This window comes from Arachis ipaensis, chromosome B3, assembly GCF_059453495.1.
Source record: "Arachis ipaensis isolate K30076 ecotype BB chromosome B3, ASM5945349v1, whole genome shotgun sequence".
NCBI lineage: Eukaryota > Viridiplantae > Streptophyta > Magnoliopsida > Fabales > Fabaceae > Arachis > Arachis ipaensis.
The window spans coordinates 114,443,409-114,514,623 of record NC_142438.1 but is presented as its reverse complement, the minus strand read 5'-3'; the positions used below and the strand labels follow the sequence as shown (position 1 = coordinate 114,514,623).

The following is a 71,215-nucleotide window of genomic DNA, read 5'->3' as shown; positions in this document are numbered from 1 at the left end:
ACCGCATTGCTTGCATCGCATCGAGCGACGTAATATACGAGTGTCCATCTCATTCAAGAAGCGGGTCATCTTCGGCCGACCTTTGGCTACCCGTCTGAGGAACGGGTTTCCAACGAATCTAGGTCCATGATAAGCAGGCCACATTACCGGATTTCCCAGTGGTCTAAACCTAGCCCTGTATACTCTTCGAACTTGGTCCATCTTGTAAACGTCATTAATGTACACTTGCCAATCCAACCTCTGATTTGCACAACACGCGAACACGTGTCGACACGGAATTCGGTTAACCTGGAATTCACCACAGTCGCACCGATGGTGGCGTAGGTCAACTGCATACTCAACCCCACTAGGCATCTCACATACTTTGAAGACTTCATTTTCTCTATCAAAACAGCTAACCTGTATGTTACCTGATGCTCGTTGATTTGCATGCAGCTTGGTTGTCACCATCTCAGAGAACACAAGTCCAGCATTGATTCGGGCTTCAGCCTCGGCTTTTTTCCTAGTGAACAACTCATTCAGTCTGTAAAATGTAGCCTTAACAAGTGCAGTGACTGGGAGATTGCGTGCACCCTTTAAGACGGAGTTGATACATTCCACAAGATTGGTGGTCATATGACCCCATCGGTAACCACCATCAAATGCCAAAGCATACTGCTCACGAGGGATCCGATCAAGCCAGTTGGTGTAAGCCTCACCCCGTTCTTTTAATCGTTCATAGCGCATTTGGTACTCCCTGATCGTCCTCGAGTATCCTATGAAAAACATTCAGTCAACTATGAACACCATTCTATTTGATCGTACTTACAATAAATTCAAAGTTCATTCTATTCAAACTTACAAATGTTGACGATAAGCTTCTGCAAGTAAGGTACCTTAAACTTCCTCAAGAAGTTGGACTCAATATGCCGGATACAAAACATATGGAAAGCTCTAGGAGGAGACCACGCCCCATTACTTCGTTCAATAGCTAACCTAATCGAATCGTGTCGATCAGAGATAAGTCCCACACCATCATGTGTCACCACATGTTGACGCAAGTTGCTCAGAAAAAAGTACCATGCATCAGAAGTCTCTCCCTCCACTATGGCAAATGCAATAGGCACGATGTTGTTATTACCATCTTGTGAGACTGCAACCAATAAACAACCCTTGTATTTTCCATACAAATGAGTCCCGTCCACCTGCACCACTGGCTTGCAGTGTCTGAAGGCCCTTATACAGGGGTAATAACTCCAGAAGACTCTATGTAGAACACGTATATCAGGAACCAAATCATCCCCCTGGTAAGCAGGCATTGTTTCAAAGTGAACCACTGCTGATGGCTCTTTGTGGCACATGGCCTCAAACCATATGGGCAAAGCTTCATACGATGCTTCCCAACTTCCGAAAATTGATTCGACCGTCTACTGCTTTGCTAACCAAGCCTTGTGATAACTGATGGTGTAGTTAAACTTTGACTGGACATCAGCAATTACTGATTTCACCTTTATAGACGGGTCAACCTCTACCAACGGCTTTATTACTTCTGCAACTGTCTTGGAATCCAGCTTTGAATGGTCTTGAGAAATAGTAGACCTGGTACAAGTGTGACTTCCATTGTACCTCCTTATCTCCCAACAGTACTTCTTCTGCATTTTGGTTACCCTGATCAACCAGTCACAACCATTCCCATATTCTGTACATTTGGCATAGAATGTCGTCGGTTCCGACTCATATACCCGATAGTCCACACCTCTCCGGATGGTATAATCTTTCATTGCCTTGATTACTGCCTCCCTTGAACTGAATTCCATCCCCACTGTGAACTCACCATCCGCCACAATAGGAGGCGCTGCATACATCAAAAGTAATAAATGCTTCATTATGTACTCAGTAAGAAGTCTTTTATTACAACTCAATTAATAAACACACTTTACTATGTAAGATCGTTATAGTCTTATTTTTCACTATTCCAGCTACGTAAAGAACAACTGAATATCATTCACAACAAAGAATTATTAATTAATAAAAAAATCGAACGCTATGGTCACAAATGCCTAGTCACATATCACATACATTACTCATCCGACTTATTGATCTGCTACTTCAGAGTTTCACATAGCTACCTAGGTTTACGCACCTGCATTCATATATTGCGGAAACTCCGGTGCGTGCATAGCCTCCAAATCCAACGACCGCATGAAAAAAGGCTCCTGAAACGGATGCGAGTTTGCTAGTGCATTTGCAACTTCCGCCACATCTGCATTCATGGTGCCGCCAGCTTCATCTTCGTCTTCACCTGGACTGACGATCTCATAGTTACTTTCAAATTCATTTTCACTTTCACTATTATAATCTTCCAATTCAATGTTACGGTCCGCTTCAGATTGCTCAAACTCAATATATAACTCGATGCACGACATTCGGTGGCAATTTTCCATGTACATTGAAAATATTTCATGCATACTCGCTTCGTCCGTCACGTACTTAGTCTGAAATTAAACAAACCCACCAAACACAGGTAAAGGATACCTATACAAAATACACGATACTCTCTTACATATTTGAGAATCTATCTTCTCACAAATCACACCTTTCAATTCCTCAAATGACAATGTGAACGGAATAACATCTAATGGATTTTCACACACAAATTGAACTCCCTCATATGTTTGCAATAAGATTTGTCCATAATAATAAATCTTCAATACAACTCTATCATCCATAACACTACACGTACTTGACTATTCTCAACCTCACAGAAATTTCTTTTACAAAAATGAAGGAGAAGAATCAGAGAAGAGAAGAGAAGAGGATGAACATTAGCTGAGACCGGCGAGGAAGAAATGGGGGCTTCTGTGAACTCACCATCCGATTGGTGCACCCCGGATTAAAATAAAATTTTTTGCCTCCAGTAATCGGTCCCACCGATTACTGCACTCTTCAGCTAACGTCTTTTTCCACCCAGAAATCGGTGGCACCGATTTCATGCTCCTCAAACTCTCCCTCACACAAATCGGTGGGACCGATTTGTGTTACTTTCTCTCTGCTTGAAATCGGTGGGTCCGATTTCTTCCTCCCAAAATTCTAAAAAAGCAACACCGTCATAACAGTGTAAATCACCCGTAATGATCATATCCCAGCATAACTCACACCCCAAATCATATCCAAAAAAATCAGCCACTATATGAAGTTCTATCTATCAATAAAGTTATTTACACGGCCTCAAGTTAAATATATTATTCTACTACCCATATATAATCCCAACATGAATGTGAGCACTCAGATAAAAAAAAATATTTAAAAATGTTTGAATTTAACTTTATCTTATGGCCTAAATTTTAAGCATCCATTTTTATTCAGCCCAAATATATGGACGTTCACTTAACTGATCCATTAATAATAGCCAAAATTTATTATATATGAATAAATTATAATTATTTATAATAAATGCTAACAATGTTAGTTTTATCATGAAATAAATAAAAATATTGTAATACCCGGTCTAATCAAAATTTAGTAAATAATAAGTTAAATAGGAGCGAATATGGTTGGAAGATTTGGCAATCGGAATTTGATAATTTAAATATGATATTTGGATTCAGTGAATTTTTCCGAGTCGGAAAATATAGTTTTCTGCGTAAAAGTGCGCAGTGGAATTTTGACCGGCAGTACCGGCTGAGATCTGTCTGGTACTACAACTGAGGAAATTGATTATGGGTAAATAAGATTAAGAAATGAGGAATTATAATTAGGGAAGGTAGAAATATTTAAAGTGCGATTTAGAGCGCTAATCTTAAAGGTTTTGGCCCAAAATTGGGCCAATGGGCAAAAATAAGTGAACCGGGCCTAAGTGGGCCCAAGACCCAACATATATAAACATTAGTTGTGAGCATTTCAGCTCATTTTACCCTAAAAAGAAGGGTTGGGGCGCTGATTTGAGAAGAGAGAAGAGAAGAGAGAAAACCTAACTCTCTTTGATCTTCAAACCACCATAACTTGAGCTACGGAGCTCCGATTGACGAGCCGTTTGCGGCCACGCGTTGCTCTTCTCATCCTCTACAATTCTATCTAAGTTTGGTGGTGAGTATTTTATTCATCTCTGCCCAGTTTTCGAAATTCTCCACTGTTACACGTTTTTGGGTAGTTAGTGTTGAAATCTTGTGATTTTGGGTGTTTAGGGATACTCCAACATGGATTCTAAGTGGGTTCTATCCCTACTTCATATGGGCTGAGGTAAGAAGTGCTCAAACCCTTGTGATTTGTCATTTTTATGAGCCCTAGGTTGATGTATGTATGTGACATTGGTTATGTTAGTGTATTTGGTGATGTTGGTGCACAATTGGGAGATTAGTATTGCTTGAGGAGCTTTGGTAAGGCTTGGAGCTAAGGTTGGTGAAGAATTCCAAAGAAGAGGCTCAATTGGTTTGGCTACAAGAGGTACGGTTTAAGTTTCATTTAAATACCGTGTGTTGTGATGAGAATTCCTAGGCTAGATGCCCCTTGGATTAAGTTTGGATTGTGTAAATGGTTGGTGCTAATATGCATAGTTGATATGTAATGTGAATTAATGATTGGGTTGAGAATTGTGTGACCTTGTATGCTTGGTGTATTGAGAATTTGATGTACTGGGTAATAAGTATTGATTTGTGGTTTATGCATTTAAATTGTGAAAATTGGGCCGGAGGCCGTGAATTTTGGGCCGGAGGCCGGAAAGAGGTAAGAAAGGTAAGTCGATGTGTGCATTGTATGATGGCACAAGTGATTGGATGAATTTCAGATAATGAATATATGAATGATTAGGTTGGTTATTGAATAATAAGGTTTGAGAAGTTGAAGTGTGGAATTTGGTAATTTTGGGTGAAATTATGTAGACGAGATATGTTTGGTTCGGTTAAGATATATTATGTGATCATATATGTGATTATGATTATTGATGCCTTGATGGTATGATGATGCATTAGAGATATGTATGTTGTGATATATGCTTGGGGAATGATTAAGGTTGATTTGTGGGTGAAATCACGTAATAGTGAGTATGATATTGATTACGTATAATGATGATTGATTGGAAATGGTATTATTGGAAATTGGGATGAGGAAGGATGTATGACATGATATTGTGTTTGTCCTTTAGCCATTTGATTGAGAAGTGTTAAAATGATTAGATGTGGTTTTGGGAATTTTTGGTAAAGTGTCAATGTGTGAGTTGAGGATGGCTTGATGTGGATTTTGGTACATTTTGATTGATTTCAAAAAGGGTTGAAATTGGCATGTTTTGGTTGATTTTGAAAAGATTTGAAAATGGCTTGTTTTGAAAATGGCACCTAGTGGTTTTGTATGAAAACATGGTTTTTGGGCATACTTTGACGGGACATAACTTGGACTACAGATCTCTGTTTTGTGCCAAATCTATTTAGAAATGAAATTGGATCCGGGATGTCCATGCCGTTTGAAGAACGGGTGAAAAATGATTTAAAATGAGAAAGTTATGTCCGTCGGAAGATTGGGGGTTGAATCTGTAATTTCTGCAGCTTTTAACTTAGAAAATTTTTAGCTGAATGACCCTCCACGCGTAGGCGCACTTGGCGCGTACGCGTCGTTCTTCAAGAAGGCACTATCCACGCGTGCGCGTGGTGTGCGCGGGCGCGTCGATGCGCTGCACCAAATGCCCAGCTATTTTCCCGAGAGTTGTGCCAGAGTTGTGCCAGTTTTGTGCCTGGGGCACAAGAGCACCCACGCGTACGCGTGGCTGACGCTTGCGCGTCGTTTGGCTATTTTTCAACCCGCGCGTATGACGCTTGCGCGTAAAGTGCGCGTACGCGTGGCCCTGTTTTCATGCCAAAGTTGATTTTTGAGTTTTAAAAGCCAAATCTCATACTTCTAAGCCTCCGATCTCACCTCTTATGTATTAAATCATTCTGATATGCCTAGCAATGAGCTAGGGGATGTGGTAACTTGCGAGTGAAGCAAGGGAAAAAGTTATGATCAATGATGATCAAAGATGATTATATGAGATATGGAGGATGACGGTGGAAGTACCGTGTATGCCATGAGCCGGAGGGCTATATTTATTGATAAATGGCCCGTTCTTGATTGGACCATGATCCGGATGGCTGAGTTATTGCCGGGTTACGGCAAAGCCATTATTGTTTATGGCTGAGTATAAATGCATATATGATTAATGAATGAATATGTTAAATGGATAATAATGAAAAAATATTGAAATGTGATGTGCGACCCCGGGTAGTAGGCAGTGGCGTTGTCCACTTGCTCCGGGTATGAGACGGGAAAGGAGGATTATGATAAACAAGTTTAATCGTGGGGTTTTGAATAAATGTGTATTTGTGATACCTGGGTAGTAGCAAGGGTCGTGGTTCGTCCCGCTTGCTCCGGGTCATTGTCTGAGGATTGATAATAATGAAGGGTGATTATGAATAAATGTTTATTTGTGATACTTGGGTAGTAGCAAGGGTTGTGGTTCGTCCCACTTGCTCCAAGTTAATGTTTGAGATTTGGTAACAATGAATGTTGATAATATGAATTGAGATTGAATGAATATATGTTTGAGATGCCTGGGCAGTAGCAAGGGTTGTGGTTCGTCCCACTTGCTCCGGGCCAATGCTTGAGATACCTGGGTAGTAGCAAGGGTTGTGGTTCGTCCCACTTGCTCCAGGTCAGAGATTGCGACGCCTGGGTAGTAGCGGCAGTAGTGGTGAATCCACTCGCTCCAGGTTGAGCTTTTAGACACCCGCCTGGGTAGTAGCCGCAGTAGTGATTATTTCACTGGCTCTGGGTTGAGCGGGCAGTAGCAAGGGGGTTGTAGCTCAAACCTACTTGCTCCGCAAGGGGTGTTTCTGTCCAATGGTTAGCTACCAGGACATGTCGGGTTGGCTATATAACCGACAGATGATATCATCAGCCATAGGGCAGGCATTCATCATTTGCATATGTTTGAATTGTTTGGGTTTGCCATTTGTCTTGGATTTCTACATCATATATGCCATGTTACCTGACTATATGCTACTTGTTCTACTTGTATCATGTTTGTGTATTACCTGCTTGTATTGCTTGTGTTTGTACAACTGAGAGGCCCCTCATGCTGGTGTCGGTGGGTGTGAGGGCTGTTCTTGATGGGATGAATTGATGATGCGATTGCATGATGATGTATTAATATAGAACTGCTGAGGCAGAACAACTGGTGATGGTTTTGCTTATGATTCTGAGTCTGATTCGTGGAAGAGTCAGCGAGTTGGGAAACATGTGAAACATGAATTGAATTTAGCACTCCCTTATGACAGTTGCCTATTCATGGATTAGCGAGAACCTAGGATGAATAATTGGTGAAGAAGTTTAGGATGCTTAGTGAGTTTTTGTTGCAGTACATTGAATTTATTTGGCACTTTTACCGTACTGGGAACCCATGGGCCCGGGGTTCTCATTCCGTATATATCTCTTATTTTTCAGATACAGGTCCAGATGCTCAGAAGTGAGTTGTGGGTCGTCTGAGAGACGGCGAAGATCTTTATTTCCTCTACTTTGTGTTTTGATTAGAATCTCTCCACCTTTGTTTTGGAAAGTTTATATTATGTATTGAACTCTTTGAATTTGCCTATAGAGGCTCTCATGTTTCCTTCGGGAGAGATTAGGATATACTGTTGTCAACTAATTTCATAATGTACTCTAGCCGACCTAAACTTCGCGGGTCGCGACTAGTAGCTATTTACTTATGTTATATATATCTATCTGTTATCTATCTCTTAATCTCCTCTACGCCTTGTCCGTATATTGTTTTCGGCTTCACGGTTTATCTTTTGTTGTCGAAACGTGAGAGATATGTCTTCGCGATTTTATTTCTACTCTTTTCAGGCTTCTCGATTAATACTCCTTTCGAAATTACCTATATTTATTTATTAAAAATCCACCTGAGAGTCGTACCACCGTAATATCATTGACTTATGACTCGAGCATAAGGATTTGAATATTAGGGTGTTACAAATATCACTTTATATATAATCTAATTGAAAGATACAGAAATTTTCTACTCGAAGTTTTCTTGCATTCTAATATCTACCATGATTTGTAGGTTGCCATGCAATCTCAAATACTTATGGTTTCCAATAAGAAAAAAAATCATACTTTTGTAAAATTGTTTCCTACCATTTTACTATTTAGATCATTAATTGTGTTCAACGATAATGTCAACTACGGTTGGTCTACCATATCGTATAGTATATAATAAATAATAATAAATATAATAATAATTCCCTTTTTTCGGCAAATATGAAACATTATAGTGTCGTTTATATTTAGTCCACACTCATGCAATACAATTACAATTGTTTGAAGCCTGTATAAGGTACGCTTCTTCATTAATTGGAATTTATATATTAAGTGCATGTCAGTTATTAAAAGCTCAGTGTCTTATTATACTGTAAATTTTGGAAGGCATGGATACATCTTCATGTATCATCCTCCCTCTTCATTATTTATTTGTAAGGAAACTTTCTCTTAGCTATGAAATATTGGTTGGTTTTTGTTTATTTTATTATTGATATCATCTGACATTTGTATTTTTGAAAAAAATTATAATATAATGATTATCAATTATGAATTAGGATTGTGTTGTTCTACCTCAAGTACAAGCTTGATTTGTCTTCCCAGTTGTTGTTTGTGGATTGTTTTGGCAAGCAATTTGTGCTCTTTATTAGAGAAGAAATGAATTCTGGAGTGATCTATCATGGAATTAACGATATCATTGCTCAGTATCAACTCATGAATGAAGGCTATGTACTTGCAATCTACTGTGGCCATAATTTGTTTGGATTTTTGATTGATAGAAATTCACATAACCTTCCACATCGTTGCATGATTTCTCCTTATTTGAATAAAATCTTATGTGAGGCACAGCATCGTCACAACCTTAAATGTTGCTCACATCCTGGAGTATATGCATTTGGGGTCATGTGTGAAATATCAATTTTTTTTCATATCAAGTTAGTCAATTTTTCTATGATGGTCTTCAGTTTTCGTGTTTATTCAATGTACCATACAAAAACATCAGTAGTATTTCATGCTCAAGGGAAGTAGGTTTTGAGTCCCAACAAACTCAAATATTTGAACTATGTAAACCAAACATTGAAAAATATCATTCATTCAATGGAACCTACTCTAACATTGCTTCAGATAGCACTCCCTTGGTATTGGAACGGATCATAACTCCATATCAGGCAAGACAATATGTGCTGGTATGTTGCGTCCAAAATTGCTTTGTCTATCATGCTATGCAAATAAGTTTTCTTCTCTCAGAGGACATATCAGCATGTATTATGAAGAAAATTTTTACATTGTTTAAATGGTTTTATATTATTTGATTATTTTATTCTTGGTACATGGAATAGTGTATAGTTTATTACTTTTCTTTTTTTGCCAGATCTTACCAATTGAGTTTATTGAAGCAGCCTTTTCATGGAGGCCTGCTACTTAAAAGATCATCGATGACATACATTCCTCCTTCAAAGTTAAACTGAAGCATAAATCCTCCCACCCAAGGGAGTTTTATTTTGGATGAGGAAGGCGCTTTTTTGCTATGGAACACAAGTTATGTGTTGGTAATATTCTCAAGATCAAAGTAAACCCAGATGATCCATTAAATGTGTTTTTCCGTGTCCATCCATCTTAGGCATATCATATTTTGTGAAATCATGTTGTGATTGTTCAGTTTTCCTCAAAATTTCTGTTCTTTTGACTCTTTTGTTGTCATTTATACATGACATATTCTACATTCATGTAAATAAATCCATTTTTGGAGTGTTGTGTATATTTAATTTATTATTGGACTAATCTATTTTGTTTATATCAATGTTTATCTAATATCTTCATATATCTTATATAATATAATTGGTGTATTTATTTCAAAGCTTTCATTGTAAATTTGGTGGATTTATTTCAAAGCTTTCATTTATATCATCTGTTTGTTATATATATATATATATATATATGCATTTGTCGTTTTGTAACTCTTAATGTAATTATACAGCTTTTTGTTGGTTATAATCCAATTTTATACGATTTTAAGTTGCACCCCCTCATAACTTAGCTGGTTTATTTGATTGTATTGATTCATTTAGTTGCTCAGTTCACCAAAATTGACTATTTGACCAAGTCAAATATTAATCTGTATAGTCTAATCCAAGCCACCTGTATGGATCATATCTTTCTACCTATGCATCCTAATACTTATAACTTCAAGGGTGTGATGTACTAACATGGCTCATGTAATTAATTATATAAATAAACAATGTTTTATTCAATGGAGGAATGATCATATATTTGAGATGGAACAAAATTTTATGTATGTTTCGTGTGTGTATATATATAAGTTTAAATAATCCAATTTTCAAGACTTATATATTGTTGCTACCCACCTCAAATTAACTTATTAGTTCATGAACTAAATATATTAATGCATATGTTAACCATATATAAAATTTATTATCATATAATGTAATATAGAGTATCATAATTTATGTTAAACTCCTATTTCCATAACTTTTAATTGACATTTCATCGATGGATTTAGGAATTTCAATATGGCGTGCTATAATTTATGTAATAGATATTTTTAAAAGTTTTTAATTCCATTTTTCATTTCATAAAAATAATTAACATATAGTTATTTGAATTAGTTTTTCAAATGATTTATTAATCAATATATGTATAAAAAATATTATAATTTTTTTAAATAAATATAAAGAATATTATATAAAAACTAATTTGAAAGGTTAAAAGACTTGAGCGTGTTTAATCATAAAATTATCACATATCTTATTAACTAAAATTAATTCTTTTAAAAATTTAGAAAAATGTAGATATAAATTATAATTTATTAATTATTTGAGAGACACAATACTCTTGTAGAATACAACATATAGTATACGACAATAAATTTTTTTTAACAACGTAAATTTAGAAAAAAATGAATATTTCTTACAAGAAACCAATGTTTAGAGTACACAATGTGATTACCAAAATATAATTCCATAAGTCATTAATAATATTCTATGTAATAATATAAATACTACATATGTTAATATAAAAAAACACACTACAAGAAAAAGTATTTTTTTCGATGTAAAAAATCGACGGCTATCTCTCCTGTCGATATTTTTCGATAGCTTGCTGTTGATATTTTAAAGAAAGATAATTAAAAATAAAACAATAAAATTGACAGCTTGGTCGTTGATTTTTTTATAATGCATTAACCCTTTTCCTAATATCGTCACATTGTCGACGAACTAGGAGTTGAAAATGCTTTTATTTTAAAATCGACGAACATGACATCTATTTTATTATTTAAATTATCGACAACGTTTACTGTCAATAATTTTGAACGGTCTAGATTGCATTCTAAAATCAAGTAAACAGTGTAGATTTAATGTATAAAATAGACGTTTAGAGTGTTGGTTTTTTAAAATTAAAATCGACGAATTTGCTATCGATTTTTATTACTAAAAATAAAGCCCCGCGTCCACTTCCTGCTCCAAAGTTCAGAAACACGATTTCCTCACTAACTCCCAAATTCACACCATTTTCATCACTAACCCCCAAATTCACACCATTTTCAACTGTCATTTGTTGCTACCGTCATCGTTCCATCACGGTTGCGCCGCCATCGCTCCTCTTGCTTACACCGCTGTCGCGCTCTGTTCCTATCGTGCCGGCCGTCGCTCCGCTGCTACCGTGCCGCCGTCTCTCCTTCTCTTTGTTGCCGCCCTCGCTCCTCCTACTTTGGTCCTTCTCCACTCTCTCTCAATCGAGCAAAGCCACTTCAATTATCATTACTATTTCAAGAATTTAGGACTAATGCTACTTAGAAATTTATTAACATACATGCATTTGGGAATACCTAATTGTTATATGAACATGCTGTGTGTACAAAATCAATATACATAGTTTCAGTTTGTGATTTTCTCACTAGAAAATAAGAATTTATTTGTACCAAATATTTATACAAATAGTGTTAAATTTCATTAGATGTATAATTATGTAAGGTGGAAAAAAGTGGGAAAAATTTTGATTGATATATACCATTTATATGAATATATGGCTTTGTTTTGTACTAATTAACTAGTACCTGACTCAAATATAGTTATAATTTCACATTTTTATTTTTGACACACCATATCAAATTACCAAACTCTATCCTGTTATTGTTATCTTTCTTGCCTATCTTTTGTTTAGTTATAAAAAATTTCTGTAATTGCTACCATAGGTTCACCAAGCATCTATCAAGAGAGAGATTATATCATTACTAGATCATCCTTTTCTTCCAACATTGTACACTTCATTTGAGGTAACTTTTCTTCTTCTTTTTTTGTGTGTATAAATGTCATGGCTCCTTTTTAAAATCTAGAAACCTTCAGTGCTATAAACATGTCACTTGAACTTTGGATGAATCTATTGAAAAACATGACAAAACGTATGATAAAGTCCATTAAGTATTACATACAAAATTACATAAAGAATATTTTAATGAGTATAATTGACATAGGATCCTTCCAAAGTGGTAGGGAGTAGTTAGTTTATAAGCTTTTATTTAACACTTTCCCATCTTCATCGTTCTATCCATCTCGCATGGTCTACGATCAGAACCATCTACTTCATTCACTTGATAGTAGAGTAGAAAGGTGGTCTATAGTGGAGGATCGAACGACTAGCATGATACACACATTAGGCTGTTAATTAATGGTCCTAATGTTTCCTTTGTCTTTACAAACTTCCACCTATATATGTTTGATTACTGACTTTTATGCCGGGAGAGAGTTGTTTGCATTGCTCGATAAGCAACCTATGCAAATTTTCAAAGAGGATTCAGCAAGGTACTTTTTGTTTCCATTTTTCACTATTTGGTTACTAGTATTGGTTATTATGATGATTATTATGATCTAATTACGAGTAATTCCTAATTACTCCTATATTAACCGTGTTCCTCAATCGGTTACATGGAGATGAAGATATACTAATCATATAACAAATCAAGCTATAGCTTGGGAGGCCTAATTACAGCTACTAAATCATTATACTCACTTCACCTAATTATATAATCTTTCTAAACATTATTAAAGATATATGTCTATGTTTATTATAAATTTATATTGTAGACCCTTCTATATGATGGTAACTTCTATCATATCTTTAGAAGAGAGAATAACACTACAGCCTGTAGGTTTTTTCAAATAATATTTTTAAAAATATTTTCATTTTTGTTTACTCAATTTAAAATTGTTTATGCCTCTTTTTAAAAATAATAGATATTATTCTTCTTTAATTTAATTTCTTTCCATTGTTTATTATTTAAAAATGTGCCAGTTCCTCCTTGGCCAACTTCTAATTCTATGTGAAAAATAAATATTATTGTTGCTGCCTTCATGTGATTTCCAGTTTATTTATTTTTGTTATTGTTTTTACTCTTTTGTAAAGCAGTAGTGAAGATTGAGGTAAAATAAGGTAGGAGGATAGTAAGTAGTAACCAATGTATTTTGCTTTCCTTTGTTATTCAATAGTTTTTTGTTTAGAGGTTACTAATCAAAATTTAACTTGGTGAATTATCTTCCACATACATGTGTAAAACTTGAATAATTAATAAATAATTAACTCATAAATTAATATTTATTCTAGAAAATTAAATTTTATAGTTTAATGAGATAGAGCTAATTAAAAGAAGAATTTTGACACTAATTTTAAAGAATTTGGTCCAAGATTGGGCTGAACAGACCAAACCGAATGAATCGGGCTCGTATTGGGCCCAAGGCCCAACACAATCACCAAATAAATGAAGTGCTCAGCTCTTCCTTCCCCAAATAAGAGGGGAAACACGCTGAATATACAAGGAAGGAGGAAAGAACAAAAGCAAACAAACACCAAACCCTTGGCTTAATTTCAAATCCACATAACTTTTTATTCGGAGCTTCGATTGCCACACCGTTTAAGGCCACGTAACCGCAGCATCGAGGTCTATAAAGCCCAATTATTGATTAGGTATGAAAACCACATTTCTAGTTTCTGCTATCTCTTCTCAAATTCAAAAATTTAGTGTTTGGGATTTTGAGATTTTAATGTGTTAGGGATCAATCTAACTTGAGAAGATTATTAAGTTGTGATCCTATGATATAGGGAGAAGGTAAGAACCCTAACCCTCTTGTGAATTTTTGAAATTTTGAGTTTAGGGATTAATTATAGTGATATATGTGGTTTAGATTGAATATTGCTGGTGTAAAATCAAATTGGAGATCGAACTTGTGAAATTGGAACTCATTTGAAGAGAATGGAAGTTTGAGATCAATTTTGGAAGCTAGGATTCATTGGTGAGGGGCTGTGGTTGATAGCTTGTCGTGCGGTGAATGCTTAAGGTGTTCCGGGTTTATCGAAGAATCGGCCAAGATATGATTTCGATTTCTCATAACTAAAATATAATGTGTCATGAAAACTTAGGCTGGGTAACCGTAAGATAGGATTGAAATGTTGATGTTGTTGAGATCGATATTTGTTGGTATTTAAGAGGATGTTGTTGGCAAAATAATGGTTTGTGTTTTGGGTGATTGGTGATGCATGTTGATGGTTGATTAGTGATATGAATGAGGATGGTATTGGTGAAATAATGATGTTTGAGTGATTAATGATACATGTTGATAATTATGTATGTAGTTGTTTTGGATATGAATTATTGTGTTAATTGATTATAATTATGAATTTAGAGCGTTGTGGAGTGCTTTAATATGTTGGAGGCATAGATTGGCTGGTTTGGTGTAGTTGTGGTAAGGTTGGGTAAGTTATAAGGGTTTTGGATTGGAAAAGTTTGGGAAAATTGAGAAGTTAACTTTTGGTAAAAATATGATTTTTAACAAACTTCGGCGGTTCATAACTTGAGCCTCGAATTCTGGATTTGAATGAAATTTATTTCAAATTAAAGATATTTTCAATAGCTTTAAAGTGGTATAAAATTTGAGGAAAATGAAATTTTGTAGAGGAAGTTATGGACGCCGAAAAACAGGTGTAGAAAACTGATTTTTGTTGAGTTGCAAAATTTTGAAAATACTGGTGTGTGTGCACACGCACACTGCTGTGCGCACACGCACACTGCTATGCGCACGCACCAGGCAGAGTGTGAGTTTTAGCTCCTGCGCATACACGATGGGCATGCGCACGCACAACCTGGGAATTTGGCAAGTGTGCGCACGCACACTACGGTGCATACGCACACACATGGGAAGGCTTGCTATTGCCTGCATACGCATACCCTTATGTGTACGCACACTTTTAAAAGATTGAGTGGAGTGTGCGCAGTACACTACCTTGTTTTTCCAAACATCTTGTTTTCCACTAATTGACTTCCCGAAAAGCTTGTTACCCTCTGAAACTACTATTTTGAATAAAATTCACTATTTCTACACTATTGACCATTATCCTGATTTTTCCCAAACTCCTAAAAACTCTATTTAAAACCTGATAGGTGGTTATTGGATAGTGGAGTGTTGATATGATTATGGAAAGAAGATATCTTGTTGGTGAAGAAAAAGGTAAAGTGGATGATAATGAATAAGGAAGGGTTATGATATTATATATATGCTGTGATTGATGGCTAAATACATGATACATAATGATATGGTGATTGATGATTGAACTGAGAAGGAATAATGAATGTATATTTGAGATACTTGGGAAGTAGCAAGGATGGTGGTTCATCCCGCTTGCTTCAAGTCAAGGCTTGACATTTGATAATAATGATTATTGTTTTAGATTGAATGAATGTGTGTTTGAGATACCTGGGCAGTAGCAAGGATGGTGGTTCGTCTTGTAAACCCCGTAAAATTAGCAAATAATTAATCAATAAATTAAATTTTAATAAAAGAAATTAAAAATATGAATTTTGTAGTTTTATGAGATAGAGCTAATTAAAATAAGAATTTTGACACTAATTTTAAAGAATTTAGCCCAAGATTAGGCCAAACGGGCCGAATCGGTCGAACTGGGCTCAAACCAGGCCTGTAGGCCCAACCAACCCACCTAACTTAAATGAGCTTTAGCTCATTCTCTCTCCCTTTGCATGCATAAATGCTGAAAGTTCAGCAAGAAAAGGGGGAAGAACACCTTCCATTTGCAAACCCTCACTCAAACATTTGATTCCACATAACTTTTCACTCCGAGCTCCGATCGCCGCATCGTTTGCAACCACGCATCCGTAGTGACAAGCTCTACAAAGCCAAGTACATTATGAGGTGAGAAAATCACATTTTTAGTTCCTATTCTCTCTTCTTTAGTTTGAAAATGTCATGATTTGGGATTTTAAGATTTTGGTTAATTTGATGTTTTAGGATCAAATTGACTTGAGAAATTAGTGGGCTTTTGCTAAATTGAGGCACATATAAGGTAAGGATCATCAACCCTAGTCAATTCCTTGTTTATATATGTTTGGATATTGGAGATTGGTATATAAATGTGGTAATGTGAATTAGGTGGTGTATGTATAAGAATTGGAGCATAATTGTGTAATTGGGAGCTTGGCTTAGGTCTTGGTTGCTGAATTTTGGTGTTGAAGGCTTGAAATCTTGCCTAAGTGGGTTGTCTTGGGTTATACGAGGAAATCGGTGAAGGTATGGTTTATATTTCTCATATTTAATATATAATGTCTTGTGAAAACTTAGGCTAGATGACCTTAGGATAGGTGTGAATGCATGAGTATGTTGATTGTTTAGTGCCTTGATGGTGATTGTTGAACTAGGTTGAGTATTGGTTTGTTGTTTGATATTAAGGATGGAAACAAATTGCTAAATGATAATTTAATGATGATTGACAAAGTGTTAAGAAAGAATATGTGTATATAATGAATTATTGATGATCTTGTTGGTTAATTGAGAAATTTATGTATGAGATTATGTAAAATTGAGGTATGATTGGTTATGGTAGGGTGTGGGGCTGTGTTGCTATGATTTTGGTGTAGGGTATTGTTGAGTGGATATGGTTAGTGATTTATGTTTTGTGAAAATAGAGGTTTGGAAGATTTTCTGAAAAACTGGTTTTTAGCCAAACTTCGGCAAGCCATAACTCGGCTTTCGAACCCCCAAATTATTTCAAACTTATTTCATATGAAAATTGGGTCCATAAAATTTATGCCGTTTGAAGAACGGATGAAAAATATTTAAAAAAAAAAAAGTTATGCGCGTTGGAAGTTTGGAGTGCAAAATTGAAATTCTGCAGCAATTAACATTTTTGCCACTCTGTATATCTTGCGTACGCGAGTAGGGTGCTTACGTACGCGAGCAGGGAAAAACTCACCCACGCATACGCGTGAACCCAGTTTTCAGCAAAATAGATTTTATGTTTTAAAAACCTAATTTTGAACCTCTAAACCTCTATTTTTACTCTTTTAGCCCCTAAACCTTAGTTGTGTGTTGATTTATGAGAAGAAGTTAGGAGTGAGTGGTAACTTGGAGATGAAGAAAGCTTGAGAAGTGATGAATTAGGTTTGAGGAAATAGGTTGGATAATATATATATATATATATATATATATATATATATATATATATATATATATATATATATATATATATATATATATATATATATATACTTCTTATATGATAAAGCTGATTAAAGAAAGGAATAAATGTTACATCTGAGCACTCTTTCTTGAAAGTGTGACCCCAGTAGATGGTGGAAGGTGAGGATCCCCTTCTTTGTTCCTTCTGGTACTGTAAAATCTCCCACAGCGAGATGGTGGGAGGTTAGGATTCCCTCCTTTGTTCCCCCTGGGCATATGAGAACGTACCTCCTGGGTAGACGCAAGGGTTGTGGTTTTGCCCTACTTTCTCCAGGTTGGTTAGTATAGAGGCTCCCCGGATAGATGCAAGAGTGTTCTCCCCACTTGCTCTGGGTTATGATGAATTATGTATAAAAGTGCAAATATATGATGTATAAGTGATCTTATGGCTATAATGAATGATTATGAATTAATATAAATGAAATGAGGCTTATGCACTTATGTTATTTGAGATACGAGTTTTTCTGGGTAAAGAGTAGTGGCTTGCCACCACGTGCTCCAGGTTGAGACTCGATACTCTGTTGACCCTATGACGTAAGAGTGATCGGGCACATATAAATTCCCGGAAAGGATATCCTCCAATGAGCAAAATTTATATATATGAATGAGAAAAAGCTATGCATAGACTTTTGGGGATGCGGTCAAGGGACAGTCCAGGGTTTAGCAGCCAGACTTATCAGGTTGGCTTGATAACTGACAGATGAGACTCATCAGCCATAGTACAGGCATGTATCATATGCATATTGTTTGAATTTCTTACTTGTGCATTAATTGGGAATGCCTAAGTGAACTTACTATGCTTAATTGTTATATTTTCTATCTGCAGTACTTGTATTCTACCTGTGCTTGCCATTTTCTGCTTGTTTGTCTGTGTGGTTCCACCAGAGTTGGAGGTTTTGGAGGAAAGTGGATGACGGAGGGTTAGGTTAGAGTTTTGGTTAAGTTTAGGAAGCCTTAGAGAACCACCCTGGTTTATGGTTTCTGTTTAAATTCTTAAGTTTTATAATCTGAGTGTCGGTCTTCTAGGATTGCCTCTGGCTTTCTCGGGACCTTATATCTTATATATGCGACACCTTTACCATGCTGAGAATCCCTTGGTTCTCATTCCATACGGATATTTGTATTTTTCAGATGCAGGTCAAGAGGCACCTTGCTAGGCTTCTGGAGTTCTCTATAGCGAAATGGGTTTTGGGATTTGATATTTTGTTCCATTTTGTTATATCCATATATATAGACTCTCCCTATGTATATATACTTTACTGTTGCACCTCATAGAGGTTTATGGAGAACTAGGGTTACTTTTATGTATTTTGGGTTATGGTTCCTTATATGTATATATATGACTATTCTCTGGCCAGCCTTAGCTTTGCAGGCTGAGTTCGAAGCTTGATATTTTGTATTCTTGACCCTCTACTCTTGCTTTTATATATATGTTTATGAACCTTAGCTTTCTTCGTACGCAAGTAATTTTTTTCCTAAGTGTTGCGCTTTTAATTTTACGATTTTGCTTTACCTATTCTTCAAGGCTCCTAGTATACTACGTTCTTTCAATTATTACACACACACACACACACACACACACACACATATATATATATATATATATATATATATATATATATATATATATATATATATATATTATTTTAGAGGTTGTAATACCACACCACTTCTGTTTTACGACTTAAGCGTAAAGCTCTGTGTGGTAGGGTCTTACATTATGGTATCAAAGTAGTTTGTTCCTATAGAGCCTGAAGGACGGACTAACTATGCTTCTAGGCATACTCTGAGTGTCTATACATGCTAATTAGGATATCTAATTGATATATATGGCATGAATGTTCATGAGCATGCATTGGGACTTTGAAGCACTAGCCTTGCGATATTAAGACTGATCACCTTGATATCTCTTGTTTGGTGTGAACTAGAACCAAATGGCGTCTCGTGGGCGTAGTCGAGGTCGATACGGAGAGGTAACGAGGTGACCATACCGATAGGTAGTTTAACCGATTTCGTGACCACAATGATGAGTGCTGCTGCTGCCATTGATGCTATTGCTGCTGCGACCAGCCGAGTGATGGGTAGGATGGAACAATAAGCAAGAGTTGGCCACGACAGTGGTAATGAAAATGAAGGCGGAAATAATGTTCCGAGTATAGTGGTACCAGTAGAAATAGTGAATTATCCAGAGTTAGTTAACATGGTTCAAGCAACGAGAGAAATCTAAAAAAGGACTGTGGTGGTAAGAAGTGACTGCCGGGAATATTTCACAAAGAAAAAGGAAAAGAAGATTACACCTTGGAGCCAAAGTTTCAAAAGGGGTCGTTATGTCACTTCACATTCTTAGCGCCAGAATGATGACCGAAGGAATGACAACCGTCGGGGACAAGATTCAAAAGAGCAGACTGGTACTCAATCGGAAGACTTAAAGTGTCTGAGATGTGATGAGCGGATATTTTATACGCTTTTTGGGGTTAATTTCATATAGTTTTTAGTGTGTTTTAGTTAGTTTTTAGTTTATTTTCAGTAGCTTTTAGGCAAAATTCATATTTCTAGACTTTACTATGAGTTTGTGTGTTTTTCTGTGATTTCAGATATTTTCTGGCTGAAATCGAGGGAGCTGAGCAAAAATCTGATTCAGGCTGAAAAAGGACTGCTGATGCTGTTGGATTCTGACCTCCCTGCACTCAAAGTGGATTTTCTGGAGCTAAAGAACTCCAAATGACACACTTCTAATTGCGTTGGAAAGTAGACATCCAGGGCTTTCCAGCAATATATAATAGTCCATACTTTGCTCAAGGATAGATGACGTAAACTGGTGTTCAACTCCAGTTCCATGCTGCTGTCTGGCATCCAGCGCCAGAAACAAGTTAGGAGTTGGAGTTCAACGCCAGAATTGGATCCAAAGCTGGCGTTGAACACCCAAAACAGTCCTATGCACGTGAGAAGCTTTAGTCTCAGCCCCAGCACACACCAAGTGGGCCCCAGAAGTGGATTTCTATACCATCTATCATAGTTTACTCATTTTCTGTAAACCTAGGTTACTAGTTTAGTATTTAAACAACTTTTAGAGATTTATTTTGTATCTCATGACATTTTAGATCTGAACTTTGTAATCTCTGACGGTATGAGTCTCTAAACTCTATTGTTAGGGGTGAGAAGCTCTGCTGTGTCTCGATGAATTAATGCAAGTACTCCTGTTTTCCATTCAAACATGCGTGTTCCTATCTAAGATATCCATTCGCGCCTAATTATGGAGAAGGTGATGATCCATGACACTCATCACCTTCCTCAAACCACGAACGTGTGTCTGACAATCACCTCCGTTCTACATCAGATTGAATGAATATCTCTTAGATTCCTTAATCAGAATCTCCGTGGTATAAGCTAGATTGATGGCAGCATTCATGAGAATCCGGAAAGTCTAAACCTTGTCTGTGGTATTCCGAGTAGAATTCTGGGATTGAATGGCTGTGACGAACTTCAAACTCACGAGTGCTGGGCATGGTGACAGACGCAAAAGGATAGTAAATCCTATTCCGGTATAATTGAGAACCTGCAGATGATTAGCCGTGCGGTGACAGCGCACTTGGACCCTTTTCACTGGAAGGATGGATGGTAGCCATTGACGATGGTGATCCACCAACATACAGCTTGCCATAGGAGGAATGTGCGTGCGTGAACAAGAAGGCAGAGGAAAGCAGAGATTCAGAAGACAAAGCATCTCCAAAACTCCAACACATTCTCTTTTACTGCATAACAAGTAACTTTTAATTCATGCTCTATTGTTCATTTGCAAGTCAATTGATAATCACCAATTAATATCCTGACTAAGATTTGCAAGACAACCATAGCTTGCTTCAAATCAACAATCTCCGTGGGATCGACCCTTACTCACGTAAGGTATTACTTGGACGACCCAGTGCACTTGCTGGTCATGTGTGCGAAATTGTAAGAGAATAACAATTTTGTGCACCAAGTTTTTGGCGCCGTTGCCGGGGATTGTTTGAGTTTGGACAACTGACGGTTTATTTTGTTGCTTAGATTAGGAAAATTTTTCTTTTTTGGTTTAGAGTCTTTTATTATTTATACATTGTTAAAATACTTTAAATTTATAGCTCAATTAGTTAGAGCGTGGTGCTTATGTTCTTGGTAATTGGCTATCCTATTTTTTAAAATCTTTTTCAAAAATAATTTTTCTTTGAATAAATCTTGTGCCAAACTCTAAGTTTGGTGTTTTCTTGTTGATTTTTCTTTGTTTTTCGAAAATTTTAGTTTGGTTTTCTAAAATTTTTAAGTTTGGTGTTCTTTCTTCATGTTCTTGTGTTCTTGTGAGTCTTCAAAGTGTTCTTGAGTTTTCTTTGTGTCTTGATCTTAAAATTTTTAAGTTTGGTATTCCTTGGTGTTTTTCCTCCAAAATTTTCGAAAACTAGGAGCATTAGATCTAAAAATTTTAAATCTTGTGCTATTTTATTGTTTTTCTCTTTTCTCACTAAATTCAAAAATATCTTTTCTCTCTATTTTTAAAACAAATTTTGAAAATTATTTTTAAAAAAATTCAGATTTTTTTTTAAATTTTAAAATCTTTTCTAAATCATATCTTTTTCAAAACTTCCTAACCATTTCCTCTCTCCTCATTTTTTTTCGAAAATCTTCACCTATTTTTATTTATTTTATTTTAATTTATTTTATTTTCGAAATAATTAAATAAATAAATAAATAAAAATAAATATTTTTTTTACATCATCTCCCTTTCTCCATCATGGATCTAAGTGGAAATGAACAGTCCAGGAGGACTCTGGGGTCATATGCTAACCCCTCTACTGCTTCATATAGGAGTAGTATATGCATACCTTCCATTGGAGTCAGTAGCTTTGAGTTGAATCCTCAGCTCATTATCATGGTGCAGCAAAGCTGCCAGTATTCCAGTCTTCCACAGGAAGAACCTACAGATTTTCTGGCACAGTTTTTACAAATTGCTGACACAGTACATGATAAGGAAGTAGATCAGGATGTCTACAGATTATTACTGTTTCCATTTGCTGTAAAAGACCAAGCCAAGAGGTGGTTAAATAACCAACCTAAAGCTAGCATAAGGACATGGAAACAGCTGACAGAAAAATTCCTGAATCAATACTTTCCTCCAAAATGGATGACACAGCTAAGGCTGGACATCCAAGGCTTTAAACAAGGAGATAATGAATCTCTTTATGATGCCTGGGAGAGATACAGAGAGATGCTAAGAAAATGCCCCTCTGAAATATTTTTAGAGTGGGTTCAGTTAGACATCTTCTATTATGGGCTTATAGAAAGAGCTCAGATCTCTTTAGATTGCTCAGCTGGTGGATCTATCCACATGAAAAAGACAATTGAAGAAGCTCAAGAGCTCATTGATACAGTTGCCAGAAATCAGCATCTGTACCTAAGCAGTGACTCTTCCATGAAAGAAGAGGCTAAAACAGTAACTGCTGAACTCAGTCCTGCAGAGCAAGCTGCTGAATTCAATCAACAATTGGATTTTCTAACAAAGCAGTTAGCTGAATTCAAGGATAAACTACAAGAGACAAGGATGGCTAATATAAACATGGAAGAACAATTGAAGCAAACAAAGCAGCAGCTGTCAAGACAAATAACAGAAGAATGCCAAGCAGTCCAATTAAGAAGTGGGAAAACATTAAATACCCCACCTCAAGGCAGCAAGAAGCCAAGAAATGAGCAAACCATCCAAAATCCACCAGAGGACAGTAAGAGCCCAGGGAAAAATAATTCTGGCGCTAAAACGCCAGAAATTTGGTGGAAGGCTGGCGCTGAACGCCCAGACCATGCTCAGGACTGGCGTTCAACGCCAGAAACAAGCAAGGATCTGGCGTTGAACACCCAAAAGGAGCACAGTTCTGGCGTTCAGACGCCAGGAAGAACTGGGAAGCTGGTGTATAACGCCACTCCAGCTCCTAACTCTGGCATTCAATTGCCAGTGAGGGATCAGACACACACAAGTGCTGATGACAACCCATCTAAAAAGGCTTCCTCAACCACTTCTGTAGGAAATAAACTTACAGCAACTAAGGTTGAGGAATATAAAGCCAAGATACCTTATTCTCAAAAACTCCGCCAAGAGGAGCAGGATAAGCAATTTGCTCGCTTTGCAGACTATCTCAGGACTCTTGAAATAAAGATTCCATTTGCAGAGGCACTTGAGCAAATACCTTCTTATGCAAAGTTCATGAAAGAGATCTTGAGTCATAAGAAGGATTGGAGAGAAACTGAAAGAGTTCTCCTCACTGAAGAATGCAGTGCAGTCATTCTGAAAAGCTTTTCTGAAAAGCTTAAAGACCCTGGGAGTTTTCTGATACCATGCACATTAGAAGGTAATTACACCAAGACAGCTTTATGTGATCTTGAGGCAAGCATCAACCTAATACCTGCATCCACTATCAGAAAGCTTGGTTTAACTGAAGAAGTTAAACCAACCCGGATATGTCTCCAACTTGCTGATGGCTCCATTAAATACCCATCAGGCGTGATTGAAGACATGATTGTCAGAGTTGGGCCATTCGCCTTTCCCACTGACTTTGTAGTGCTGGAAATGGAGGAGCACAAGAGTGCTACTCTCATTCTAGGAAGACCTTTCCTAGCAACTGGACGAACTCTCATTGATGTCCAACAGGGGGAAATAACCCTGAGAGTCAATGAGGATGAGTTTAAGTTGAATGCTGTCAAAGCCATGCAGCATCCAGACACATCAAAAGACTGCATGAAAGTTGATCTTATTGACTCTTTGGTAGAAGAGATCAACATGGCTAAGAGTCTCGAATCAGAGTTGGAAGACATCTTTAAAGATGTTCAGCCTGATTTGGAGGATTTAGAGGAAATGAAAGAGCCTCTGAAATTTTCTCTGGAAGAGGAAAAACCTCCTAAACCCGAGCTCAAACCATTACCACCATCCCTGAAATATGCATTTCTGGGAGAAGGTGACACTTTTCCAGTGATCATAAGCTCTGCTTTAAATCTACAGGAAGAGGAAGCACTTATTCAAGTGCTAAGGACACACAAGACATCTCTTGGGTGGTCCATAGGTGACCTTAAGGGCATAAGCCCAGCCAGATGCATGCACAAAATCTTATTGGAGGATAATGCTAAACCAGTGGTTCAACCACAGAAGCGGCTAAATCCAGCCATGAAGGAAGTGGTGCAGAAAGAGGTCACCAAATTACTGGAGACTGGGATTATTTATCCTATTTCTGACAGCCCTTGGGTGAGCCCTGTCCAAGTTGTCCCCAAAAAGGGAGGCATGACAGTGGTTCATAATGAAAAGAATGAATTGGTTCCTACAAGAACAGTTACAGGGTGACGTATGTGTATTGACTATAGAAGGCTCAACACAGCCACCAGAAAGGATCATTTTCCTTTACCATTCATAGACCAGATGCTAGAAAGACTGGCAGGTCATGATTATTACTGCTTTTTGGATGGCTACTCAGGCTATAACCAGATTGCAGTAGATCCCCAGGATCAAGAGAAAACAGCATTCACATGTCCATCTGGAGTGTTTGCTTATAGAAGGATACCATTTGGGCTGTGTAATGCGCCTGCAACCTTCCAGAGATGCATGCTCTCTATTTTCTCTGATATGGTGGAAAAATTTCTGGAAGTCTTCATGGATGACTTCTCAGTATATGGAGACTCATTCAGCTCCTGTCTTGATCACCTGAAACTAGTTCTGAAAAGATGCCAAGAGATCAACCTGGTTTTAAACTGGGAAAAATGTCACTTTATGGTGACTGAAGGGATTGTCTTTGGGCATAAAATTTCAAACAAGGGAATAGAGGTGGATCAAGCAAAAATAGAGGTAATTGAAAAATTACCACCACCTGCCAATGTTAAGGCAATCAGAAGCTTTCTGGGGCATGCAGGATTCTATAGGAGGTTTATAAAGGATTTTTCAAAAATCGCAAAACCTCTGAGCAATCTGCTAGCTGCTGACACGCCATTTGAGTTTGACACAGAGTGTCTGCAGGTGTTTGAAACGCTGAAAGCCAAGCTGGTCACAGCACCAGTTATTTCTGCACCAGACTGGACATTACCATTTGAGCTAATGTGTGATGCCAGTGATCACGCCATTGGTGCAGTGCTGGGGCAGAGGCATGACAAGTTTATGCACGTCATTTATTATGCTAGCCGCGTTTTAAATGATGCCCAGAAGAACTACACAACCACAGAAAAATAATTACTTGGAGTGGTTTATGCCATTGACAAGTTTAGATCATACTTGGTAGGATCAAAGGTGATTGTGTATACTAACCATGCTGCTCTCAAATATCTACTCACAAAGCAGGATTCAAAACCCAGGCTCATAAGATGGGTGTTGCTTCTGCAAGAGTTTGATATAGAAATAAGAGACAGAAAAGGGACAGAGAACCAAATGGCTGATCATCTGTCCCGGATAAAGCCAGAAGAAGGGACGTCCCTCCCCTCTCCTGAGATCTCTGAGACTTTTCCGGATGAGCATTTATTTGCCATTCAGGAAACACCATGGTTTGCAGACATTGCAAACTATAAAGCTGCAAGGTTCATACCCAAAGAGTACAACAGGCAACAAAAGAAAAAATTAGTTACTGATGCAAAGTACTACTTGTGGGATGAACTCTATCTCTTTAAGGGATGTGCAGATGGAATAATCCAGAGATGTGTGCCTAGAGAAGAAGCACAGAGGATCCTATGGCATTGCCATGGATCACAATATGGAGGCCATTTCAGAGGTGAGCGAACAGCCACCAAGGTCCTCCAATGTGGCTTTTATTGGCCCACACTCTATAAAGATTCCTGAGAGTTTGTACGTAACTGTGACAGTTGCCAAAGAGCTGGTAATCTGCCTCATGGTTACACCATGCCTCAGCAAGGAATCTTGGAGATTGAGTTGTTTGACGTATGGGGAATTGACTTCGTGGGACCTTTCCCACCATCATACTCAAACACTTATATTCTGGTGGCAGTTGACTACGTATCAAAATGGGTAGAGGCCGTTGCCACACCCACCAATGATACTAAAATAGTGCTGAAGTTCCTCCAGAAATATATCTTCAGCAGGTTTGGGGTCCCTAGAGTACTAATCAGTGATGGAGGCACTCACTTCTGCAGCAAACAGCTTTACTCTGCCATGGTTCGGTATGGGATTCGCCACAAGGTGGCAACTCCATATCATCCACAAACTAATGAGCAAGCTGAAGTCTCTAACAGAGAGCTAAAAAGAATCCTAGAACGGACTGTAAATACCCGTAGAAAGGATTGGGCAAGGAGCTTGGATGATGCTCTGTGGGCATACAGAACAGCATTCAAGACTCCAATAGGGACCTCTCCATACCAACTTGTGTATGGTAAGGCATGTCACCTGCCCGTGGAACTGGAACATAAAGCCTACTGGGCAGCCAGATTCCTAAACTTTGATGCCAAATTAGCTGGAGAAAAAAGATTGCTCCAGCTAAATGAACTAGAGGAATTCAGATGCACTGCTTTCGAAAATGCCAAGCTTTATAAAGAAAAATAAAAAAAATGGCATGACACGAAGCTGTCATCTAGAATCTTTGAACCAGGTCAAAAAGTTTTGTTGTTTAACTCTAGGCTCAGACTATTCCCCGGGAAACTGAAGTCCCGGTGGAGGGGACCATATGTGATTACAAGTGTATCACCATATGGTTATGTGGAGCTTCAAGATATTGATTCTGATAAGAAGTTCATTGTTAATGGACAGAGAATCAAGCACTATCTTGAAGGCAATGTTGAGCAAGAATGCTCAAGGCTGAAGCTAGATTAAAAGCTCAGCAAGGTCCAGCTAAAGACAATAAAGAAGCGCTTGCTGGGAGGCAACCCAGCCATGGGGCATCACTTCCTCTAAGCATCTTGCCCTATTCTTGATTTTATTTGTTTATATAAAGTTCATTGATCCTAAGGTAAAGAGTCAATTGTATAAGTTCACAGGGTTACAGAAGGATTCTGCACGCAAAACAGAGAAAAAGAGCTCACTGGCAAGAAAACGCCAATAAAAGTCTGTTTTGGGCGTTCAACGCCCAACAGAAGCATCCACTGGGCGTTGAACGCCAGTAAGGATAGCCATCTGGGCATTGAATGCCAGAAAGAAGCTCTTTCTGGGCGTTTAACGCCAGATTTACAGCGTTCTAGGCGTTCAGAAAAACGCCCAGTAACAAAGGACTTCCTGGCGTTCAACGCCAGAAATAAGCAGCAGCTGGGCGTTGAACGCCCAGGAGAAGCAGCATTTGGACGTTGAACGCCCAAAACATGCAGCGTTTGGGCGTTCAAACGCCAGGATGGTGGGGAGGGGGTAAATTCGTTTTTTTTTCTTCATATTTTTCATTTTAATCCTAATTTTCATGTTCCAATTCATGATTTCTTGCATTAACATGTTAAGAACCCTGATTTCTAAAATCCCTAATTTCTAAAAACCCTTCTTTAAAAATATTAAATGTATCTTAATCCATAAGCACAAATCTTTTTTTTCAATCCAACTCAACTCTTTTTCAAAATGTTCAAAACAAATCCCTCTCTCTTTTCATTCGAAAATCTTTTCAACTAAGCAATATCTTTTTCAAATCTCCATACTATCCTTTTCAAAATTTCAAATCTATCTTTTTCAAATATCTTTCATATCTTTCCAATTTTAAATCATATCTTTTCTTATCTTTCTCCCTATTTTTTCGAAAACCCACCCCCCTCTCCCTTTAAATATGGGTTCGGCCTCCCTCCCCTCCCATCCACCATTGCACCTAGCTCTCCTTCTCTCCCTCTCCTTTCTTTTCTTTTGCTTGAGGACAAGCAAACCTCTAAGTTTGGTGTGCTTATCCGTGATCACTAAGATCATGGCTCCTAAAGGAAAACAACCCACTCCAAGAGGCAAGAAAGAGAGTGTTCCAAAACCACTTTGGAATCAAGGGAAGTTCTTAACTAAAGAACATTCAGACCATTATTACAAAATAATGGGTCTAAGAACAGTGATCCCGGAAGTCAGATTCGATCTGAAAGAAGATGAATATCCGGAGATCCAGGAGCAAATTCGAATCAGGAATTGGGAGATCCTAGCCAATCCTGAAACGAAAGTGGGAAGGAATATGCTCCAGGAGTTCTATGCTAATATGTGGCATACAGACAGGCAAAGACTATCTGGATCTGATATCTATGACTATCGGACCGTGGTCAGAGGAAAGATTGTTCATACCCACCCTGACAAGATCAGAGAGATCTTAAAGCTACCTCAGCTGAAAGATGATCCAGACTCCTTCAATAGGAGAATGATGAGAACAGACAAGGGCCTGGATAAGATTCTAGAGGATATATGTATCTCTGGAGCCAGGTGAACCACCAGCACGAAGGGTGTTCCAAATCAACTCAAAAGAGAAGATCTCAAACCAGTCGCCAGAGGATGGCTGGATTTCATTGGGCATTCTCTGCTGCCCACTAGCAACCGTTCTGAAGTCACTATTAGAAGAGCAGTGATGATCCATTGCATCATGATGGGAAAAGAAGTGGAAGTTCATCAACTAATTTCAACTGAATTTTACAAAATTGCAAACAAAAATTCCAAAGATGCTAGGTTGGCTTATCCAAGCTTGATTTCTATGCTCTGCAAGGACGCTGGAGTAAGGATGGGAATAACTGAGTATATCTCAATTGAGCGACCAATCACCAAAGCATCAATGGAAAAACAACAAGCACAGGATGACCCCATCAAGAAGAAAACACAAGAATTTCTCCCAGAAATCCCTCAATCTGAATATTGGGAGTATCTTGAAACATCAGTTACCAAGATGCAAGAAGTTATGGAACAAATAATGAAAGAACAAAAGGAACAAAGTAGCATTCTTTGCTATTTGATTAAAGAACAGGAGGAGCAAGGGCGCGACTTAAGGGAATTGAAGCGCCAGAAATTATCTCTTGAAGGACCAAGCACCCCGCAGATTAGAGGAACATCCACTCCCCAGAACAAAGGTTGTTAAATTCCACTCTTAGCCTTAACTCTGTGATAACTGTTCTTATTCTAGTTTTACCTTAGGAGTCATATAGTAGTAATTAGTATCTATATTTTTTATTTTATCTCTAATTAAGCTATAATTTAATTTTCTCATCATCATCAAACATAAATAAAATAGAAGAATTTCTTTAGAATAAGAGGCAATAATTTTTGAGTTTTTAATAAGAACATTCTGATTATTTACATGTGGTGGCAATGCTTTCTGTCTTCTGAATGAATGCTTGAACAGTGCATATGTCTTTTGAATTTGATGTTTAAGACTGTTAAATATGTTGGCTCTTGAAAGAATGATGAACATGAGACATGTTATTGATAATCTAAAAAATCATAAGAATGATTCTTGAAGCAAGAAAAAGCAGCAAAGAACAAAGCTTGCAGAAAAAAAATAAATAAATAAATATAGAAAGAAAAAGAAAAAGCAAGCAGAAAAAGCCAATAACCATTAAAACCAAAAGGCAAGGGTAAATAAAAAGAATCCCAAGGCTTTGAGCATCAGTGGATAGGAGGGCCTAAAGGAATAAAATCTCGGCCTAAGCGGCTAAACTAAGTTGTCCCTAACCATGTGCTTGTGGCGTGAAGGTGTCAAGTGAAAACTTGAGACTGAGCGGTTAAAGTCAAGGTCCAAAGCAAAAAGAAGAGTGTGCTTAAGAACCCTGGACACCTCTAATTGGGGACTTTAGCAAAGCTGAGTCACAATCTGAAAAGGTTCACCCAATTATGTGTCTGTGGCATTTATGTATCCGGTGGTAATACTGGAAAACAAAGTGCTTAGGGCCACGGCCAAGACTCATAAAGTAGCTGTGTTCAAGAATCAACATACTAAACTAGGAGAATCAATATCACTATCTGAATTCTGAGTTCCTATAGATGCCAATCACTCTGAGCTTCAATGGATAAAGTGAGATGCCAAAACTGTTTAGAAGCCAAAAGCTACTAGTCCCGCTCATCTAATTAGAATCTGAGCTTCACTCAAAAACTCTGAGATATTATTGCTTCTTAAATTATTTGTATTCTATTTTATTTATCTAGTTGCTTGAGGACAAGCAACAGTTTAAGTTTGGTGTTGTGATGAGCGGATATTTTATACGCTTTTTGGGGTTAATTTCATATAGTTTTTAGTGTGTTTTAGTTAGTTTTTAGTTTATTTTCAGTAGCTTTTAGGCAAAATTCATATTTTTGGACTTTACTATGAGTTTGTGTATTTTTCTGTGATTTCAGGTATTTTCTGGCTGAAATCGAGGGAGCTGAGCAAAAATCTGATTCAGGCTGAAAAAGGACTGCTGATGCTGTTGGATTCTGACCTCCTTGCACTCAAAGTGGATTTTCTGGAGCTAGAGAACTCCAAATGATGCGCTTCCAATTTTGTTGGAAAGTAGACATCCAGGGCTTTCCAGCAATATATAATAGTCCATACTTTTCTCAAGGATAGATGACGTAAACTGGCGTTCAACGCTAGTTCCATGCTGCTGTCTGGCGTCCAGCGCCAGAAACAAGTTAGGAGTTGGAGTTCAACGCCAGAATTGGATCCAAAGCTGGTGTTGAACGCCCAAAACAGCCCTATGCACGTGAGAAGCTTTAGTCTCAGCCCCAGTACACACCAAGTGGGCCCCAGCACACACCAAGTGGACCCCAGAAGTAGATTTCTGCACCATCTATCATAATTTACTCATTTTCTGTAAACCTAGGTTACTAGTTTAGTATTTAAAAACTTTTTAGAGATTTATTTTGTATCTCATGACATTTTAGATCTGAACTTTGTAATCTCTGATGGCATGAGTCTCTAAACTCCATTGTTGGGGGTGAGGAGCTCTGCTGTGTCTCGATGAATTAATGCAAGTACTCCTGTTTTCCATTCAAACATGCGTGTTCCTATCTATGATATCCATTCGCGCCTAATTATGGAGAAGGTGATGATCCGTGACATTCATCACCTTCCTCAAACCACGAACGTGTGTCTGACAATCACCTCCTTTCTACATCAGATTGAATGAATATCTCTTAGATTCCTTAATCAGAATCTACGTGGTATAAGCTAGATTGATGGCAGCATTCATGAGAATCCGGAAAGTCTAAACCTTGTCTGTGGTATTCTGAGTAGGATTCTGGGATTGAATGGCTGTGATAAACTTCAAACTCACGAGTGATGGGCGTGGTGACAGATGCAAAAGGATAGTAAATCCTATTCCGGTATAATTGAGAACTTGCAGATGATTAGCCATGCGGTGACAGCGCACTTGGACCCTTTTCACTGGAAGGATGGATGGTAGCCATTGACGACGGTGATCCACCAACATACAGCTTGCCATAGGAGGAATGTGCGTGCGTGAACAAGAAGGCAGAGGAAAGCAGAGATTCAGAAGACAAAGCATCTCCAAAACTCCAACACATTCTCTTTTACTGCATAACAAGTAACTTTTAATTCATGCTCTATTGTTCATTTGCAAGTCAATTGATAATCACCAATTAATATCCTGACTAAGATTTGCAAGACAACCATAGCTTGCTTCAAACCAACAATCTCCGTGGGATCGACCCTTACTCACGTAAGGTATTACTTGGACGACCCAGTGCACTTGCTGGCCATGTGTGCGAAATTGTAAGAGAATAACAATTTTGTGCACCAAGATACAAAAAGTATCATCCAAACTGATCATGCCAGGCCGGACTAGGCATATGTTACCAGTGTGGGAAGCCAGGGAATATATCGCGGGATTGTCCACATAGGACGATCCAGAACGCAGTCAAGTTTGATTCTCAGACCCGAGGTAATGGTAAACTAGTCGCTGAATTTTTAACTACCTTGCACACCATTAGTATGTAATATCCATTCATGATGCATGATAAGTTTTGATAATCGTCAAGTCCAAGTGGATGGTTAGCCGAATACCAGTTGTTGAGACAAATTGATATTTGGTTAATTTAGAGGGGTTGCTGGATTCTTGAAGGATAAGAATCAGAGTGATGCAGCGGAACCGGGTTGTATTATATCTAAGGGATCAGAAGTGTTGAGAGCTACGTGGAGTTATTGTTCAAAACCCAGTGACGGTAAACTGTGAGGAAGAGGAATAGAGTGGATTCAACCTTTAGCTACAAATTGTTTAAGAGGTGAGTGAAGATGAAGCCAAATTCCTATTGTGAGAAAGTCTCGGGGTAATTTTTGAAGGTATACTAGAATATCTATCTCAGAGAAAAAGTGAGTTTGCGACAGACTTAGTGCCAGAAGCCGAATTGACTTTGATTGCACCATGATAGAAGACACCGTGATAATTTATAGAATTTAGGTGATAGTTGAAGGAAGTAGCAGAAAAGAAACCTATTCGACCAAGTATTTCCCTGTGGGAGGTACTGATTATGTCAAGTGAAAAGGAAAGACAACAACAGGAAGCTCTACGTGAGAGAGAGGGCGCGCCAACTAATCTCCGTGACTTGATCTAACCTTTCTTTTATAGCTTACATTGAAAACTCTATCTTGAATTTCTTCTTGAAAAACCGAATTCATCGTTCTTCTAATCCTATTCCTTACTCGCATAAAGCTTGTCTCTTTTGGAATAAGCCTGAACTTGTCCTAGTATAATTACGTAATCCTTGAATCTTGGGAACTTGCTGTGACTGGAGTTGCTCTCATTCACAAACTGTATTCTTCAAAATCAGCTGAGATTTTCTTGACTTTATACGCTTTGTGCTTTCTATCAAGGGTTCTTGATTTGTACTCTTTTCTTGAGATGCGCCTTAGTTCTTCTTCTTGTGCATTTCATTATTTTCGTACAACTCTGTCTGACCTTATACAAGACTTTCCTCTAATTTCCTGTAAACACCGTATGTGTTGTTCGTTCGTCTTTGAGCTTAATAATTCCTTAGAAATCAATTCAAGATTCGTTAGACTATCATACGATTCTTAGATATACCCATCAAGACAATAGTCTCTTAAAGCAAGACTTTTGAACACGAAATACGAAGCGTGTAGGAATGCGATACCAAGGGGAATTCCAGCCTTAATTTTTGTCAAACATATTACATACGATTAAGTTAACTCGATATGATGCACCGTGTGTGTGGACACCTAAATACGATGGAAGTTTTCAAACCATGAGAGAAAGGATTAACCTCAGTGCCAGTATTTGGGATACCCGAACCTAAAGGACTATTCAGAGTTACTGCGATGCATCCTTGACTGACTTAGAATGCGTGCTGATGTAACTTCGTGAGGTAATAGCTGACACCTAAAGCAAGAAATTTCTAAGGGATGCTTGGACGTTAACTCTAGAGGAAGGAATGCTAGGTGAGTTGAAGCTCTAAGTTGGATATTGAGAGTGTGGCTGGAGCTGTCGGACTAAATCCATTGCAATTTTGAAATGTGATAAAGATGAGATACAGGAAGCGTAACAGGACGATAGAGAGCTACCAAGGATGTCGAAGTCTAGTAAACAAAAGGGAATCAAGGAGAGATCGAGGGAGACAAACAATGAAACCTGGAGGAATGAAGAAACAGATTCGAAAGTACAAGAGATTAGTATGCCTAATGCAGAAAATAGAGATGTAAACCATTGTCTGAAGCCATCAAGAGCGGATTTCAATTCAACCAAGGATTGTTAAGGTGTATCACAATTATAATAAGATAGGGTTGAGTTGCCCAAAATGATGAATAACCTGGTGGCACGTGTGACTGAATATCTGACATGGTAGAAGATAAGGAGCGAGTACCAAGAGTCATCCAGGATGTGGCAACCATGGAAGGTTTCACAACGAAAGTGAAAAGGGATTGCTACTGATTATGAAAGGGGTTATCAAGGACTAGGACAGGAAGTAATGCTGTTAGGTAATCACGGATCAATTGACCAAGTCCATTCCATTCATCGGAACAAACTATTTATCAGAGATATTGACAAGACTATACATCAGAAAGAAAGTGGGGTTTCACGGTGCGCTAAAACCCTCTATGTTGATCAAAAACTGGAGCATCAAACATCTTAGTATTAATTCCCAAATTGATAGTCGTACCAATTACGTATTTCATGTCTCACAGTTTCAAGAGTACACTTCTGATGCCAATCACGTATTAGAACCTGAACCAGTGCAACTGAGAGAGGATCTAACGCTTCAAGTAACTTCGGTTAGAATTGATAATATGATACCAGTGCTAAGTGACTACGCAAAGGAGGACTTTCGTTAACAGAAGATGCTGAGAGTGGAGCTGTAATTGGGGAACATACTTGGAAACTAGAATCAGATATGCGGAATGACTACCCACACTTCTTTTCAGGTAACTGAATCTGAATTTTGAGGACAAAATTCTTAATTAGGTGGATAGCATGTAATCCCCGTAAAATTAACGAATAATTAATCAATAAAGTAAATTTTAATGAAAGAAATAAAAATATGAATTTTATAGTTTTTTTTTTTAATTTTGATTAACTATTAAGTTTTGAAAATTTGAATTAGTCATTGACACATGTATCAAGCAAAACATGTTAAAACCCCTTTTGCAAAAGCTTCTTTGCTTTATTTTTTCTGGTATCTGTTGGCACTCATGATAATAGTGCAAAGATTATGCCTCATACACGTAAATTGACCTTGGTCAAATTAGACCAAACCATTTACAACACAAAACAGAGTTTCTACTACATAACTTGGTACATTAAATTATGAATTTCTACTACAAGGACTCAATTCAAAATATTTTCCAAATGCCACTGACGTGGCAGAAATTGGCGGATTAAGAAATTAATATAAGAGATACGTTGCAAGTACAGTTCTTAACCAACAAAAATTCGCTTATCAATTTAGAAGGGTTGTCACAAAATTAGAATTAAAATACTGGGAGTATGAATCCCAGGTCGTCTCCCAACGAGTTGCAGAAAGATGTACTATTTTATTAATCAGATGTTTTCCAAAATGGTTTTGAGTTTGATAAACAGGAAATTAAATCAGAGAATTTATGTAATTTAAAGAAAAATCTTGACCGGGAGTAGATTAATCGGAAGTTCTATCCTTGTTGGAGTCCTCCCAAGATTAATTGATAATTGAAGGTTGTTCTGCTTAGTTACCCTTTACTAGGTAGAGGAAAGTCAAGCAAGTTGGAAGTCTGCTTCTATTCACAAGTTCTAATCCTCTCCCTTGGGAAGGATTAGTGTCAGTGACTAGAGAGCTATCCAACAATAAACCTAATTACAATTTTACTCTTGAGCATTCCAACTCAGGGTTCTCCTCTCAATCAATTCCCAATCAAGTTAGAGAACTACTCGCTCATTATGATTGTAAACTTCACAAAATAAGAAAGAGAAGTAAAGGAAGACATGATAAATAATAATCAAAAAGACCAATTAAAAATAAAAATAGTTCTTGTATTAATAAATTCTAAAAATAATCCAATAGTAATTCTGAACAAATTAAGGATATGAAAGAGTAAGTGACAAGTAAGGAAAACAAACTATAATTGATGAAGTCTTGCGGAGGTAATAACACTTCTCAATATCCTAATCCAAAAAGCAATGAAAACAAAATCCTAAGAACTATGAATGTGTAGAGAGAAAACCTAGAGGAGGAGTAAAGTCAGATCTAAAACTAAAAATTATACGGAATGAATGTCGTCCCCTGGTCTCTGTATGTTTCCTGGCTCTAATCTGCTTTTCTGGGCCGAAAACTGGGTCAAATCATGGCCTAAAATCGCCCCCAGCGAATTCTGCAAATTCTGCAGATCGCGCACGCCACGCGACTACGTCGTCCACGCGTTCGTGTCACTCAGCGTTTTCCGTGCCACGCGTGCGCGTCGTCCACGCATTCGCGTCGTCCACGCATTCGCGTCACTCATGCAGCTTCCAATCCGCGCGTTCGCGTCAGGCACGCGAGCGCGTCACTGCGATTTTCTCTATTTCGCGCGGTCGCGTGAGCCATGCATCCGCGTCACTTCTCGCTGGTCATCTCCTCAATTTTTTGTGTTCCTTCCATCTTTGCAAGCTTCCTCTCCATTCTCTAAGCCATTCCTGCCCTATGAAGCCTGAAACACTTAACACACAGATCACGGCATCGAATGGTATAAAGGAGAATAAAAAATATTCAATTAAAAGATCTTTAGGAAGCAAGTTTTCAATCATAGAACAATTTTAGGAAGGAATTGTGAATACATGCAAATCATATGAATAAGTGGGTGAAAGACTTGATAAAACCACTCAATTAAACACAATATAAATCATAAAATAATGGTTTATCAGCCACCATTGAGATTCAACCTTCACCTAACTCAATTACTTTCATGTGACTAGCACAGTAGGAGCACCAGAAATTCTCAGGTAAGGTTCATCAGCTGGAATATTACCCATGGAATTTTCTAAAGTCAATGTTTGATTGAAGCCGGACCACTTCAATTGCATGAATTCATATTTCTGGACTTTACTATGAGTTGTGTGTTTTTCTGTAATTTCAGGTATTTTTCTGGCTGAAATTGAAGGAGCTGAGCAAAAATCTGATTCAGGCTGAAAAAGGACAGCTGATGCTGTTGGATTCTGACCTCCCTGCACTCAAAGTGGATTTTCTGGAACTACAGAACTCGAAATGGCATGCTTCCAATTGCTTTGGAAAGTAGACATCCAGGGCTTTCCAGCAATATATAATAGTCCATACTTTGCACAAGAAAAGACGACGTAAACTGGCGTTCAACGCCAGTTCTCTGCCCAATTCTGGCGTCCAGCGCCAGAAAAGGATCAAAAGCTGGAGTTGAACGCCCAAACTGGCACAAAAACTGGCGTTCAACTCCACAAATGGCCTCTGTACGTGACTCACTCAAATCTCAGCCCCAGCACACACCAAGTGGGCCCCAGAAGTGGATCTCTGCATCATCCATCATAATCCACTCATATTTTGTAACCCTAGGCTACTAGTTTAGTATTTAAACAACTTTTAGAGACTTATTTTGTATCTCATGACATTTCAGATCTAAACTTTGTATTCTCTGACGGCATGAGTCTCTAAACCCCATTGTTGGGGGTGAGGAGCTCTGCTGTGTCTCGATGAATTAATGCAAGTATTTTTGTTTTCCATTCAAACACGCTTGTTCCTATCTAAGATGTTCATTCGCGCTTAACTGTGATGGAGGTGATGATCTGTGACATTCATCACCTTCCTCAAATCATGAACGTGTGCCTGACAACCACCTCCGTTCTATATACGATTGAATGAGTATCTCTTAGATTCCTTAATCAGAATCTCCGTGGTATAAGCTAGAACTGATGGCAGCATTCATGAGAATCCGGAAAGTCTAAACCTTGTCTGTGGTATTCCGAGTAGGATTCAAGGATTGAATGACTGTGATGAGCTTCAAACTCCTGAAGGCTGGGCCTTAGTGACAGATGCAAAAGGATAGTAAATCCTATTCCAACCGGATCGAGAACCAACCGGTGATTAGCCGTGCTGTGACAGAGCGCGTGAGCGTAGTTTTCACTGGAAGGATGGAAGGTAGCCATTGACAACGGTGATCCACCAACACACAGCTTGCCATAGGAGGACGTGCGTGCGTGAATCAGAAGACAGAGGAAAGCAGAGATTCAGAAGACAAAGCATCTTCAAAACTCCAACATATTCTCCATTACTGCACAACAAGTAACCTTTAATTTATGCTCTCTTGGTTATTCACAATTCAACTGATAAACATAATTGACTTCCTGACTAAGATTTACAAGATAACCATAGATTGCTTCAAACCAACAATCTCCGTGGGATTCGACCCTTACTCACGTGAGGTATTACTTGGACGACCCAGTGCACTTGCTGGTTAGTGGTACGCGTTGTGAAAAGTGTGATTCACAATTCGTGCACCAAGTTTTTGGCGCCGTTGCCGGGGATTGTTCGTGTTTGGACAACTAACGGTTTATTTTGTTGCTTAGATTAGGAAAATTTTTTTTTCTTTTGTTTGGTTTAGAGTCTTTTATTATTTATCCCTTGTTAAAACACTTTAAATTTATAGCTCAATTAGTTAGAACGTGGTGTTTATGTTCATGGTAATTGGCTATCATATTTTTTAAAATCTTTTTCAAAATTAATTTTTTCTATTAAATCCTGTGCCAAACTTTAAGTTTGGTGTTTTCTTGTTGATTTCTTCAAAAAAAAAAAAATTTTACTTCTTCAAAACAAGCGTTACATTCATAACTCATTTGGCTAGAGCGTTAATCTGTGTTCTTGGTAATTGGGTTAGAATCTTTTATATTCTTTTCAAAACCTTTTTCATAAATAATAATTTCTATATTAAATTGTGTGCCAAACTTTAAGTTTGGTGTTTTCTTGTTGATTTCCCTTTGGTTTTCGAAAATTTTGGTTTGGTTTTCTAAAAATTTTAAGTTTGGTGTTCTTTCTTCATGTTCTTGTGTTCTTGTGAGTCTTCAAAGTGTTCTTGAGTTTTCCTTGTGTCTTGATCTTAAAATTTTTCAGTTTGGTGTTCCTTGGTGTTTTCCCTCCAAAATTTTCAAAAACAAGGAGCATTAGATCTAAAAATTTTAAATCTTGTGCTATCTTATTGTTTTTCTCTCTCCTCTTTAAATTCAAAAATATCTTTTCTCTCTGTTTTAAAAACAAATTTTCGAAATCTATTTCAAAAATTCAGATTTTTTTTTAAATTTAAAACCTTTTTTCAAAAAAAAAAAAAATCATCATATCCTTTTCAAAATTTCCTAACCACTTTCTCTCTCCTCAGTTTTTCGAAAATCTTCACTCAATTTTTATTTATTTTATTTTGATTTATTTTCGAAATAAATAAATAAATAAATAAATAAATAAAAAACAAAAACATAAATAATATTTTCTCTATTTTACATCATATCCCTTTCTCCATTATGGACCTAAGCGGAAATGAACAGTCCAGGAGGACTCTGGGGTCATACTCTAACCCCTCTACTGCTTCATATGGGAGTAGTATCTGCATACCCTCCATTGGAGTCAGTAGTTTTGAGTTGAATCCTCAGCTCATTATCATGGTGCAGCAAAATTGCCAGTATTCCGGTCTTCCACAGGAAGAACCTACAGAGTTTCTGGCACAGTTTCTACAGATTGCTGACACAGTACATGATAAAGAAATAGATTAGAATGTCTACAGACTGTTACTGTTTCCATTTGCTGTAAAAGATCAAGCTAAGAGATGGTTAAATAACCAACCTAAAGCCAGCATAAGGACATGGAAACAGCTGACAGAAAAATTCCTGAATCAATATTTCCCTCCAAAAAGGATGACACAGCTAAGGCTGGACATCCAAGGCTTTAAACAAGGAGATAATGAATCCCTTTATGATGCCTGGGAGAGATACAGAGAGATGCTACGAAAATGCCCCTCTGAAATATTTTCAGAGTGGGTCCAGTTAGACATCTTCTACTATGGGCTTGCAGAAGGAGCTCAGATGTCTCTAGATTACTCAGCTGGTGGATCTATCCACATGAGAAAGACAATTGAAGAGGCTCAAGAGCTCATTGATACAGTTGCCAGGAATCAGCATCTGTATCTAAGCAGCAACCCTTCCATGAATGAAGAGGCTAAAACAGCAACTGCTGAACTCAGTCCTGTAGAACAACCTGCTGAATTCAATCAGCAATTGGACTTCCTAACAAGGTAGTTAGCCGAATTCAAAGATAGATTACAAGAGACAAGGATGGCTAATATACATATGGAAGAACAGTTTAAGCAAACAAAGCAGCAGCTGTCAAGGCAAATAACAGAAGAATGCCAAGCAGTTCAATTAAGAAGTGGGAAAACATTAAATACCCCACCTCAAGGCATCAAAAAGTCAAGAAATGAGCAACCCACCAAAGATTCACCTGAGGACAGTAAGAGCCCAGGGAAAAATAAGTCTGGCGCTAAAACGACAGAGAATTGGTGGAAGGCTGGCGCTGAACGCCCAGACCATGCCCAAAACTGGCGTTCAACGCCAGAAATGGGCAAGAATCTGGCGTTGAACGCCCAAATAGGGCAGAATCCAGCGTTGAACGCCCAAAATGGGCACAGTTCTGGCGTTCAGACGCCAGAAGCAGACAAGGAGCTGGCGTCCAGTTTCACTCCAGCTTCTGACTCTGGCACTCAATTGCCAATGAGGGATCAGACACACACAAGTGCTGATAACAACCCCTCTAAAAAGGCTTCTTTAACCACTAAGGTTGAAGAATATAAAGCCAAGATACCTTATCCTCGAAAACTCCGGAAAGAGGAGCAGGATAAGCAATTTGCTCGCTTTGCAGATTACCTCAGGACTCTTGAAATAAAGATTCCATTTGCAGAGGCACTTAAGCAAATACCTTCTTATGCCAAGTTCATGAAAGAGATCTTGAGTCATAAAAAGGATTGGAGAGAAACAGAAAGAGTTCTCCTCACTGAAGAATGCAGTGCAGTCATTCTAGAGAGCTTTCCTGAAAAGCTTAAAGACCCTGGGAGTTTTCTGATACCATGCATATTAGAAGGTAATTGCACCAAGACAGCTTTATGCGATCTTGGGGCAAGCATCAACCTAATACCTGCATCCACTATCAGGAAGCTTGGCTTAACTGAAGAAGTTAAACCAACCCGGATATGTCTCCAACTTGCTGATGGTTCCACTAAATACCCATCAGGCGTGATTGAGGACATGATTGTCAGAGTTGGGCCATTCACCTTTCCCACTGACTTTGTTGTGCTGGAGATGGAGGAGCACAAGAGTGCTACTCTCATTCTAGGAAGACCCTTCCTAGCAACTGGACGATCCCTCATTGACGTCCAACAGGGGGAAATAACCCTGAGAGTCAACGATGATGAGTTCAAGTTGAACGCTGTCAAAGCCATGCAGCATCCAGACACATCAACAGACTGCATGAAAGTTGATCTCATTGACTCTTTGGTAGAAGAGATCAACATGGCTGAGAGTCTCGAATCAGAGTTGGAAGACATCTTTAAAGATGTTCAGCCTGATTTGGAGGATTCAGGGGACATGAAAGAGCCTCTGAACTTTCTTCTGAAAGAGGAAAAACCCCCTAAACCCGAGCTCAAGCCGCTACCACCATCCTTGAAATATGCATTTCTGGGAGAAGGTGACACTTTTCCAGTGATCATAAGCTCTGCTTTAAATTCACAGGAAGAGGAAGCACTTATTCAAGTGCTAAGGACACACAAGACAGCTCTTGGGTGGTCCATAGGTGACCTTAAGGGCATAAGCCCAGCTAGATGCATGCACAAAATCCTATTGGAGGATAATGCCAAACCAGTGGTTCAACCACAGAGGCGGCTAAATCCAGCCATGAAGGAAGTGGTGCAGAAAGAGGTCACCAAATTACTAGAGGCTGGGATTATTTATCCCATTTCTGATAGCCCCTGGGTGAGCCCTGTTCAAGTCGTCCCAAAAAAGGGAGGCATGACAGTGATTCATAATGAAAAAAATGAACTGGTTCCTACAAGAACAGTTACAGGGTGGCGCATCTGTATTAACTACAGAAGGCTCAATACAGCCACCAGAAAGGATCATTTTCCTTTACCATTCATAGACCAGATGCTAGAAAGACTAGCAGGTCATGATTATTACTGCTTTTTGGATGGCTATTCAGGCTATAACCAGATTGCAGTGGATCCCCAGGATCAAGAGAAAACAGCATTCACATGTCCATCCGGAGTGTTTGCTTATAGAAGGATGCCCTTTGGGCTATGTAATGCGCCTGCAACCTTCCAGAGATGCATGCTCTCTATTTTCTCTGATATGGTGGAAAAATTTCTGGAAGTCTTCATGGATGACTTCTCAGTATATGGAGACTCATTCAGCTCCTGTCTTGATCACCTGAAACTTGTTCTGAAAAGATGCCAAGAAACCAACCTAGTTTTAAACTGGGAAAAGTGTCACTTCATGGTGACTGAAGGAATTGTTCTTGGGCATAAAATCTCAAACAAGGGAATAGAGGTGGATCAAGCAAAAATAGAGGTAATTGAAAAATTACCACCACCTGCCAATGTTAAGGCAATCAGAAGCTTTCTGGGGCATGCAGGATTCTATAGGAGGTTTATAAAGGATTTTTCAAAAATCGCAAAACCTCTAAGCAATCTGCTAGCTGCTGACACGCCATTTGTGTTTGACACAAAGTGCCTGCAGGCGTTTGAAACGCTGAAAGCTAAGCTGGTCACAGCACCAGTCATTTCTGCACCAAACTGGACATTACCATTTGAGCTAATGTGTGATGCCAGTGATCATGCCATTGGTGCAGTATTGGGACAGAGGCATGACAAGCTTCTGCATGTCATTTATTATGCCAGTCGCGTTCTAAACGATGCCCAGAAAAATTACACAACCACAGAAAAAGAATTACTTGCAGTGGTTTACGCCATTGACAAATTCAGATCATACTTAGTAGGATCAAAAGTGATTGTGTATACTGACCATGCTGCTCTTAAATATCTACTCACAAAGCAGGATTCAAAACCCAGGCTCATCAGATGGGTATTGCTTCTGCAAGAGTTTGATATAGAAATAAGAGACAGAAAAGGGACAGAGAACCAAGTGGCTGATCATCTGTCCCGGATAGAGCCAGTGGAAGGGACGTCCCCCCCTTCTCTAGAGATCTCTAAGACGTTTCCTGATGAGCATTTATTCGCCATTCAGGAAGCACCATGGTTTGCCGATATTGCAAACTATAAAGCTGCAAGGTTCATACCCAAGGAGTACAACAGGATACAAAAGAAGAAATTAATTACTGATGCAAAGTACTACTTGTGGGATGAACCTTATCTCTTTAAGAGATGTGCAGACGGAATTATCCGTAGGTGTGTGCCTAGAGAAGAAGCACAGAGGATCCTGTGGCACTGCCACGGATCTCAATATGGAGGCCATTTCGGAGGTGAGCGAACAGCCACCAAGGTCCTCCAATGTGGCTTCTATTGGCCCACACTCTGTAAAGATTCCCGAGAGTTTGTACGTAATTGTGACAGTTGTCAAAGAGCTGGTAATCTGCCTCATGGTTACGCCATGCCTCAACAAGGAATCTTGGATATTGAGTTGTTTGACGTATGGGGAATTGACTTCATGGGACCTTTCCCACCATCATACTCAAACACTTATATTCTGGTGGCAGTTGACTATGTATCAAAATGGGTTGAGGCTATTGCCACACCCACCAATGATACTAAAACAGTGCTGAAGTTCCTCCAGAAACATATTTTTAGCAGGTTTGGTGTCCCTAGAGTACTAATCAGTGATGGGGGCACTCACTTCTGCAATAAACAGATTTACTCTGCCATGGTTCGGTATGGAATTCGCCACAAGGTGGCCACTCCATATCATCCACAAACCAATGGGCAGGCTGAAGTCTCTAATAGAGAATTAAAGAGAATCCTGGAACGGACAGTAAATACCCGTAGAAAGGATTGGGCAAGGAGCTTGGATGATGCTCTGTGGGCTTACAGAACAGCATTCAAGACCCCCTATAGGGACCTCTCCATACCAACTGGTGTATGGTAAGGCATGTCACCTGCCCGTGGAACTGGAACATAAGGCCTACTGGGCAACCAGATTTCTAAACTTTGATGCCAAATTAGCAGGAGAAAAAAGATTGCTCCAGCTAAATGAGCTAGAGGAGTTCAGATTCACAGCTTTCGAAAATGCCAAGCTATATAAAGAAAAATAAAAAAAGTGGCATGACAGAAAGCTGTCATCTAGAATCTTTGAACCAGGACAGAAGGTTCTGTTGTTTAACTCTAGACTCAGGCTATTCCCCGGGAAACTGAAATCCCGGTGGAGGGGACCATACGTGATTACAAGTGTATCACCATATGGTTATGTGGAGCTTCAAGATAGTGATTCTGATAAGAAGTTCATTGTCAATGGACAGAGAATCAAGCATTATCTAGAAGGCAACATTGAGCAAGAATGCTCAAGGCTGAAGCTAGATTAAAAGCTCAGCAAGGTCCAGCTAAGGACATTAAAGAAGCGCTTGTTGGGAGGCAACCCAATTTTTATTTACTTTCATGGTTTTTCATGTTTTGTTAGGTTCATGATCATGTGGAGTCACAAAACAAATATTAAAAATTGAAAACGGAATCAAAAACAGCAGAAGAAAAATCACACCCTGGAGGAAGCACCTGTCTGGCGTTCAACGCCAGAACAGAGCATGGTTCTGGCGCTGAACGCCCAAAATGGGCAACATCCTGGCGCTGAACGCCCAGACCAAGCATGGTTCTAGCGTTCAACGCCAGAAATGGCTAGTAAATGGGCGTTGAACGCCCAAAGTGGGCACCAACTTGGCGCTGAACGCCCAGAGTTGTGTGCAAGGGCATTTTGCATGCCCAAATTGGTGCAGGGATGTAAATGCCTTGACACCTCAAGATCTGTGGACCTCACAGGATCATTTCAAGATCTGTGGACCCCACAGGATCCCCACCTTCCCTCCTCATAATCCAAGTTTTTTTCTTTCCACATCTTCTTTTTCATCTATTCCCTCTTCTTTTGCTCGAGGGCGAGCAACATTCTAAGTTTGGTGTGGTAAAACAATTATGTGAAGGATCTATAGCTCAGTGGTAGAACATGTGGCTGCAAATCAAGAGATACTTCAGGGGATGCACTTCCCTCCACATAATTATTGGAAGCAACTGAGGATAGAAATACTAAAAATCACTAGGAATCAAGCCACAAAGGCAAGGAAGAGACATAAAAGAGCTCAAGAACATCATTGGTGCCTCAAGAAGGAAATGCCATCATCACTAAGGTGGACTCGTTCCTTGTTCTTACTTTCTCTGTTTTTCGTTTTCTCTATGTTAAGTGCTTATCTATGTTTGTGTCTTCATTACATGATCATTAGTAGTAATTAGTGTCTAATTTGATTTTATCCCCAATTAAGTTATAGTCTATTTTTCTCATCATCAGCAAACATGAATAAAATAGTAGATCTTTTGAATAAGAGGCAATAAAATTTCGAGTTTTTAATAAGAAAAATTCTAATTAGTAACATGTGGTGGCAACGCTTTCTGTCTTCTGAATGAATGCTTGAACAGTGCATATGTCTTTTGAATTTGTTGTTTAAGACTGTTAAATATGTTGGCTCTTGAAAGAATGATGAACATGAGACATGTTATTGATAATCTGAAAAATCATAAAAATGATTCTTGAAGCAAGAAAAAGCAGCAAAGAACAAAGCTTGCAAATATATATATATATATATATATATATATATATATATATATATATATATATATATATATATATATGATGAACATGAGACATGTTATTGATAATCTGAAAAATCATAAAAATGATTCTTGAAGCAAGAAAAAGCAGCAAAGAACAAAGCTTGCAAATATATATATATATATATATATATATATATATATATATATATATGTATATGTATATTAAAATAGGCGAAAAAAAATAGAAAGAAAAAGAAAAAGCAAGCAGAAAAAGCCAAAAGCTCTTAAAACCAAGAGGCAAGAGCAAAAAGCCAATAACCCTTAAAACCAAAAGGCAAGGGCAAATAAAAAGGATCCCAAGGCTTTGAGCATCAGTGGATAGGAGGGCCTAAAGGAATAAAATCCTGGTCTAAGCGGCTAAACCAAGCTGTCCCTACCCATGTGCTTGTGGCGTGAAGGTGTCAAGTGAAAACTTGAGACTGAGCGGTTAAAGTCAGGGTCCAAGGCAAAAAGAAAAGTGTGCTTAAGAACTCTGGACACCTCTAATTGGGGACTTTAGCAAAGCTGAGTCACAATCTAAAAGGTTCACCCAATTATGTGTCTGTGGAATTTATGTATCCGGTGGTAATACTGGAAAACAAAGTGCTTAGGGCCACGGCCAAGACTCATAAAATAGCTGTGTTCAAGAATCATCACACTGAAATAGGGGAATCAATAACACTATCTGAATTCTAAGTTCCTATAAATGCCAATCACTCTGAGCTTCAATGGATAAAGTGAGATGCCAAAACTGTTCAAAAGCAAAAAGCTACTAGTCCCGCTCATCTAATTAGAATCTGAGCTTCACTCAAAAACTCTGAGATATTATTGCTTCATCTATTTCCATTAGTTTTTAGGAAAAATTCATATTTCTGGACTTTACTATGAGTTGTGTGTTTTTCTGTAATTTCAGGTATTTTTCTGGCTGAAATTGAAGGAGCTGAGCAAAAATCTGATTCAGGCTGAAAAAGGACTGCTGATGCTGTTGGATTCTGACCTCCCTGCACTCAAAGTGGATTTTCTGGAGCTACAGAACTCGAAATGGCATGCTTCTAATTGCGTTGGAAAGTAGACATCCAGGGCTTTCCAGCAATATATAATAGTCCATACTTTGCACAAGGAAAGATGACGTAAACTGGCGTTCAACGCCAGTTCTCTGCCCAATTCTGGCGTCCAGCGCCAGAAAAGGATCAAAAGCTGGAGTTGAACGCCCAAACTGGCACAAAAACTGGCGTTCAACTCCACAAATGGCCTCTGCACGTGACTCACTCAAATCTCAGCCCCAGCACACACCAAGTGGGCCCCAGAAGTGGATCTCTGCATCATCCATCATAATCCACTCATATTTTGTAACCCTAGGCTACTAGTTTAGTATTTAAACAACTTTTAGAGACTTATTTTGTATCTCAGGACATTTCAGATCTAAACTTTGTATTCTCTGACGGCATGAGTCTCTAAACCCCATTGTTGGGGGTGAGGAGCTCTGCTGTGTCTCGATGAATTAATGCAAGTATTTCTGTTTTCCATTCAAACACGCTTGTTCCTATCTAAGATGTTCATTCGCGCTTAACTGTGATGGAGGTGATGATCTGTGACATTCATCACCTTCCTCAAATCATGAACGTGTGCCTGACAACCACCTCCGTTCTATATACGATTGAATGAGTATCTCTTAGATTCCTTAATCAGAATCTCTGTGGTATAAGCTAGAACTGATGGCAGCATTCATGAGAATCCGGAAAGTCTAAACCTTGTCTGTGGTATTCCGAGTAGGATTCAAGGATTGAATGACTGTGACGAGCTTCAAACTCCTGAAGGCTGGGCCTTAGTGACAGATGCAAAAGGATAGTAAATCCTATTCCAACCGGATCGAGAACCAACCGGTGATTAGCCGTGCTGTGACAGAGCGCGTGAGCGTAGTTTTCACTGGAAGGATGGAAGGTAGCCATTGACAACGGTGATCCACCAACACACAGCTTGCCATAGGAGGACGTGCGTGCGTGAATCAGAAGACAGAGGAAAGCAGAGATTCAGAAGACAAAGCATCTCCAAAACTCCAATATATTCTCCATTACTGCACAACAAGTAACCTTTAATTTATGCTCTCTTGGTTATTCACAATTCAACTGATAAACATAATTGACTTCCTGACTAAGATTTACAAGATAACCATAGATTGCTTCAAACCAACAATCTCCGTGAGATTCGACCCTTACTCACGTGAGGTATTACTTGGACGACCCAGTGCACTTGCTGGTTAGTGGTACGCGTTGTGAAAAGTGTGATTCACAATTCGTGCACCAGCAGAGAAGGTGGGGACGAAGAAGAATTTGAGAGATGAGAGGTGGTCATTGTTGTGGTGAGGCACCGTGTCTAAAACGAATTCAAAGGAATTTGAATGAAATTGAGAAATTGAGTTGAAACATAAAGATATCTGATGAAGAAGAGAGTAGGGGAACAAGTAGAGGGTTATTGCAAGAAGGAAGAAGGCAACAAGCTGTCAAAATTAGGGTTTAGTTCTCAAATTTTATATGGAGATAATTTTAAAATATTAAAAAATTTCCATTTTTTATTGTAATTTTTAATAAATTAAATATAAACTATTAGATTGTTTACCAATCTAATCCAATACTTTAAATTTAATAATATATCAAATAAGTTCAAAAGACTTGAGCCGATTTTAAACCAACCCAATACTTAAATGTAAATCCATATGGTCTATTGTTGATTAAAAGAAGCAAATCCATGTTAAGTGGACTAAATCCCCATAGTGGTCCCCCAGATTCAGCCCGTGCACCGATTTAGCCCCTGAGATTCTAATTGCACTATTTATGTCCTCCAGATTGCGATCCAGGCAACATAATGGTCCTTCCGTAAAATTCCAGCGTGACTCAGCGACGGCCTTGCTTATGTGGCACAACCACTGCCACGTTGGACATCATAGTGTACATCTGACATGGATTGTATTGTAAAATTCTCCAATGTAGTCCCTGTCTTCATTTTTAAACCTTAAAACTTCGTTAGCCTCCCTTCAATCTGGTTCTCTCCATCAATGTCTCCTTCTGCAAGTATTGTGTACACCAATAGCTGTCCCCATGAGAGGAACTGGGAGCCATGTTGCAGGAAGCTCCAACCGGTCATCGTCGACGAAGAACTAGAGAAGAAGCACAACGCAAAGCAGGTAGGGGCGGGTTCCGGTCTGGTGTGGCTGTGGTTGTCACCCAGTGCTAAGGTGGTCAGGGACGGAGACGCATCCTAACAAGCCCTTCTTTGGTTGCCCCAACTATAATGTGAGTAAAGGTAACTAATTTGTAGTTGATTATTTTTTTTTTTGGTTGTTTGCAGACAAGTGGAAAAACATGGTTTGGGTTATTCGTCTGGGCAAATTATGTGCAAGAGGAGCTACCTGAAAGAGCTGTTTCAGAAGATGATGATGGTGACAGGAAGATGAACTTTGCTTGGCGGATGGGGAAGATGGAGGCAGACATTAGGAATCTGAAATTCATTACTCAAGTTCTTGGGTTTGGGTTCTTAGTAGTTGTTGTTTTTGTAGGAATGGTGCTATTAAAGGGTTGAGAACATGTCAATGTAATGTAGTTCCCAAAGTAATGAATGAAAGTGTTTTTGGGTAACATCACAAGGTTTCTGTAACTGATCTTAGTTTACTATAATATAATATCCTGTTAGATGAATAAAAAGTACATGTAAATAAGTAATAGAAAGGTTGATTCAAACCATGGATAGTATTAATTGATCTATACCAAAATATGGCAAACCATTCATAGTTTTAACACATTACAGCCATAAGTAATTGAGTCTACTAATATGACATATTTGATTAATAATCAACAAAATGAACCATTGTTTAGAGTGATCATAGTCACAGTTTCTTTTAACAAAAAACAAACACTTGAAGAGTGTAATGTCCTAATATTAAGTTTCACTTCTTCCGGGGTGCTTAAATCTAGGGGTCGGCACAAACTTCAGAAAATTTGTGAATCTTGAGGCAGTGACTGAACTCGCACCCTTCATTGGGTCCAGTGTTGTAGAGGGGGTTGTTGGTGGTGACCTTCTTCTAGCAGGTAGTTTGGCAGGTCTTGTGGCTTGTTCCCCTTTTACTTCAGTGAACTACACAAAACACAAACCAAAAATGAAAACCTGAGTTTGTCACCCACTAAACCTTTTTCAGAGTTATTAGTCTATTAATTAAGAAGGTGTATTATAGAATTACTGTTGTACCTTTTGAGAATCTTCTGGTTCAGAACAAATTGGCTGTGACAAATCAATCTCTGAAGCTTGACCAATAGGAGCAGAATTGATTGCCGACAGGATGTTGTTTGTAATATTAGCAGTAGCCGTAGCTATACTAGTAGCAGTTGCAGTTGCAGTTGCAGTTGCAGTGGCAGTTACAGTGTCAGTTGCAGTGGCATGGGTAGTTGCAGTTGCTTGGGCAGTAGCATTTTTAGGGTCTTTAGCAGCCTTTGCAGCTACCGCAGCATCAGCTGCAGCTTGAGCAGCGTCACCCTTGCTTCCTTGATCTTTGAATTGAAAACCTCACAAGCGTTGTTGCAAATCGAGTCCAATTTGGAGTTGTGTCTGAACTGTGACCTCGTCTATGCCTCCCTGGGCCACTTGTCAAGATACTTCCATGCGTCCTCGTTCAGCTTCGTTATCCTATTCATGTATTCTTGAATGGCAAGAATTGAGAAAAGTGAAAAAAGTCCATGTAAACTAACTCGACAACCAAACTATTGTCCTTACATACCTTAAACTCTTGAAATGTAGTTGCTCTAGCACACTCCCATAATAGTCCCCTCAGCTCCAGGTCCTTCCACTGCTTGTTGAAATTTCGCCACAAATGCCAGACACAGAAACGGTGGCCCACATCAGGCATCACCGCTTTCATGGCAGGCAATAATCCCTGAAGGCAGCAAAGATTATGTTACCATAATAGTCCTTAAGAGTGATAATCGATCACCATAATAGTCCCTAAGTTTGATCATCGTTCACCATAATAATCCCTATCATTGATAATCGTGAATCACTATAGTCCCTGAATTGCACCATTCAGTATCTATCTAAGTTATAACAAACAGCATACCACAGAAATATAGTAATTAATCAAACAATAATAACAGAGGTATCAAGTTAACACAGTTTTATACATAGTAACTAATCAAACAATAATAGTAACACAGTTTTACTGCACTTTATGTACTAAACCAAGTTAACATAGTTTTATACAATACAATTTAGGTGAGATTATAAAGGTTATGCTAGGAGATTACCTTTTGCATGTCAGAGATAAAGTTCCACCCATGAGTCTTGTAGTCTCCAAGGTCTTCATGTAGCAAATCTAGAAACCACTTCCAATTCTCAAAGTTCTCCACTTCCACAACTGCCCATGCAATAACGTATATGTGATGATTAGCATCTTGTCCAACAGCCGAAAGAATTTGCCCCCCGAATACAGTTTTCAAAAAAGCCCCATCAAGTCCAATTAATGGACGACAGCCAGCTCTGAAACCTGACTTGCACCCAGTCAAGCAGACATACATTCTCTCAAATATGACCTCTCCACTAGGCTGTGGCTTTGTGCAAATCTGAACTGTGGATCCCGGGTTGGTCTTCAACAGGGTTTCACCATAGTCCCTAAGCATGGCATATTGCTCCTTCGCATCCCCATAAACTATATTCCTAGCATCACACAGTGCCCGTGATATAGAATTCCTATTGAGCGACAAGTCGTATTTCGTCTTGAAATAAGTTGTAGTCTCACAGTTCCTGAAATTGGGATATTTCCTTAGTTTTTTCACCAACTTACCTGCAACCCAATTTCTATTTGTTGCCCTGTTCCTAGCCTCTCTTGGACAGGTGTGATCATTGAAGAATGTCTTCACTTGCCAGCAACTGTCTTCGTAGTCCCTTGATGCGTACACAACCCACTTGCAATCTTTCACCTTACATACTGCCCTTACCCTTTTACCGTCGTTCTTCCTGAACCTCATCCGTCTCCCTTCTTGTATAGTAAACTCCCTCACTACCTCCTTGAACTCCCATTTAGTATTGAACTTCATGCCAACTTATAAATGCAATTCTCCGAACCTAGCACCCTGCCTAAACACTGGAAATACCTCATCCGAAATTTCTTCTCCAACCAGCTCATCCTCTGAATTAGGTGGTGTTTTCATCTCCAAAGAGTGCCACGAATTGGCACTATCCGATTCTGACCCGGATCAAAAGCGTCATGGTTATCCGCCTTTCTCCCTCCCCCCACAAATCCGATGTCCACATCTTCATCAGAAACGTCTTGCACAAATCTATCATCATCAACACAGACCTTGGCCTTCCCTTTTTCCTTTTCACTCTCTGCTTGGACCTTTTTCCTTGCATTGGGTTTATTTACTTTCTTCTTGTGTGAAGGAATAGTATATCCAATGCCCGATTCACCCGAACTATCATCCGGCTCTTGTGGCTTATATGCCTTGTCCTCAGCACTCTCGTAGCTGTCATAAGAGTCTGAGTCAGATGATAAAATAACATGGTCACCTCCATTTCTCTTTGCTTTTGAAAAACCTTTCCCTGAAGACTTCAGACAGTATCTCCTAGTCCTGGTGACATTGTTCTGTGTGGGTATGGGTTTGGGTTTGGGAACTGTCTTAGGCTTAGGCTTTGACTTAGGCTTAGGCTGGGACTCCATTTTGGAATTCACATTGGTCTTCTTCGGTAATGCCTCTTTAGCTTGGGGCTTGTATGTTACCATGCTTAAACTCATCGGAGGGTCCTTCTCGGTGGTAGGTTTGACAGCGGGGTTTTTCACCGTCCTGGAATTCGACTTAACTTGCTCTCCAAGCTCCCTCACCTGGTCATCAACATGCATGATAACATCCTGTCTTTGTACTATTTCAGGTTCTGAAATACCATGTTCAATGTAGACATCCACTATCTCATTGTTATTTCCACCATGACAACACATCTCTCTCAACTCGTTATCAGAGTCTAAACGCCTCAAACCCACTTCCAGGCTCATCCCTGGGACCTGCCACCAAACCTTCTTCATCGTCTCATAACCTAGTTCTTTGAAGAAATTTCTCAGGTAGAATACATCCAACCTGTCTACATCTAGATCACCCAAACAATGCTTATTGTCAGGATAGTAAGTCCATCTCCCATCCTTACCCCTCTCAAAATTTCCCTCATGATGAAACATTATGTCTAACAGTTCGGCGTCCATCTGCAACATAACAGAGGAAAAAATAAATTTAACACGCATACAACACAAAAACAACAAATAACACCCACATTATACACCATCAGAGATTGCCCCTTGTTCTATTGAAAAGAAACAGAGCATCCATTACTGGTTCGAACATATGAAAGACTAAAACCCTAACAACATATGGATTTCAACACAGACTAGACGGATCATGTTTAGGTAACCTTAACAATTGCCCGTCCAAGGAATGAAAAATGATCCAAAAATTTAAAAAAATAATAAAATAAAATTTGTACCTTGGAGCTAGATTAAACGGTTCCTCAGTCGTTGCTTCAATGGCTTCCCACGAACCTTCCCCCAAGTTCAGTGCAACAATGTTAAGAAATCAGCGAGTAGGCAGCAGTGCCCTTACTTGTTGCCACTGTCTCTGGTTATGAAGGAGGAGACCAAGCGTTGAGAGAGATGAGAAAATATGGAGAAGACATAACGAATGCCAAACCCTTTACCCAAGCAATTATTACACTCATTGTGATCAAAACGGCGACGTTTGGGTTTTCAAACGTTTGCCCCATGAAACGACGTCGTTTCGAATGTCCAACGTGGCAGTGGCAGTGGCTGTGCCACATAAGTAAGGCCGTCGTTGAGTCACACCGAAATTTTGTCGAAGGACCATTATGTTGCCTAGATCGTAATCTGAAGGATATAAATAGTGCAATTGGAATCTCAAAAGCTATATCGGTGCACTGGCTAACCACTAGGGGATTTAGTCATGTTAAGTGTTATCCGAAAGAAATAAACTCCATGTTATATTCCCACTTTAATGGAAAGTTTCAAACTACGATGACACTTGTTTTTGACTGAGTGAGTGAGTGAGAAAGTGAAAGTGTGTGTAATCGATCACAAAGAAAGAGCGAACGGAAAGGAATATGTGGTTTCTTGGTTGGAAAGGAGAATCTGGCTTCTCAGCCTCCTCCACGGCGGAGCAAGTCACTCAAGGCATTGATGGACACGGCCTCACCGCCATCGTCACCGGTTCCTTCCTCCTCCTTCCTTTTTAGTTTTTACTTTCCTTTTATTAGGTTGTTTTACTCATCGCAATATCATCGTCGATCAGTTTCGATCACACCTCTGCTGATCTCATATATAAATCCAATAATCACACTATATTGTAGATCTGATTTATTTTTAAATTTTCTATGATGTCTTTTCAACTACGAAGCTGATTACGGCCACTTATTGGAGTATAGTGTTATTTTTCCGATTGGTGATCAATTTTCCTGAAATAGTCATATGATCCCTGCAAATTGTTATTTAATTTTAATTTAAATTTGCATCGGTGTTGAGTAATCAATAATTTAATTACTTATTATGTTTGATATTAGGGGCTACAAGTGGCCTTGGTTTGGAGACGACGCGAGTTCTTGCACTGCGCGGTGTCCATGTTGTTATGGCTGTAAGGAATGTTGAATCTGGCACCAAGGTCAAAGAAACAATATTGAAGGAAATTCCCTCAGCTAAAATTGATGTCATGGAATTAGATCTTTGCTCTATGGCATCTGTTAGGAAGTTTGCATCAGATTATATTTCTTCTGAACGTCCACTCAATATCCTAATGTATGTCTTGTTTGACATAGATGAACTCTTCCAGTACAACTTTCTATACAAGTCTTTCTGTTTTGTCTTCAGCATCTGCACCTGCTCTGATTGCATGTTTTAAAATAAAATGAAGTTCTTCTTTCGATTGAAGTAACAATGCAGGGGTGATGGCAACTCCATTCCAGCTTTCTCAAGACAACATTGAGATGCAGTTTGCAACGAATCATTTGGGTATGTTCTATTGCCTGTTTTCCTCACATATTGAGTTTCCTCATGTTATCTTGTTGGGTTGATAGAACCGAAAATTGTCATTCACTCCTGCTAAAATATGAAAGGAATTAAAGAGATTCTAATTATACTATTTTGTAGGTCATTTTCTCTTGACAAACCTTTTACTACAAACTATGAAAAAAACTGTACGTGAATGCAAACGGGAGGGAAGGATAGTCATTCTATCTTCGGAAGCACACAGACTTCCATATCAAGAAGGAATTCGTTTTGATAAGATCAATGATGAATCAGTGTAATTTTGGAATGAGAGATCCTTGGTTTCTCCTTTTTCTTTATTTGCTAATTGCTACTGAGATTGTACCGCAAATATGCTTGATGACATTTTTCTTTTCATTTACATTGTTTTTGGTTCCCAAATTTGTACAATTCACCCTGTTTTATGCCTTCTTTTTTTTTTTTGGGGGGCAGGTACAACAGTTATTATGCTTATGGACAATCAAAGCTTGCTAATATTTTGCATGCCAAAGAACTTACGAGGCGCTTTAAGGTATTTTTTTACATCCGTTTGTCTTTTGACCGTTTGGTGTGAACTTGGTTGATTTTAATGTAGAACAATGCATACTCCTTTTTCTGACAGGAAGAAGGAGTTGAAATAACCGCTAACGCACTTCATCCAGGATCAATTATTACAAATATTCTGCGTTACCATGGTTACATTAATGGTTAGTGGCTATACTATTCGAGTAAGGCTTGATTTGGTATTGTTGTGCAATTATAGATGAGACAGACAAAATTCAATTGGAAAAACAACCATTTGTACCCATAAACTTTACGAACGCTGACAAAAGTATCCATTAAAGAAGAAAACTAATGTTGTATCCATCAAAGATGGATTCCATACGACAAAAGTGTCCAAATCCTAAATTTATGTTGACTTTTTAATAAAATTCCAAAATTACCCCCACCATTATCTTGAACCCCTCCTCTCTTCTTTCCCAAATCTCAAACACCTCCATTGTCTAAAAACCCTAATCTCAATACCTAAAAACCCCAAATTACCATTTTCCTAATCCTAATCTCAATACCCTTTCAGCAATTTTACCACCTCCTCTACCAACATCATCATCACCGCCACCATCACCAACCGTCAGCCTCATCTTCTTCCTTCTCCACTGTCACAGCCATAAACAACAACTTTACTCTAACTTTTAATTTTACTTGTCATCATCACTTCTCTAATCTCAAATCCTATCAACACTCTATTACCGCTATTACCATCACCACCCTTCCTCCATCACTTTCAATACAATGTCAGAAGGAGAAGAAACTTTAGATGCTAAAAATTGAAACTTTGGCAAGATCGCTTTGGTGGGGTCGCATGTGAGTAACACAGGAATCTTACACATGATGGTGGTGATTTGGGAGAGTGAGAAAGTTCAACTTCGTTAATTATATAATAAATTTATAATTTGTACTGTTGTAAATATAGGACCTTTTTCCATGGAGTCCATGAGCTTGAAGTGGACCTAGGAGGAGTTGAATCACACCACAGGACCTTGCGCCCTGGATCTCGGTTCAGTCTCACTTCCGGAGCTTCTCCATCTAGCGTTGCGTGGGAACGGATGGATTGTCTGGTTGTCTTGTTGTCGTCTTTGTCATCGTCAGAGTGGAAAGATGGGACAGTGGTGGTTAGTAGAGTAGTAGAGAATAGAAGGTGGTTAAGGTAATGGCAATGGAGGTGTTTGAGATTTGGGAAAGAAGAGAGGAGGGGTTGAAGATAAAGGATGGGGTAATTCTGAAATTTTATTAAAAAGTCAACATAAATTTAGGATTTAGGTACTTTTGTCGTACGGAATCCATCTTTGATAGATACAACGTTAGTTTCATTTTTTAATGGGTATTTTTGTCAGCGTTCGTAAAGTTCATGGGTACAAATGGTTGTTTTTCCAATTCAATTCAATATGCTTGGTCACGATATGCATTCAAAAGGAAGCAAAACAGAATTATGCCAGGTCCTAGTTGTCAATTCATATACATAAATTGTTTTCTTGAATTTATATTCATGTATCCACCACTTTTCTTTTGCAGCTGTTGCTAATATGGTGGGTAAATACTTACTTAAAAATGTGCAACAGGTATTTCGTACATCTGTTGCTGATATGCTTATATGCTATGGCAGATATATTGAGTTGTTCTGACGTGTTTTTACAGGGAGCTGCCACTCAATGTTATGTAGCATTGCATCCACAAGTTAAGGGAATATCTGGTGAGTACTTTATGGACAGCAATAAGGCAACGCCAACCCATCTGGCTAACGATTCAGAGCTGGCTAAAAAACTATGGGAGTTCAGCGTAAGCCTAACTAATCAAAAGTAGCTCACAGGTTTGTCTGACTACTAAGTAAGGGCAAAACATAGTTGTATTGAAAAACTGTTTAGCAGAATAGAAACTTGCTGTTACTCACAAGCCGTATAAGCTGTATATATGTAAATTTAAGACGCGATGCATAACCACTCAAGTAGTGCTACAATTTGGCATATTGTTTTCTTTATTTCTATCACGGTGCTATCGAATTCCATGAAGGCATTTGCGCTTGTGGGCAATACATTACATGAAGCCTTTGCATTTTCAATTTGCAAAAGAGTAATGACTTTCCTTCCAGCAAAAAATCCAGAAAGAGGTAGATTTATTTTTGAAATATATAAAGTTTATTCAATACAACGCCTCTTGTAGCACACAATCCCACAGAACATTATTCAAAATGGAGGAAATTCTAGCTAAACTCAAAATTGTGTTGAGTTTCTACTTTCTAGTTATATATATTCTATACAGTAAATATGTTTCTACAAATCTGCTTTTGGTCCCTCCATTTCCAGCTGAGATGATAAATATAAAATACCTTGGGTGAGGACAGCAAATTTTGCATCTACAAGGGGTTTTGGTCCCACTCTGTAAAACTACTGTCTCAAACATGAGTCAATTGGGGAACGCTTACATCCCCGCGCAAAACACTCACGTTTGACTATAGATAATAGTTAAACTATATTCCTCCAGCATGTTTATGGTATATGTTTATGCTAATGCACCCTATGATGTATATACCGTCAATTAGAACGTTTATTATTCACATGCACGGTGTCCCCTCAGGTCACTGACGTGCAGGTGACATGCCATTTGTGTTGTCGGGCCTTGCCTGGGAGTACTGGCTCGGCAATCTAAGTAAGTACTCATCCTAACACAATCCCTCGTGGGCGTTTGAGGCACATTATAAAATTCTCTTCGGACAACCCTCTTATAATTGGTTGCAAGAACATCATCATCAGATGAAATTATTACATCCTGAGAAGGTCTGGTTACTCGAAGGGCATCATGTGTAGGATCCTGATAATGAAACCCACCTTGAGACCTTGGCATCAGACATGCAGTTTCATGTGAGAACATCGGCTGCTTGTTTCTATGAAACGAGATTGTACGACCACTATCATTGAATGGTGTGGATAGGCCAGATGTGGTACGAGGACTAACTACTGGAACTGTAGACACTCTTCCAGCCACATCAAATGTTCCCAAAGGCAAAGTTCGCTGTCCAAGGGGAGAAACGGGGCATGACATGTTCCTTGGTGTATGCACATCGCTAGAAACAAGTTAGATAGACAGTTAATACCTTCATTGCAGAAGTATCAAAAGTATCTAGAACTGAATAAAAACTAGCATTGCAGAAGTTTGACCGAATTTTCTTTCACACAGCCACAACATTCTTATCAATTAATCCAGCTTAATTATGAACAACTAAAAGTATCTAACCAGCTTATAGAATACACAACGTACTAGTGAATGCTACAAAAATTAATATGAACAAGTATATTCTTGTTTTATTGGTGTATTTATTTATCCATATATGTCATATAAACACGAGTGGGCATTTTATTTTTTATTTATTTATTTATTTTTTTTTTTTTTGGTGGAGGAGAGGGGGGTTGGGGGACCAACCTTGATGCAGAGCCGATTCTCAACCTTCTTGGCCGACTGGTACCAGCAGCCATTTCTGACTCTAAGCACAAATTATGTTTTGCAGGTCCAATGGCCTGAAAGAACATTCAAGATAAATAGTTCACTCAAAAATATGCGAAACACAAAAAAATGAAATGAAAATAAAAAACATACATCCATTTCTTCACTGTTGATGGAATACTATTATATTTTAATATTTTGTTATATTTTAGCCTACTTTTGGAGCCCTTCTTTTGTTACTATTTTTCTTTCAACAAAATTATGCAAAACTTCAGAAACACAAAGCTATTATGCAAAGCATGATAGTATGTAATCAGCCACTGAATATACACTTTCAATTGCTTTTACCAGAGATTTCAGTTCATCTACAATAGCTGGTGATGCTTCTGAAGGATGTACAGTCAGAATGGTTCTTTCTAGTGTAGCCTTTTTGACAAATGGATGCTCTAGAAGTTGCACAGCCGATGGGCGGTCCTGGGGATTTCTTTGCAGACAAAGCCTCACAAAGTCTTTTCCATCTTCTGATAGATGTTCTGGTGCTTCAGGCAGTTTCTTCATCTGTAAAATCTTAAATATAGCAGCCACCTTCAAGTGTGTAGGGTACAAAGGAAAAAAAATTATGAAACGAAGTTAAATTATATAATCCAATAAATAGATCCATATATCAAACTCTGCTTACCCCCTCAAACTGGCTCCAAGGTGGTTTTGTCGTAGCCATCTCCAGAACAGTGCAGCCAAGACTCCATATATCAACAGCAAGATTACAATCATTTGAATTATGTACAACCTAAGTAATTGAGGCATTGTCAAACAGAACCATGTGAAAAACAAGTGTCAAACGGTACTTATGGAGGAGGGAAATCATGCTGACCTCAGGTGCCATCCAGTGAGGACTTCCTTTGAATGAAAATGGACAAGACTCCCCAGTTATCTGTAAATTTCAGAAAGGAAATATTCAACTCCATTTGAATTATCTAACCAAGGCTGTTCCTTCGTTAACATGAACATCATACATAAGAAAACATATATAAATTCTCTTACATGCTTTGCCATCCCAAAATCTGCCAATTTTATCTGTCCATTAGGGTCCACTAGTATATTGGCTCCCTTAATGTCCCTGAAGAGAATATAGTAATTAGACCAAGAAATTTTTGTTTCACAAGCGAAAATGTAATTAGAGATGTTATTTGTTGAAACACAGATGTAATTATAAGAATTTCATATGATGATCTACCAAACTCACCGGTGGACAGTGTTCTTAGCATGCAAATACGCAAGTCCTAATAGAATTTGCCGAGTATAATTACGAATGGCATTTTCACCTAACTGGCCATACTCTCGAAGCAGTTTGTAAATAGACCCGGCGGAGACATACTCCAAGTATATGTAAAGTTTGTCCTCTACCTGTTAGGCATAAAAAATCACAGTACAGTTAACACAATTCTAAGTATTGATAGCCAACAGCATGAAAGAATATTATGCAACCAAATTCCATGTTACTAAAATAAGATTGAGAAAACAAATTTAAGAACCCATAAGATATATTGAACTTGCAATTGTAAAGAGATCTAATAAAATGTTGCTCAAAGCATAGAAGCAATTGATGTGGCTGATTTGTTTAGAGAAATCTGTTCTAATGCCTTGATTGTAACTGAAAATTCAAACTGAAATCAGTTACTGAATGAATTAAGTAACTAATTCAGTAAACATACCGTTTCAGAACCATAATATCGGACTATATTTGGATGCTGCAACTGACTTAGAAGCATAATTTCCTGAAAATGTATCAGGTACATGAGAATACTTGTTGTCCTGAAAATGTATAGTCCTTTGTTCCTTTTCATTCAAAAGGAAAAGTAAATGTTTTATTTTTTGTAAACTTTTCATGTGGTGAGCAAGCTTACTTGTTGAAGTTGCTGTGCGCATTCCCTTGATTTATCATCATCTGCAAAAAGCGTTACCTCCTTCATCGCACACATCTCACCACTTTCACTACAGATCAGAGAACTTGATATAAATCAGATCAAGCTTTAAAAGTTCAAAAGATAAAATGCAAGAAAAATCATGATTGTGTCAAACTAACAGACAAAGATGAGTTAAAATGCTGATATATGTATATCAAATGCAATCTGAATGTTTGAGTATTCCAAAATCGAGATAAGAATGTCCAAATGTGTGCATGGCATGGGCACACGCAAAACACCCACATGATACGGACCTGTCAAAACCAAGATAAACATGTCCAAATGTCCCCCTTCCGAGCAACTTCCCCTTTTTCCAGCGTGAAACTTGGCTTGTTTGGATCTCTGCTCTGGCAGGACTGCGAGGAGCTGATGGAGTTGTAGATGAAGAATAGTTTGGAGAAAGACAATAACTGGTGACTGTTATTGGAGGAAGCGGTAAAGGATGAGTTTTTTGAGTAACATCATCAGGATGTCTTGTAGTTATTTCCAAAGGGAAGGTGCCAGCTCGTGGATGAAGAGGTGTGACAGCACCACCCTGTATTCTGGAACGGGGACCATGGCTTGTCATTCTCGGACTAGGTATAGGAGAACACTCAGGGCTGTACCTGTTAAGAGGCAAAATTACCTGTCCTGGCAGATCCCCAACATCTGAGTTTTGGCCTGAACCAGGACTAGAGTAGTTCCCTGATGCTGCATATGGACAAGGCTTTCCTGTCCATAGTGCAGAGTTAAATAGCTGGTCAGGGCCAAGTGCTCTCACTGGACTTTTAGAAGGACTTGATGTTGACCTTTCTTGAGCACTGAATAGACCACAGGTACGGCCTATTTTTAGATTGGGCAAATGCAAACGACTCCGTTTTGGTGAAGTAGATGGATTCTTAACGCCGCACATTTGAGGAGCTGGGCTTGAGGATGCTCCTAAGTCATTCTGGAAAGTAACAGGTGATCTGTTCCTGTGCACCAACCTTTAGGAGCATATGAATTATTAGTAAAGGAAAAGAATATAAGGTAAATGCATAGTATGTTTAAAGCAATGTATTCAGATGGAAGCAAACCGACCTGAAAGACCTGTTAATGGTGGCCCTGTTTCCAATTTCATAGTCGGTTGCCAGATGACTAATGAGATGTGAATCAGATGAGTCACCACTATAACCAGAGCTATCACTTGAAACAGATGCGGTATCTATATATCCCTCAGCATCAGTAGGATATCCCCTGTTGGAAACAACACCAGATGCCGGTAGGGGACAATACAGAGATTGCTTAGAACCACTAGCTCTTTCCATTCTTGATGGTAAACAAATTCCAGAATTTGCGTCACTGACAGCAGGAAGGTGCGACCCTGACAGTGGGAGCTGCTGAAATAGAGGCCTTTCTAATTCTGAAAAACTTCGACAGCGGGACACATATGTGGAGGAGGGTGATGATATTCTTGAAGCTACAACAGATTGGGATTGCTTCTCTGACCTGGTGCCAATAACATGTCTTCTAGATCCTTTGGATTTGTCATTGCGCATCTTTTCAGAAGCATTCTTAAATTTTTGCTGTATTGCATCAATAATACTTTCCCTTTTTGACTTCTTTCTCTCCTTCACCTCTTTAGACTTCACCCACCATATCGGCATGTTTAGGCAAAAGCTTGTCAAACACAGGGAAAATAAGAGAAAACTGAAGGAAATCTTGGCAAACTATGTGTGCGAAGTCTTATGTGGCATTGAAATGTATCTCTTCTAATGAAGAGTGCTGCGTTGTTCTTATAAATTATAGCTCATGTAGAACCACAAGAACCTATATAGCAAACTTCAAATGTTAGTTAGGTCTTTCCAAAATTTTAAACATTTAATAAACCTTTTTTTATTCAGTGACAGAAATGAGCAGAATCCAAGAAAAGAGAACTGCTATGCAGGAACTAAATGGGGCACAAATAAGTGAATAACCACAAACAATAATGAATGAGTGGGGCTATAAATGATTTCCCTCCCTTTAGATGTGATATTAAACTGTCAATCACAATCGAACACGTATTACACAAATAAATGAATAACAGCAAAAAATAACAAATCAATGATGCTATAACTGTAATTGTCTCCCAGTATATACGAGACAATGCAAGACGTCATGAACAAGTTTCTCCACAGGTTCCCTGATTCCCGGATAAATTTCCGTTAACCATTTGACATAGTGTAAGAGTTCATTTAATAACTTGTGTAACTGAGGTCAGAACAAATCAATCATTTGAACTCTTTTCATTGGTTGAAAGTTCATATTTACAATCTACTGCATGCATGAAGTAATTAAAGTATATCAATTTGAAATTCAATTTCTTGATAATTATGAGATCAAACAAATCATCCACCCAAAGTTTCAGAACCGAAAAAATGAAAAGGGAAACAAAAATGATAAGGAGAGATGATCCATTCAGAATATTTATACAATACATGACAGAGTTGAAATATTAATATCACATGCTAGTGACTAAACACAGGTGCTGAAGTAGCGAAAAAGATCATTCAAAAGGGTAGCTTTATTAATATCACCAAGCAAATGATGGACCCTAACACAAGACAATGACATTACAAATGCTTTCAGATCCTAACAAGAAATCCACGGAGCCAGGGAAAATTATCTGCTTGAAAGGTATGCTGATAATATCAGGGCTCCAGCAAAGTTTTTAAATTAATAAATAAATAAATAATGAAAAAAGTCACCAATGAAATTTAATTGATTTTGTCACAAACAGTTGAATCTAGAGTATCACTTAAAAGCCTCGAAACCATGGTTCTATATCAACGAAGATGACATCCATTTCATACTTAAGACCTCAAAAGGGGGGATCACTGACAAAGAAGTCGTGAACAAAATTCAAACGGAGGCTTACTATGCAGGATTCAAAATTTGACAAAATGGACTTAAGGCAGGATTTGCACTCCAACAAAGAAAGAATCACTCCAAGGATTCGATGATTCTGAAGGTACATTGCATGACTTAGCATTTATTAGAGAAATTTCCTGCAAATGGCAGATTGAAGCAAAACCAAAACTCAATAAAAGCATATATTCAAATTTTTGCAGCCTCTCCTACCAGAATAATTATAACATGAAGAATGATCTCTTTTCTTGATAACGAACTTACCAGTAAGGGAGAAAAAATTATCAAAGTTCCTTGCCTCCGTTTTATCTCTCTAAGCGGTTTTTTTTTTTTTCACGGAAGATTAGAAAACCTAGACGATTCAGCAAACAATCATCAGACGAGAACACAAGTCAGCAAATGAAGCATAATCAGCAGCTACGTTCAAATCCGATCAACTTGCTGAAACAACTCTATTGAACTTAGACGATATAAAAAAAATCAACGACGAAAAGAAAAATTCGAGTTATAACCACAAACAAGCAAAGCTACCAGCGATGATGATAATAATAATAATAATAATAATAATAATAATAATAATAATAATAAACACCGTTGGAGCCAACGGAAAATGCAGAAGAAAAAGAAAACGTAACGGAACAAATTCGAATTCAATAGATAAACATGCAGGAAGTATTGCTTCCGAACGACAGGTTTCGAAATGAACCGACAGGTGTTACATCAATTCAGCAGAAAAAATAAAAAAATCAAAGCAGCAGATGACAGTGTAACCCTATCTTTGATCACTTACTCAATGCTGTGTTTCTTAGCATCCAAAACGTCGACGTTTTGACGGATAGACGAAGCTCAGGGTGTTATCTAAAGACACCGCTAAGAGAAGAAGCTAAGAAAGCACAGAGAGTGTGACAAGAACGAAGAGAAAGGAGGACGAGGAAGAACAAGAATATGAAAGGGGAGAGAGTAGAGAGTAGAGAGTAGAAGAGAGAACTAGCACTAGAAACAGTCAGCGTGTGAGAAAATTGATTATTTCATTTCACCTTTTATAATTAAAAATGTGCATCAGTGTCCGGGCTATTCTCCGCGCGTAGGAACCTTTGGTGTTGGGGATCGAATGGTTCTGATTAAATTTGAGTTCACGGAGATGCTACGTGGCGGCATATTATAATGGCTCCCTCACTTGAGATTGGTTAGGAGTATGGGATTTTGGTGCACCTTCGTGTACTGGAAATACCTTCATAAAATGGTTTTTAACGGCAACTTAACTTACTCAAGAATCTGTGTTTTATTATTTTCCATTTTCTTTATTTTTTGGATTTGATTCCTTTCTATTTTCATGGTGATTATTTTGGCAACCGTAGATTTCCTCTCTCCCAGCCCTTTGCGGCGAAAGATTTTTGGGGTGGGCCTGGCGGTGGGGCTCACTGCAATATAAATTGTCGTCTTACCAACAAATATCAAAAAAGCGTTTTTTTCTTTCGTGACTAAAAAAAAGCGTTTATTTTGTGAGACTGAAATTAGAATTAAAAAATTAAAATTTAATATTATATTTAATAATTAAAGATTTAATTAAAATTTTAGTTTTAAAATATAAAATTAATTATTAAATTATTTTTATATATTTAATTTATTTTAATACATATTTTATAATAAAAATTTATATATAATTATTTTTATATAAAATTAATAATTAAAAATTATTAAATAATTATTTAATTAAATTTGTAAAATATTTAACAAATTTTAAGTTTTAATTATTAATTTTATATAAAGATAACTATATATAAATTTGTATACATAAAAATGATTTAATAATTAATCTTGTATATAATATAGTTGAATAATAATTATATGCGTCAATGCTATTTGATAAAATTTCATTATATGTATTTTGTATTAGGAGTAATATTTCTTAATTTGAGAGTAACTCTTTTAATTTGAGGTGGAAAAAATCACACTATTTTTCTACTTGGTATGCTTAAGTTTCATATGGGTTTTGCTAACAAAGACACTTATTTCACATTTTTTTTAAGTTTTTATTCACCTTTTATATAAAAATACTTTGAAAATTTTAAAATGCTTAATCTTTCAATACAAACTTTCTACGGTTACTCCTCATGCAAGAAAAAAGTCTAAAATTTTGTATTATTTGTGCCACTTATAAATAATTACAAGTTAATAAAGAATTAATTAATGTATTTTGTTATAATATAATGTGAATGTCTTGGTTAATAAATAATTAATGTATTTTATCACTTATAAATAATTACAAGTTAATGCACATGTTTATCACCAAACTATATTCTAATATTAGTTAAATTTGGCTAATTCATTTATAATATATTTTATATTTTTATATTTTGAATTGATGAATAACTTTAAATAAGTCAAACTCATCATATTCATAACACACCAAATAAGAAGTAAGTGAGTATACATTAATTGATGTTGTTTTGAATAATACTAGTATATCTATCTGTTACGGTAGGTAACCGGAGATTAATGGGATGGATGGCGTTGGTTGGCCCAATCGTCTGAGGAAGGAAGCCTTTGAGAGGGTGGTGCACGAAATTGTGATGTCCAGGCTCGAACAATCCCTGGCAACGTGAGCAACTTGGTACGCGTAATCGTGATTACACTTCAATTATGTAAAATTCATGGCTCTTTCTTTCCCTGGCAATGGCGCCAAGAACATGGTGCCAATACCATGGTTCACAACTTCGATACAACTAACCAGCAAGTGCACTGGGTCGTCCAAGTAATACCTTACGTGAGTAAGGGTCGAATCCCACGGAGATTGTTGGTATGAAGCAAGCTATGGTCACCTTGCAAATCTCAGTTAGGCAGATATAAATTGATAATGGTGTTTTCGAATAATAAATAATAGAATAGGGATAGAGGTACTTATGTAAATCATTGGTAGGAATTTCAGATAAGCGAATGGAGATGCTTTTCGTTCCTCTGAACCTCTGCTTTCCTGCTATCTTCATCCAATCAGTCTTACTCCTTTCCATGGCTGGCTTTATGTGATACATCACCACTGTCAATGGCTACTTTCGGTCATCTCTCGGGAAAATGATCCAATGCCCTGTCACGGCACGGCTAATCGTCTAGAGGCATCACCCTGTCAATGGCTTCATCTTTTCCTCTCAGTGAATAATATGCTCACGCATCCTGTCACGGCACGGCTATTCATCTGTCGGTTCTCGATCATGCTGGAATAGGATTTACTATCCTTTTGCGTCTGTCACTAACACCCTGCAATCGCGAGTTTGGAGCTCGTCACAGTCATTTATTCATTGAATCCTACTCGGAATACCACAGACAAGGTTTAGACGTTCCAGATTCTCTTGAATGCCGCCATCATTCTAGCTTACGCCACGAAGATTCCGGTTAAGAGATCTAAGAGATATTCATTCTAGCTTATTTCATGTAGAACGGAAGTGTTTGTCAGGCACGTGTTCATAGGGGAGAATGGTGATGAGCGTCACACATAATCATCACCTTCATCATGTTCTTGGGTGCGAATGGATATCTTAGAAGCGAAATAAGATGAATTGAATAGAAAACAGTAGTACTTTGCATTAATCTTTGAGGAACAACAGAGCTCCACACCTTAATCCATGGAGTGTAGAAACTCTACCGTTAAAAATACATAAGTGAAAGTCCAGGCTTGGTCGAGAGGCCAGCCCTCAATTGTGATCTAAGATAGCATACAACTGATCAAAGATACCTAATACAATAGTAAAAGGTCCTATTTATAATAAACTAGCTACTAGGGTTTACATGAGTAAGTAATTGATGCATAAATCCACTTCCTGGGCCCACTTGGTGTGTGTTTGGGCTGAGCCTGAGTGTTGCATGTGTAGAGGTCCTTCTTGGAGTTGGACGCCAGCTTTTGTGCCAGTTTGGGCGTTCAACTCTGGTTTTGGCTCCTTTTCTGGCGCTGGACGCCAGATTTGAGTAGAAAGCTGGCGTTGAACGCCAGTTTACGTCGTCTATTCTTGGCCAAAGTATGAACTATTATATATTGTTGGAAAGCCCTGGATGTCTACTTTCCAACGCAATTGGAAGCGCGCCATTTCGAGTTTTGCAGCTCCAGAAAATCCACTTTGAGTGCAGGGAGATCAGAATCCAACAGCATCAGCAGTCCTTCTTCAACCTCTGAATCTGATTTCTGCTCAAGTCCCTCAATTTCAGCCAGAAAATACCTGAAATTACAGAAAAACACACAAACTCATAGTAAAGTCTAGAAATGCGAATTTAACATAAAAACTAATGAAAACATCCCTAAAAGTAACTAGATCCTACTAAAAACATACTAAAAATAATGTCAAAAAGCGTATAAATTATCCGCTCATCAGAGGGTCTGCGCCTTGGGGCCTCCGTCCGACTTGTGAGTATGAATGAATGGGGGGTGGTACCTACAAAGACACTCTGATGCCTAAGTCAGCAAGAGTGTTAGCAGGTCTAGAGAGTATTGGGACTTAGAGATACCTGAGGGGTGTCAGTGTATTTATAGTGGTGAACCAATAACCACCGTTGGAGTAGTGCCACTTTTTTAGGGTGTTAACCGTCCCTTTATTTTAGGGAAGTTAAGATATGGCTCGTGGAAGTGGTTAGAGAGATTCTAGGGGCAGTTACTCATACAAATGAGCGCTTATCTGCTAGCTAACCCTCGTTCCTGACTTCTTTAGAGCAAGTCGTGGCGAGTACCGACTTCGTAGCGGCTGATTTGGTGAAGGGTGAGGTCAACCCTTTGGGTTGGGCCTTTTTACTTGGATCCTGGGCCTTAGCGTTGGGCCAGGATATGAACAGTGCCCCTACTCGAGCCCAATTTCTCTTTAAGATTTGGGTTCGAGTATACTACTCGGGATTGTAGCCGACTTGTTGGAAGACCAACGTGATGGTCCGAAACCGACGTGATTTTTCGTGACCTTTTGGTTCTGACAATTACGTCTAATCAAGCATCGCGTCTGTTAGGGATGTGCGTAGGGATTAATGGTCTTGGTAACGGTGCGTCTTTATTAATAACTGCCCCGTTTTTACCATTGTGCCCCTAACGTACTTATAAATACTTTCCCTCTCTTTCATTGTTTCGTTTCTGCAATTTTTCAAATTTCTCCTTCATTTCGTTCGTGTTGCATTCTTGTATCTTCGAAGGCTTTTGTTTCCTCCAACCCTCATTTCCAGATAAAGGTTAGTTCTTTTTGGAACATGCTTTTCTATTTGCATGCCTTTATTTTGTAGATAGGTTGGTTTGTAGACTTTAGTTCCGTATTCCCTCCCTTTAGAGACCGTGTTTTTGATTTTTCTTTTCTTTTTTCCCTTGTAGGTTTTTGTTACCTTTTTAAGAAAAAGAAATGGCTTCCGTAGATGTCCTTTCTCAGTGGGTTGATGTCACGGTCCTAGGGAGGAACCCTCGGTCGATACTGATTTTATCACCCACCTTCGTACTCACCACAGAATTTGTACTTCTGAGGAGAACGAGCCGAAGTATGAGTTGGTAGTCCCGGGTCCTGAAGATCGGGTTTGCTTTGGGAGGGCCAATGAGGCGGCCCCTCATTTTTTCTTTATGTATGAGTGTATGATCACCCGTTTGGGTGTTTTTCTTCCTTTTTCAAACTTTGAGATGTCTGTTTTGCATCACTGTCGAGTTGCCCCTACCCAGCTTCACCCCAACTCTTGGGGTTTTTTGAAAATTTATCAATTTATTAGCCAAGCTTTAGAGTTCCCGACCTCTTTGAAGATTTTTTTCTATCTCTTTCATATGACCAAACCCTTCAGTGGGCTGAACAATAAGCAACAGTGGGTGTCTTTCCGAGCCATACAGGGTCGGAGAGTTTTTACCCTTTTTGACGAATCCTTCCATGACTTTAAAAATTATTTTTTCAAAGTTCAAGCTGTAGAGGGTCACCACCCCTTTTTTCTGGATGATAATTCTTCTCCCCGCTTTCCTTTGTACTGGATGGAGGCCTCCCCCTGTGAGAAATATGGTCTAGATGACCTGGATGAGGTAGAAGCAGCCGTTGTGGGGTTCCTCCGAGAAGTGTGGGGGAGGGCCCCGTACTTGGACACTAAAAAGTTTCTCCAGGGGTCCCCGACCTTTGTCCAGGCACAGCTAGGTAGCTTTTATTTGTTTGTTAGATTACCGACTTGTCTGATTGACCTTCCCGACTTGTCTTAATCTATTATCTATTGTTTTTTCAGAGATGGCGAAGGCAAACGCTCAGGAGTCTTACCAGAGAGTCCAGGAGGCTAAAGCAAGGTCTCGCGCCAGGACTGGTGGCGTCAGGGCGGTTATCTCTTCTCCTCCTCCTCCTCGAAACGTTGGGACTCCTTCCCAGCCCATTGTGATTTCTTCTTCTGCTTCCTCTCAGCCGCCCCCCTCTGCCCGACCTTCTCCTGAGCCAGAGAAGAGGAAGCGTAAGACCTTAGAGTCTGGCTCTTCTGGTGAGGTTAAGGCGGATGCTCTTGCATTCGTCCGAAAGAACATCTACCCCCATGCTCGTATAAGCATGGATGATGCTTCTGTTCGGCACTACCTTACCACTCTGGTTGAGGAGAGTCTCAAGGCGGCGGGGGTTTGCAGCAAACTCTTAGATATTTTTGAGAAGACTCCTCTCAACTCTTTAGGGATGACCTCGAGGGTTGAGGAGCTGGAAAGAAGGCTTCTTATGTATCAAGAGCAGGAGAGGGAGTTGAAGGAGGAAGTCGCCAAGTTGAAGGAGGATAGAGATAGCCTCCGGGAGAAGGAGAGGAAGTTGCAAGCCCAATGCAACATGGAGGTGGGCTTGAGGAAGACAGCACATGACAGCTACCAAAGTTTATTTGACGATCTTGTGTCTGTGAAAAATGATCTGCTGAATTCTCAAAAGGCCTATACCGAGTTGGAGGACTCTATTGCTGATGGAGCTGAGGAGGCTTGGAGGATCTTTAAGGAGCAGGTCGGAGTCATTGCTCCTGACTTGGACCTTTCTCCTTTAGATCCTGATAAAGTTGTCGTTGATGGTGCCATTGTGGATCCCCCTGTCCCCGTAATTATTTCCGAGTCAAAATTGAAGACTCGGGGGCAGAGGATCATAGAGTCCCCTCCTCGCCCTAAGGACGTTCCGAGTTCTTCTACTGTTCCTCCGACTTCCTCTTCATCTCCTATGGATGCCTCTCTTCCTGGTCCTAGCGGCGTTCTTCCTGACTCTAGTGGTGGTGATCCGTCTACTCTTCTTCCTAAAAAGTAATTTGTTGGCTATTTTGGGGGCCCGGCCTGTGGGTCCCCCATTTTTTAAACTTCTTTATTTGTGTTGGTGGTGATGTTCTGAACAATTTGTTTTTGGCCTTATAAGGCCGTAAACAAAATATTTAAAATACCCTTTTTTAATAAGGGTTTAAGTTAACAAAAAATAAATACCCTTTTTGGATAAGGGTTTAAGTTACCTTATGCGTGCATGCTTTTCTGATTGCGATTTTTTCGAATTCTCCTTGTTCTTTTCTGGAAAACCTTTTCTTTGGCTTGTCTGTCTTTCTGAACCTTTTAGTTTCAAGAATCTTTAGGACAGCCTTTTAATTTTT

General features: G+C 38.5%; 5 protein-coding genes across 8 annotated transcripts in view; 2 read left to right on the top strand and 3 right to left on the bottom strand.

The window, feature by feature from the left end:
- LOC107616213 (uncharacterized) overlaps window positions 1-1,298 on the bottom strand; it is a 1,367-nt gene extending 69 nt beyond the window's left edge. The window contains exons 1-2 of the mRNA XM_088507376.1: window positions 959-1,298; window positions 1-755 (exon numbers count right to left, since the gene is read on the bottom strand). The exon at window positions 1-755 is cut by the window's left edge and continues 69 nt beyond it. Of these exons, the coding sequence (XP_088363502.1) occupies window positions 1-755; window positions 959-1,298 (1,095 nt within the window). The remainder of the gene's footprint in view (window positions 756-958) is intronic.
- A 48,398-nt stretch (window positions 1,299-49,696) lies between these two features.
- LOC148572114 (uncharacterized) lies at window positions 49,697-52,997 on the bottom strand. Its single transcript, XM_088507375.1, has 4 exons — window positions 51,052-52,997; window positions 50,525-50,684; window positions 50,003-50,301; window positions 49,697-49,891 (listed from the first exon to the last, which is right to left on the bottom strand). The coding sequence occupies exons 1-4, from the start codon at window positions 51,838-51,840 to the stop codon at window positions 49,697-49,699; spliced, it is 1,443 nt and encodes a 480-aa protein (XP_088363501.1). The 5' UTR covers window positions 51,841-52,997.
- Window positions 52,998-53,713: 716 nt separating this feature from the next.
- On the top strand, window positions 53,714-57,438 carry LOC107630782 (short-chain dehydrogenase TIC 32, chloroplastic). Of its 2 annotated transcripts, none has more exons than XM_016334017.3 (8): window positions 53,714-54,011; window positions 54,362-54,593; window positions 54,727-54,806; window positions 54,945-55,098; window positions 55,275-55,353; window positions 55,444-55,528; window positions 56,895-56,941; window positions 57,018-57,438. In XM_016334017.3, exons 1-8 carry the CDS (start codon window positions 53,906-53,908, stop codon window positions 57,180-57,182), a joined length of 948 nt encoding a protein of 315 aa, XP_016189503.1. In that variant the 5' UTR covers window positions 53,714-53,905; the 3' UTR covers window positions 57,183-57,438. The 2 variants fall into 2 exon arrangements, with proteins under 2 accessions (XP_016189503.1, XP_016189505.1); XM_016334019.3 differs by having other exon boundaries at window positions 53,761-54,011; window positions 55,284-55,353.
- A 12-nt stretch (window positions 57,439-57,450) lies between these two features.
- Window positions 57,451-64,661, bottom strand: LOC107630781 (mitogen-activated protein kinase kinase kinase YODA). 3 transcript variants are annotated; one of them, XM_016334014.3, is made up of 14 exons: window positions 64,440-64,661; window positions 63,914-64,001; window positions 63,660-63,789; window positions 61,841-62,569; window positions 61,036-61,746; window positions 60,722-60,809; window positions 60,530-60,592; window positions 60,061-60,221; window positions 59,859-59,934; window positions 59,689-59,748; window positions 59,497-59,604; window positions 59,166-59,402; window positions 58,797-58,891; window positions 57,451-58,440 (listed from the first exon to the last, which is right to left on the bottom strand). In XM_016334014.3, exons 4-14 carry the CDS (start codon window positions 62,404-62,406, stop codon window positions 57,927-57,929), a joined length of 2,679 nt encoding a protein of 892 aa, XP_016189500.1. In that variant the 5' UTR covers window positions 62,407-62,569; window positions 63,660-63,789; window positions 63,914-64,001; window positions 64,440-64,661; the 3' UTR covers window positions 57,451-57,926. The 3 variants fall into 3 exon arrangements, with proteins under 3 accessions (XP_016189500.1, XP_088363947.1, XP_088363946.1); XM_088507821.1 differs by lacking the exon at window positions 63,660-63,789; XM_088507820.1 differs by lacking the exons at window positions 63,660-63,789; window positions 63,914-64,001 and having other exon boundaries at window positions 64,440-64,659.
- A 4,560-nt stretch (window positions 64,662-69,221) lies between these two features.
- On the top strand, window positions 69,222-70,884 carry LOC148572113 (uncharacterized). Its single transcript, XM_088507374.1, has 3 exons — window positions 69,222-69,771; window positions 69,857-70,471; window positions 70,634-70,884. The coding sequence occupies exons 1-3, from the start codon at window positions 69,222-69,224 to the stop codon at window positions 70,882-70,884; spliced, it is 1,416 nt and encodes a 471-aa protein (XP_088363500.1).
- Window positions 70,885-71,215: the final 331 nt, after the last annotated feature.

Excerpts from the sequence above, each read along its gene's own strand:
- LOC148572113 (XM_088507374.1), top strand. The coding sequence starts at position 69,222 with ATGTATGAGTGTATGATCACCCGTTTGGGTGTTTTTCTTCCTTTTTCA. Across the intron at positions 69,772-69,856 it reads CTTTGTCCAGGCACAGCTAG|AGATGGCGAAGGCAAACGCT; the intron begins GTAGCTTTTATT and ends TTGTTTTTTCAG. Across the intron at positions 70,472-70,633 it reads AGCACATGACAGCTACCAAA|ATCCTGATAAAGTTGTCGTT; the intron begins GTTTATTTGACG and ends TTTCTCCTTTAG.
- LOC107630782 (XM_016334017.3), top strand. The coding sequence starts at position 53,906 with ATGTGGTTTCTTGGTTGGAAAGGAGAATCTGGCTTCTCAGCCTCCTCC. Across the intron at positions 54,012-54,361 it reads CCTCACCGCCATCGTCACCG|GGGCTACAAGTGGCCTTGGT; the intron begins GTTCCTTCCTCC and ends GTTTGATATTAG. Across the intron at positions 54,807-54,944 it reads GTTTGCAACGAATCATTTGG|GTCATTTTCTCTTGACAAAC; the intron begins GTATGTTCTATT and ends ACTATTTTGTAG.
- LOC107630781 (XM_016334014.3), bottom strand. The coding sequence starts at position 62,406 with ATGCCGATATGGTGGGTGAAGTCTAAAGAGGTGAAGGAGAGAAAGAAG. Across the intron at positions 61,747-61,840 it reads ACCATTAACAGGTCTTTCAG|GTTGGTGCACAGGAACAGAT; the intron begins GTCGGTTTGCTT and ends ATGCTCCTAAAG. Across the intron at positions 59,605-59,688 it reads CTCACTGGATGGCACCTGAG|GTTGTACATAATTCAAATGA; the intron begins GTCAGCATGATT and ends TCAATTACTTAG.
- LOC148572114 (XM_088507375.1), bottom strand. The coding sequence starts at position 51,840 with ATGAAGTTCAATACTAAATGGGAGTTCAAGGAGGTAGTGAGGGAGTTT. Across the intron at positions 50,685-51,051 it reads TTATCTCTGACATGCAAAAG|GGATTATTGCCTGCCATGAA; the intron begins GTAATCTCCTAG and ends TGCTGCCTTCAG. Across the intron at positions 50,302-50,524 it reads ATTTCAAGAGTTTAAGGTAT|ATCAAGGAAGCAAGGGTGAC; the intron begins GTAAGGACAATA and ends TTCAATTCAAAG.